The following is a 51,130-nucleotide window of genomic DNA, read 5'->3' on the forward strand; positions in this document are numbered from 1 at the left end:
ACTCTCCAGACAACAATGCCCAAAATCGAGACATAAGACATCTTTAAGATGTCTCAGAGACGTCTTATGTCCCGATTTTGAACATTGTGTTATTTGAGTCGTTACTAAGCTTAATCAATGTCATTCTCTTCCTTTCCATATCGTGCAAAGGAGAGGACTGTTCTTCCAACATAGTTTCTAATTTTGTACGCTTGCTTCTTATAAATCTAAAATGGATGTTAATAATAAGAAACAATAACGAAAAGATTGGATGATAAGATTCATTATATTGTAGATCCTCTTCTTCGCAATGTCGAGTGCTATTCTGGCGGCTCCACAGTGGTACGGGCCCCATGCTTCCCTGGCACCTTTGGGCCCCGACGGTCGCGTGGTAGACACACCGGAAGTTGCGCAATTGAAGGCTGCCCATTTAAGCGCTCTATATAGCGGAGGCTAACGCATGTGCACCGAAGGGACCGGGAGCTATCGGCGCTTACGTCGGGCCCAGCGGATACGCTCCAAGCGCATACGCTCCAAGTGGATACGCTCCCAAAAATTACATTTCGCATTACAGGTTTGTTTCAAACACGCGTTTCTATCCAAAATCGGACCTCTCTGGCATCTCCATGCGTTCTTTTATTCAAACGCAACTAGATTAGACTTAATTTAAAAAGGATTATCTTCTTCAAAATTTTATTTTATTTAAATTTCGTTCATCTAACGAGAGCCGACCTAGCTAAACTTAACCCTAGCTAGCCATACTTATTTTAGAATCATCTTTATATTAATTCGCCGCACTCGGGTCCATGAGACCGCTCGACTTTGTCAAGCATTGTCATTTTCATTTTAATTAATATTTTTAAGCTTAATTGTAACATAGGAATTGGAAATACAGAGTCTGAATAAGATGTTTATGCTAATATCAGATCAAGAAAATAGTTTGAGTTTATAAACTGAACTTATTATAAGAAAACTGAAAAATTACGTTATTTATGTAAAAACCGGAAAATCGAAAAACGTGCAAAGCGGTCCACTGGACCGGAATGTGGCGAGCTAGGATTAACTCTCTAAAATCGTCCGAATACATCACGTTGCAGCGGACCACCGGCACCGCTGGGCCCGGACGGCCGCGTAGTCGACACGCCCGAGGTTCAGCAAGCCAAGGCCGTACATTTCTCTCTCTACAATGCGGAAGCGCGGCGCGTGTATCATCGCATATTTTGAGAGTTTTAATTGTGTATTAAGGAGTTAACTCTAGAGAACACATATGAATTTTCTCATGAAAGGCCAAGCGGGGTAATAAATTACTCTAAACTTGTACCGCGTGTATAATGTTTCTATTTGTTGTTAGAAAACTTTGTAATAGATAATTTTGTTTGCTTTTTAATAGGGAAGACGATAGTAGTCATCAGTTTCTGGTAGTAAAAAAAAAACAGTAAAAAAATTTTGAAAAACAAATTGGTCGCCTCTCGGGCCCTTAAGTCAGGGCTGTAATTTGAATTTCGCGTGGGGTAACATATTACCCCACATGTGTTCTCTAGGGTTAATATAGTGTAATATAATAGTAATAGCATAATATAGTATAAGAAACTAAATATAGCGCGCGTAGCGCGCATTTGTGATGTCTAGTAATATATAAAAAGAAAAGAAATAAGCATATACATTTGAAGAAAAGCGGACTGCCGATTGTAATCGGTGGAGATGGTGAAAATCTTCTTCACGGGGTGAACCGCTTATATTAAATTACTGAACTTTATTTGAATTCTTACATTAAAAATATGTGTATAGTCTGTACGGAAAAATTTTAAATTTAACCTTCTATTGTAATTACAAGTCGGTCAAAATAAAATGGCCTAAAATGATAAGACTGTACAAACAAATGTTTAAACAATTATATCTGCTCTTCTCTATTGTGGTTTTTTGTTGTTATATTTTTGCATAGAAACACCATTAAAATAAAAAGTATGCGTGACGCTTTTTTCTTATTTTTAATATCTATTATCAGGCTTAAATTATTCCAATTTACAGTTATTATATGTATATTTTTACAATGCATTGTTACTAATGTCCGACCAAACCTTCGGCTTCAGCTTCGGCTTTAATCACTTTCGGCTATTTTCGGCCACCTTCGACCAAAAATTATACCTTCGGCAAAACAGTCGGCTTTGGTCAAAATCAGTCGGAAGGTTTTGCCGAAGCCGAAGGTTGATCTACATAGGCGCGCGGACGTGGCAAGGAAGTGTGGGTGATTTTTAGTCTAGTATTCTAGTTTTAATATCAGATTTTTTAATAACTTTTAACTTAGTACGTGCCGTATACGCGTTCAATAATTTCCGAGTGTGTTAAGTGTTTGTCGGAATTAACGTACCGCGCGAATCGCTCGCTCGAGACGGAGATACCGGAGGCGGAGACGGCGAGGCGAAATCGGCGACGGGCGAAGGTACGTACGACAATTGCGAACAATTTACTTTTGCCGTGACATTCGCGGGCGATAATCGTGGTGCTCGTCTCGCCATATTTATAAATTTGAATGCAGCATTTCATTTATCGCGTGTCGCGCTTTGAACGCAGTGCCGGAATTGTCTCCGATGTGATTTATCTCCGATTCTCTCCGGGATAATGAGGGCTGAGTGATACTCTGTCGTACCGAGTGATTCGAATAACGGAACGCCGCGATGTATCGCCCGTTTCGCGAATATGCGTCATATTCTCGTGCATCTCGCGTCGCGTAAATTGGCGGTCGGCAGTCACGATTCTCCGTCGCGCAAATTAATAACGCAGTTTCGCTTTCGCGAGATTTACGAGTTCGATACCGTACTGCGCGTGCTGTATTTAATTTCAATAGCGTTATCTTTGATTAATCAACGGCGCGTCTGCGTGTCTTTATCAATCGTCCGCTCGATTTGCGTAGTGTCGCGGCAAGTTGCCGACATCTTAGAACATTTCGTCGTCATTGAAGTAACGCGATGATCGAACGCAGAACGACTCGGGACGATTTTTATTATTATTCTAATTGTTTTATTAATTTATTTAATGAAAAAGAAGACAATTATTAATTATGTTGCAATTTTATTTTAATTCTTTGTAGCCTGTCTATCCATATTTATATATCGATAACTTGATTTTATAATAAGTGCTTTTATATTACATAGTATAAAGTACTTCCTTCCCCACGGGTACGACCTTGGCGAGGTGGGAAGGCCCAGTACCCAGTACGAGGATTTTACCCAAGCAAAATTCTTGTTCTGCTTGGATAAAAATCTAAAGACGGGGAAGCTAACGTACCCTCGTCCGCCGATTTAATTGAATAAACGAACCGCAGCCGGTTCGTCGCGTTTGCTTCGGGAGTGCCGTTCAAGTAATCGGACTAAAGGACTTTTTCAAACGGGAGTGCCGTATACAGTATCGCGCGAGAAAGACTTTTACTGAAATTAGTCCGCGCGCGATTGTAGTTTATTATCCGCGAGTGTTTCTCGCGAGTGTCCTGTGCGGTGAGAGGAGGAAGCGGAGGAGGAGGTCCGAGAGAGACATCGGGCACCGACGGAGCAACCTTGGGGTAAGTATCATCTCTTATGCCCATTTCTACCAATGTAGATTAACTTTAATCGCGGTTTAACTTACTAAGTATCTTTTTCTAACTCTTAGAACTAGGGAAAGATGACAGGTAAGTTAAACCAAGATTAAAATTAATCTGCGTTGATAGAAATGGACATTAGCTACATAAAATTAATAATTCGTTTCCCTTTATTCGAATTATTTTATTTCGATAAGTTAAAAGTAATTAAAGACAGAGAAATTATCTAAAATTTTATTCTTGTAACGATCTTTTTCAGTAAATAACTAATTATATATTGCTAAATATCTCATTAAAAGACGAATTAGAGACGCTAAAAATTATCTTTTGAAATGTTAATTATTTTGAGCATTTTTTAAATTTGAATCTTATTTGTATGTTACAGTATCATCGTAGCTACGTGGCTGCATAACTCCGTCCGATGCGCATCGAGTTGGTGAGTAAAAAAAATTTTTTTTTATTGTTTTATATCATTTACGTATATCTATATCTACGGTTCGATCTCTATCAAGAGCTAATATTTCATTGTCAGTTGAAGTAACACGCAGTCCATTGCAAGGAAAATAAAATTTAAATGTTTATAGAATGCAAAAATAAAGACGCTCGATATTTTCTTATTTTTTTACTTCTTTTCAAGTCTATTTTTGGATTAATATCATTAGAATAAAAATTATAGCGTTATATGTATAAAGTAGAAATGGATTTATTATCAACACGCTCGATATTTTTTCGACGAGGAAATTCGGGACTTCGGGATGTAATAAAGGTGCGAAATATTATTTTATTTTGATAAAAATTGAGATGAGATTTATATTGTGATGACGATTCCTTTACACAGTTTATACATAAAATCTATGTACCACAGGTAAATGCTAATTTACCCGTCTTTACTCTACTTTCAGATAACAAATAATTATTAAATAAACTCTCATATGTACAAGTCACGAATTATAAAACTACCCTCTAATGCGTAAATCCGTTATTTTGTCACTTTTTACAAAAAGGGTCGCTCGAACGATGTAACTTAAGATTACGTAAAAAAAGAAAGATCCTGAAGACGCGTATATAGGTATACTTGAAGGACACTGATATACGAGAAATAAATTATCTATCTCTAAGCGCCTTTCTCCTCCCGTTTATACACATATATGTATTAGTATCGCGATCGATACTAATACAGCTACAAAACTTATAGCGATACTTTGGACTTTCTTCTTGAAACGATGCTCGCTTCTTTTCACGATTCGATCTTTTACGTGTCTGAACCGTCTTTGCATTTTTTTTTTACAAAACACTACTACAAAACTTGCTGCCCGCTATAGAAAATCTACGATCGCCATCTGCTAATGCTAGCCGCGTAAAAACGCTAAGTCTACCAGCTACTATAATACAGAAAAACATACAATTTCCACAGTTGACTAGTTACACATTATCATGTTCTCTCGTCTGATATCCGTTCGTATGATCTACGCGATCCAGCATATGGGCGAATATCTCCGTCACGATAACATCTCTTCGTTTGTCGTTCGATACCTTTGCAAGGCACTGATTCATGGCACAATTATTACATCTACGTATAAGGTCTGTATAAGCGATATACAAATTCGCCTTTTGTGTTCAAGGGCGCCGCAAAAGATAGTGTCCTTTCAGTTTCCGCTCGTCGCTCGTTCCTTCGCGTTGATCCTAAATCTGGCGTATGTCAAAATTCGCGATAAACAATAGCGACACAGGGTTGTTAGGTTTCGTCGATACGCAAAATAACACTGACATACGCTACCGCTTCATGAATAACGCACTCTTCTTAATTCTACGCGCTACACAGGTCAATACTGATTTATTTTATTTGGCGTGTTCGCTTGTTTCAGTCGGTTATCCTTCGCGTATGATCTCTTACGCTCAGACTCCTCATCTCTTTGTTATTTATCGTATTTCACTCCGCTCGCTCTTGACGATAGTTTATTACGCTCGCGAGTCGGCTGGAGTTATCTCGAGTACCTCATCGTCTACGCGAGATCTAAGTGACGTTCCTCGCAACGAGTACACGACTCACAGCAGATATGGAAATTTCTCTTCGCCTTCCTCTTCCGTCTCGCTGGACTCTTGACTGGACGGAGGCGTGTCCAACTGGGGCAGGCCGAGATCCAGATATTCCTAATGTCGAAGAAGCATGTTAAGATCAAGACTGCTGCTACAAAAATCCTGCTTTATTTATCGATATGCGCGGATATCGCGACTCACCTCGTTCGCCGTTATCGTTAATATTCTGTCGAGATCGATGACCAGTTCTTCAAAGTTCGGCCTTTCGCCCGGTTGATAACTCCAACAGTCTCTCATGAGCATATATCTATAAGCAAGGAATCGAGGAGTATATTCTCTCGAAAATGAAACGTATATCGAGTGCGTTATGTAGGCAGATTGCGTATAAAGCATGCCTTACATTTCGATCGAGCAGCAGGGCGGCTTCTCCATTCGATGGCCCGATCGAAGTAACTGGAATAATTTCTCGACCGACGGCACGGACGGATAAGGCGTGCCGCCCAGCGTCATAATCTCCCACAACAGAATCCCGTACGACCATCTGGAAGAAATGAAAATTGTTAAGGGATAAAGATAAACGCGAAAGAATTATAAGTCGAAATAATTAAATAAAATTCTCTGTTGGAGGAAAGAATTATTATTCTTGGACACTCACACGTCGGACTGAGTGGTGTAAATACGGTGAAACAGAGCCTCTGGGGCCATCCACTTCACCGGCAACCGTCCGTCCGTTGTCTTTCTGTAGTAATCGTGGCAATGAATGTCCCTGGCGAGACCGAAGTCAGCGATCTTCAGCACGTATTCGTCGCTGACGAGGACATTCCTGGCCGCCAAGTCTCTGTGTATACACCTCCTACTGGCCAGGTACTCCATCCCACGCGCCACTTGGTACGCGAACGAGACCAGATCCTTCTGCGTGAGGGTCCTTCGTTCCTTCGGCTCTTGTCCGATAGCCGGTTCGTATCCCGCGGTGGGTCTGTGGTCTCGGAGGAAATCTCGTAGATTGCCGTGAGGAGCGAACTCCACTACGACGTATAGAGGACCGTTCTGAGTACAGGCACCCAGCAAATTGATAATGTTCACGTGCTTGCCGATCATCTTCATCATCTCCATCTCCGAAACCAGATCCATCATCTCGGTGTCCGTGTGACCCTCTGTTAACGAGAATATAGATATGTATAAAATATAAGATTACATCTTTCTTTTTCTCCTCTATGCAATCGTAATCGTATATTTTTATTTGCTCACCTTTCAACATTTTTACTGCTACGACGCTGGGTATTCCGGGTTTACCGGTGTTCGTCTCAGCCCTGACGACCTTGCCGAAGGCTCCTTCGCCTAAGGTATTTCCAAACGTGAAATATTCCCTCGGCAATTCCCAAGCGCTGTCCAGTGGCAGCTCGTACTCGGACACGTTGTCGCTGGTGTTGTCCTCGGCGATGACGGTGGACTTTTGTTTCTCGATCTTCACCACCGGCATCAGCAGCTCCCCTTCTGCGTTCTGCGCGTTCACCAATTTCTGCTTCTCCACGATCACCTTCTTGGTCCATTGCGTGACGACCGCTGCTCGCGCCGTTTCTATCGCGAGCAGCTTCTTCATCTTCTCGCGTTTCAATCGATGGAAGATGTATATCACTACGACGACACCCACGGCAAAGAATATGCATAGAATGCCCGCTAGAACGTTCACTAGGATCTGCGGCTTCGCGGCTAGCGGTACTCTCTGCTCGTCCAGTGCTGAATAAATTTTATAAAATCAATATATGTACAATAGCTTACTTGCCTTTTGTACTCCACTTAAAAATATTTTGTTCCTATGAACGGTACGCTTAAAAACTTCAAAAAACAAAACTGGGTTGTAACACACTCACTTTCGTGATCTACTACACGTAGATAAGCGTTAGCAAATGTTTCCCCTAAAGTGTTCTGGGCAATACACGTGTACCATCCCTCGTCCTTTTCAGTAACGTTGTACAGATTCAGCTCTTCAGGATTTTCTGCTCCCTTGTTTCCAGCCTATGTCGAACGAAAAACGCCACTGTTAATTGTTTGATGCGTTAATCAAACGTACAGCGATATTTACATAAATACGTGAGCGCACATTTTAATTTGCTTCTTTGATAAATGTTAGGACAGCACAGAGCCACATTAAGTTAGCAATATTCGAAAGATTCGAATTTGAAAGCAAAGATCGAAAGAAAGCGATTAAAAGAACAGATCGCGAAGTTTGCATGCAAGCTGCGCCCACCTTGACCTCCACTCGTAAGCTCTGATTGGTCTTGTTGACGGTGTCGAAAGAAGTATGATAACCATGATACCATTCGAGATGACGATGAGCATCGGATAACACCTTGCAGTTCATACTAACGTTCCTTCCGACAACTACCGTGGTATTTCGTGGTGGAATCGTCAGGATTGGTCGATGCGCTACTGTCTCTACAGAGAAAAAGAAACCCAACCACCAATAACGTTAAACCAACAATAATGAAACAAGAAATACATAGAGAATTCAGCTGTTCAAGTTATCTGGAATATTTTTACGCCTGTAAAAACGGAAAGATGTGTGAAAATAAAAGCTCGTAACATAGAAAAATAGACAGACGGATCAAGTCTGTTTGCTAAATTGTAAAATAGATGTGGCGGTCGGAGCAACATCCGCCTACACGTACGCAACCCGAACCACCACAATAGATAAATGTATTATTTACATAAAAAAATATAGCACCCATTAAATCACGTTTAATTCTCCTTCTTACAGAGTCAATGTCCTGTATGTGTAATGTTTTGATTTCTATATATAAAATAGATTGGAATAAAATAAAGCGTAAAAAGAAATAAGAAGATCCGCAACCGAGAAGCGAGAGAGACATATGCTGCAAAATGAAATAATCGAATTTGTTAATCACTAGGACAGAGTCTTCTTCGTCCAAACCTGAAAAAATTTTGAGAATAGTTTACCCTACACCATTGAGTTAGCACGGCAACAAAGTATTACGATTAAACGAATTTGTTAAAGAAAATTCGTCGATTAAATGAATTTTCTAAAAAAAAAGAATGGAGATAAATAAATGATCAGGACCCAGGACCCTCCACCACCATCATCGCGATAAATGGCGGCTGTACCTGGATCAGAGTCCCTTTGGCTTTGGGCGAGTCCTCTTGATCGCCGGGATATTCGGCGACTTTATACCATTCTATATACGGTTCGAGATCGGAGACAATGGGGCACCTGAAGGTCGCGGTACTGTTAACCAGAGCAGTCACGTTCTTCGGGTAGTCCTCATTGATGTACGGCTTATGCGGGAAACGCTCTGCGGTTTCGTTAACATCTTAAGTCCGCGCACGACAAGTCGTGCGTCCGCGTAAATAACACGGACGCGGCACAAAATTGTTGCATGTTGCAACAACGAAACGACCGAACTCACGTAGCAAGCAAAGAGAATCGCGTCTCTACTCACCGATAATGTCGACTTTGAAGGTATAGTTGATGCAGCCCAGATAATTGCACACGATGCACGTGTAATTGCCGCTGTCCTTGGTAACGAGATCCTCCAACCTCAGGGTCCACTTGGTACGGATCACGACGCCAAGATCCCGTCTTGGTTCCTCGTTGTTCTTCAGCCACGTGATGTTCGGCTTGGGATTGCCCACGCTCGGGCATCTCAATCGCATCGTGCTGCCGGCGGGCTTCACCACCGTCAAGTGCATCTCGTCGGTCTTGTTGAACGATGGCGGGCTTTCCGGGACCTTCTGATTGTGCTCGTCCTCCGCATCCTGCTCGCTCTTCTCGTCCAGGTCCGCGTCCAATTTCTCGGTGTCCATATGCAACGACCGCGTCTCCGGCAAGTCTGCGGAAGAGATTATTATTGCGTCGTGTACAGCGCCCTTGACATTATGATTCAATTCGACACGACAGTTAATGTCACGTTTAATTGAGATTCGCGAGTGGGGAGTTATCGGGGGACAACTCACTTCTGGTTTCGGTCTCGAGATCGTTGCTCCCGTCTTCCGGTCTGAGCACGTTCATCGCGCCGCTCCTGTCCTCGCCTTCGTTCTCGAAGCCGTCGTTCTGCAGGTTCTCGACGCGCACGCTCACGTTTTTCCACTCGATGGTTTCGTTCGACTCCAATCTACAGCTGTAGACGCCCGTGTCGTCCATCTCGACATATTTGAACTTCAAAAGCTGCTTGTTTACGCGTATCCTGCTGGTTGACTTATGCAACGCTTCGTCGTCTTTATACCACGTCGTCTCGAAGTTGAAGTTTTGGCAACGTAGATTGAGCTTCTCGCCCACGGACACCACAACGTCGGGATTAATTTCATCTGCAATTTAAACATTATGCATCTCATTATAACGTTGTGTGAATATACCATGACTGCGAATATGCATTCAATCTATTCTTCAGGTGTTGTATGTAACGCGATGTTAATGATATTATTCGGCCTTTCTTCGTACACGATTTTCGCGAAGTGAAACTCGCGATTTATTACTCAGATTGTAGTTTCGTATCGAAAGAATCTGAAGAATCCCCTAAAGCCAATTAGTGTTTCTACCTTCTTGAGGAGAATAAAACGTCACGGCATCGTTTAAAGCGAATTATAAATCGATCGCGTGATAAATTAAGTAATTTTAACTTGGTCGTTAGTATTTCGCTCGTTTTCTGTCGCATCGTCTGTCGCTTCGTATAGATTTAGCTCGTCGACGCGACGCTCTATAATAATCGCCGTCGCGAGAATTCACGGAGGTCAGATAGGGATGTTTTGTGATGAGAGAGAAAGAGAGAGAGAGAGAGAGAGCAAAACGACACGGAGCTTGGCTCGGGTCCGTCCAGTCTGCCTATCCCGCAATATTCGCGCCGGTTTGATCAAGGAAACTCATTTTCCTCCGCGGCTCATTCATGAGGCCGACCGGCCGGACCTCGGAGTATCGCCATTTGGAAGACAGCCAGAAGTGAATCGCGACACTGTCCCTTCCGACGTTCCATCTGGAGCCTTTTTGCCCCTCCGTCCCCGGAATGCGTCGCACACTATTTTTAGAGCTATCCCCCCGCGAAACCCCCCCTCGCCGTCTCTCTTCCCCGGTGAATCGCCCTGTCATTACGACCACTAATAGTACTACGAGGCGCGTCGCGCGTCTTCATCATCGTTGAAATTTCGATTATTAATACCCAGACATGATCGCCCCACTCGCATCGATCACCATTCATTTGGATCGCAACGATAATCGGTGAGGTTTTTTTCCTTTCTCTATTTCAGCGGATCTGCTTCCCGAGTTATTCCAGACGCGCCGGGAAGAAAGGGAAGAGACTTTAATTCAATCGAGATCCCCGAGTGGAGATCTTTCTTTTCGCAAATCTTTAAACATCCTCGCGCCGAGCCTATCCTTGCGCACAAACGAGTCGTTGTGCATTGCGAAGAGCCCTCGACGGAAATCGATTGAGTTTATATTGTCGCTCGTCGCCGTGGGCGCTTTGCTTCGCTCTTTTTCGGGAGACAGCGACAGATGCGGGGCACGTGGCATCGGCGGCTGCGATCCGGTGCGCGAAGTTCGGTCCTGCATCGAGACGGAATCTGCGCGGGGTGTCCTCCCAAAAATTTAATTCATCCTTATAGGAACTCTTTTGTCGTTTTCAAAATCAAATATGTTTTTTGGATATTTTTCTAAATAACCCGTCGTCCCAAAACTCCGCGTTGAACCACGCCGGATCGTGGACTTCGACCGATACCTATAAACTTAGGGATCGATTCCTCTCGGTACGCAACTGCATGGCCATCTGCCTCGAGCCAAACGCCAGGAATAGCCTTAAGGCTCAGTCACAATGAGAGGAATAAGGAATACGATAAAGGAATTAGGAATAAGGCATATTGCATCTCACTTTAATGTACGTGTACTGAAGTGAGATGCGACATTCCCTTATTCCTTATTCCTTTATCTTATTCCTTATTCCTCTCATTGTGACTGAGCCCTTAAACGTTTCGAGAGCTTCGCGCCACTTTTGCCGGTGTTGTTCTCATCTCTTTCTGCCTCCAGCCTTCCCTCGCCGTGAGCTTTCGGTCGCGGTAACGAGCTTCGGCACGTTTTGGATGTTTGTATAGAATTAGTCGCACGGCGAAGAACGTAGGAACATTACGTCGTGTAAAAGAATTTTTCAAAAAGAAGAAAAAGAGTACCGGCAAGTTCGACAAGCTTGCAATTCTTTTAATAAATTCCTCGGATCGGCGAGAATTTTGTTTGCCGCGTCATCTTTGCACACAGCATCCAGGAACACGACTGTTTGCGATGTAAATAAAGAATTCGCAGTATGCATTAAGAAAGGAACAAATTAGCATCGGTAAATATAAAGATTTTGATCGAAATCAGACTTATTTTGCAGTTACGAGCCGCTGGAGATATTCCGAAATAAAATTGATTCAATTTTAATTTCGATATCGAGCGCGCCTCGTTCAAGACCATTTAGCCATTAACGTCGCGCGCGACGACGGAAACCCCTGGTTTGTCAACGTCAGCGGCCGTTTATTTACCCGTGTCGCGCCTGAAACGCACGCATTTTTACCCCGACGCAACGCACTGTCTAACTGACATATACAGCGCTTTCCCTCGTCGTGGTTGCGTGGATATAGTGATAGTTATAGCGGCCGCGTTAGAGAAACGATCTCTGTCCCGCGCTCGTTCTTCAACGTCCCTCGGTCTCCTCGCGCACTATGTCTTCGCGAAGAGCACCGTATAATCTTCCAATAACACAACCCGATCTTTAAACGTAGGCTTTCTTAGGCTTCTCTCATCCTTCTCTCGTCTCTTAGGCCGCTCAGGCGGGAAGCTCGCGGTGCATCTCGCTGCTGCAGCACGTGCCGCTCGTAAATCGCTATCAAAGTTTCCGCGCAAACGGAGGCGCAGCTACCGGTTCTCCGGAGTGCCGGACGGCTTCATAAATAATCGCTGTTTTCTCGCGTGCGCGACTAGGAGTAAAATCACTCTAATGCGAGTAATATTTTGTCATTGATACCATGGCTTCTCGTAATTCAATCGTAAGATGTGAAAGTCGAATACGAAAAGAAGCGTTCGCCGCATTACGTCTTATTTCTCCACGTCTAACGCCGCGTGATTCAAGAAGATAATCGGACAGGTAACGATAAATCAGTCTCAGCCTCTATACCGATTTATCAGTACCAGTCCGATTATCCCTTGAACCGTAAATCGTAAATAAGGTGACGTGACAGGCATTCGTTCGACTTTCAGCGCCGTCCGACTTTTCACGTCTTCATCCGTGAACGAGAGATTCGGAGACGTTCGGAGAGCGCTAAATGCTGGCGATACGATTGCCTCGTTCAGAGAAACAAGGCGAGGTCAGCCAGCAAGATGGATTACCGTCGTCGTCGTCGCTCCCGACGCGAGTCGTGCCAAAAATATTTTCACTTGACTGGCCCCGCCGATCTCCACGATTTGTGCGAACGCACAAATTAATCTGTACCAGATTAGAAACTCGAAAAGAGGACCACTGTCTCTCTATATTATCTCGACGAGCGTTTGGAGCTTTCTACGATCATCTCGCACAATTATCAGATCGTTTTGCATCGTTCGCTCGCTTCAGATGGAACCAGATCTCTCGCTTCGCCCGAAATAGCCAGAAGTCGTCGAAATAAAAGACGCCAGTCGTGAGGATATCATGCGCGGACAGCGTCGCAATTTACGTTCTTTTAATTGCTCGTTGTTTCTCTGCTTTCACGGAAACGAATCAGTTGCTGAGCGAACGCCCCTTGCACTGCTGATATAATCTTCGCGTTGAAAAAATTGTAAAGAATGTGAAGAGAATTGTTAACCGGGTGAGAACTCCATAGCTTTTTTTTTAAGAGTTAGCAAGATAAATATTTGACTCGAGATTTCCGAAAAATTTGTTCAGAACTGTAAACGATTCCCGCGATACGGCGGATGAACAAACAAACGATTCGCAAAATCAAACAGCGCTGAAGACTTATTGTTAGCAGAAGCTGAGCACACCGGATTATATGGATCATTCGCGATTAATCGGCAACGTAAAACGGTTCCGAACTCTAAACGACGACAGAAATCACGACTGCCAAGTTCGCGTCGGAGTCATCTTACTTCACGAGCGAAACGAGAGCCTAGAAGTGGCGGCCGTGGAAATAAAGAAAAATCGACAGGCGAGAAAGATCTCTCGACCTCGAAGAAGTGCCCCGCGGTGTCGGATTACGATCGTCCCACGCGTACGGCTTTTAGCGTCTTCATTCGTAGAGGAGAGAGAGCAAGAGAGATCTCTTTCATGCCGCCGATGTTATAGCGGTCGATCTTACGCGAGATGATGATTCGACAAAAAGGAGAAACTCTAGACGCGATAATTCTTGTGCGAGCGGCGCGATCTCTCCGCGCGGAAACGTTAAAACGCCGACCCTTTTTTCTTCATTGCACACAAGATCCTCTTTTTCATAGAATGTTCACCTATCCCGCGACGAACGTCGGTCTCTTCGCGGAAACCCGTCGGTGCGCTCAAAGTTTCGTAATTGAAACTGGACGGCGATGTTTTTTCCCGTCATCGGGTTAACGATACTTTACGGCACGAACGAGTATCGTCGATCCAATTATACCTTGTTCTATTCTGTAGCGCGTGTTGACGGCTGAAATCGTTTTATTTCGATCTTTTTCTGCCCGGAGGAAGACAAAACGAACGTTCGTCGCGCACGGACGTCTTCTTCTTTCAACAAAAGACTCGATATATGATAATACGAGATAAAAAAACGTTCCGTGGCGAACCAAGCGAGATGAGTCGCGCAGGATCGGGGAGAATCCTGTTATACGTTTTAACGCATCGTCCGTTCGCGTTAAGATATCGCGTTAACAAAGTACACCGGGCCTCCGCTAGGATAGAGACCTGCCAACGAGGCTGACTCGACGATCTAATTAAGATTCCGTTTCGTCCTGATGTGGAAGCCGTCGTTTCATAATGGAGCGAACGCGCGGAGTAAAAAGGACGAGAGGAGATTTACGGCCCGGGAGACAGGGTGCAGATAGAAACGTCGGGATTCTTGACAGGTCGGCAGCCCTGAAACGATCGCCAGGTACACACATATCTAACCGCATAATTACACCTCGAAACGGATCATCCGACTCTCGGGAGATCGAGAGGGAACGTCGCTTAAGCGCGCTCGTTATCTTAACGAACGCGCCAAGCTTGTTTCATGCTCCGTTCGAGATGGGATCGCCGGCGGGAGGACAGAGTCGTGCGGATTTATCTTCCGCGTCGGTTTTCCGGGTTGCGCTGCATCGAAGAGACGAGCTCTTTTCCGAGGATTCTCATCTGCGAGACGAGCGGGCACGGGTCCAGCGGAAAAACGGAGTAACGCTCGATCAACTGGCAAAAGCGGCCGAGATCTCTTGGCGAAATCTCCTTCTCGGTCCCCTCCCCCTCCCCCGCTGTCTCTCGTCCACCCCCTATCCCTCCACCCCATAAATCGCGCTTCGCTGCCATCTCTTTCATTGTCCAATTGGTAATATCAGCCGCTATTACGCTGTTGAATACATTTAATAGACAAAAGATTGGCAGTGGCTCTCATCGCTCTCGCGACGCGGCGAGGTCCCTTCCCGCCCTGAATTTAGTCCGAGAAAATGGCGTTTCGTATCCGCCATCGCCGGGAGAGTATCGTTGCTGGCGATTCGGTAATAGCGGGCTCCGCAGCCCGGCTCGGCATTCAATGACCGGGCAATTGGACAATTGAGCTCAATCATAATAACGCTCATACGCATATATCGTGCCAACACACAGACATGTCGTTTCGCCCGTTCGACCGGCGTCGATATTTATTTACCAAAATATCAATCCGCCACCGCGCCGTGGCGGAATATATGTCGAGCGCGTCGAAAATAATCGGGGCACCGTCAACCCGGGAACCCCTCCCCCGAGAGCGGACGGTGTTATGAATCTCTCCGTCCGCCCGGCGCGACGTTTAGGTATTAGGCCGAGTCGCGGCGAAACGGGACCCCGTTTACGTGTCGCGCGTTTACGCACGTGGCCCCCGTCGCCGAAATTCCAACGAAACTCTACTTTCGAGCACGCACCAACTATGGAATATAGTGGAAATCACACCAGCGGGGTACAAAGCCCGTGTCTGTTCACCAGATGTGGTGCCCGTTCGAAATTTTCGACCGCGCCCTCCTCCTTTTGACCGGGGCAGCATTAGAGCTCTCGACGTTCGTCGAAATCGACGTTTCCATTGTTTGGAACAATAAACGAATAGGTAGCCCACGCAACGTCCTCGCATACTGCTCGCTGAATGCATCACGATATTACGTAACAGTAACAAAATTGGCGGCATGCAATTGCAATTGCAACGACAACAATATTTCACGTTTATCCTGATGGCAGAAGACTCATGTCCATTTTTATCAATGTAGATTAACTTTAATCTCGGTTTAACTTTTACCTTTTTCTAGTTCTACGAATTAGTTAATCTGCATTGATAGAAATGAGCATCGGACGTAATTAAATGGAATCGGTGACAATTTGCATAGCTATCGCGAAGATAAATGATCGCTGCGTCTATGTGCGACACGCACCACCGATAATTACATCCACGTGGGGTATAATTACCGTCGCGCTGACGCTAATTAATTACTGCCCGTGTTTCTCCGTTCGCGGCTTACATTTTTGGTGACCGAGCAAGTAATCGTACTGTCACGTTTTCCTTGAACATCGATGACTGCAACCGAGTGCCAGCGGTTACGATTTAAATAGCGGCGATATGTATGCATGTGGCGTGTTCTCCGACACGAAGTTTCCCGAGAATGCAAGCGCCGATAATTAAATCGTAGCTACGAAGCCTAGGAGCGACGTGAACTGGAAATAAACCAGGATCAAACGCTGCATTTGAAAGCCTGACAGAGAGCTGACGTTTCTCGGTACTGATTTCACGAAAGTTCCACCGCGCAGCGCGAATTATTCTTCCGTATTATTATTAACACGGATCGCAACCGTCGTATCAATTTTCTTCAACATCTTTTCGAGCAGACGTAGAAGCTGAATTCTTTCGCTCGGCATCCGGAGTTAATATAAATCGCTGATTAATTGGTTTTCAAGTTGGAAATATTTCCTCTAGACGCATCTCGGGGCTTCTGCGCGCTGTTCGTTTTTCGTTTGTACTTCCGCTTTCGCTTTCACTAGCTTCCTCGTCGCTCGCGCTTCTTCCTTCGCACTTTTTTTCACGTCGCACGACTCGCACTAGCCATGCTTCGCTCCGGTTGTTCCTTTTTCGATACGAAAATACCGCGTAACAGACTTCCTTTACAAATCTTCGACTCGCTACGACCGCGTACCAGGCGCGTCTCGTGGCATTTACTCGTTTTATTTGACTCGCGATTTTCCTGGAGAACGAATTTACCGAAGAATGTACTGCGATGAATGAAATAAATTATGACAGGATAATAACAAAATTTCGTTATGTGTGGTAGTTTCGGTTTCCTACTGCGATTTCTACGTCGTTTTTAAATATTAATGTTTACGAGATTTCCATCGTGCAACCGAGCTTTCATCTCCCTTTGCGAATATTCCTAGAAAACGTCGTTATGCCGCTTCCGTGAATTAAACGCTCTTGAAATATAACTCGACTAAAGCATTAAGCGGCACGTTCCATAAATCGCTTTTACATCATCGCTTGCTCAACTTAAATCTGAATTTTTATTTGCATGAAGTTCGAACATATACGTAACAAGTGTTCGAAAGATCTCCATCTATTATTAAATGAATGATTGTGCAATTTTTCCAAGTAATGTATATGTATGTAAGAGTTATGTTTTCTCACCTAGTCGAACGGTCCGTCCTTGCGTAAGTCCGACGCCCAAGATAGCGAGGATCCCGAAGATTATGCAGATCGTCGCCATTTCGACTCGCTCGACACCGGACATACGTGGTTAGTGTAATCGCGGCATGGGTGACTTCCTGAAACAGAAACCGTGGAAGGTTTATTTGTCTTTCCCTCTGAGGCGGGATAAAATAGCACGTGGACGGAAAATGCCTGTCAACGACTTTTTCAGGGGCAACGAGAGCGGTTACAACTTTCGATTCGATCACAATCACTGAGCTTACAGACGATGAAAGAGGGAAAGGAGGGTAATTATGTAAATGGTAGGAAAGGTGGAAACTGAAAAAGAAAATATTTGGAAATCTCTCTCTCTCTCTCTCTTCCTTTCTCTCAAAATAAACTCGCGATTATGTCGGTAATAATAATAGACGAGCAAAATGCTCATTTCCTACCACGTTCCCTCCTTTTCTTCGGCCGCCCGACCTCGTCGTATTTTTTCTCTATTTCGCGAGGAGAGTCTTCCCGTCGCTTGGCCGACGGCCAAACCCCGAAAACCCGATGCACTCGCCGAGGACACGCCGACCAACGGTTTTAGACTTTAGACACGACCACGCTGAAACACGGCCCTGAGAGCACTAGCGTGCGAGTCAACGCACAAGCTCTGCGCACGTGCTTCCCGTCCGGGAACGCCACATTTAACGCGACTCGAAATCATCGTTATCGTAAATTCGCACCGAATATGAACATTCTACGACGATCGATGTTCGCGAGCTTGATAGCGCAAAAGCGAGAGACGGATTTATCAAAATTTGCAGTTAATAAAACGCCCAGCAAAATCAGATACTTCCATTTAAAACTGACATGTACAGTATGTAGTACACTTTATATATAGGTACCGCGGCGCAAACAAAATAAATAATTATCGCAAGAAGCGATCGAAAGTAGATAGAACATGACAACTGGCTATGAAGACGGAAGGTTCCGTTTTATAATAAAGTTTTTTTCCGAAAATTTGAGAATGATCGCCACAGTATTAACGCTCGACTCGTTTTGACAGTAACAGTCACCTGTTTTGCTGACACGCGAAAAACTCGCAAACAAGTGTCATTGATCGTCATTTCTCATTGTTTATAAGGCGTTATGCTTTCTAAGGGCTGGTTGTTCCAACCTGCGTAAACTAACTGATAGTTAAATCATATACATGTCTTTGTTTATTTTTTACATTAGACAAAGATAGACATATAATTTAACTATTAGTTAGCTTACCAACAGGTTGGAACAACCGGCCCTAAAAGTGTCAAAAAGGAAAATGAGGGAAAAATCAAACAGTCTATCTTATCTGACGATAAATCTTATCAACTTATGAGTATGATTAACGCCGATGTCTCTAAAAGAATTCGAATTACAAACAATCGGTTATCAACCGACTCTTTCGCATGTCATTCTCAGTACCTATATCCGATTTCGAGAGTAACTATCCAGAGTAACTTTTGATGCCTAACAGTAACTTTGATCGATGTTTTCTCGGGACATCCTACATATGCACTTGTTTTTCCGTGCTACTATTAACAACTGTTGAAAAGGCCGAGGGCAAGTCTCGAAGCAGATTGTTTTCTTTGAAACACCCTAACGACCACGTGAACACATTTTCCTACCTAGGGACTTGGTCCGAGAAAGAATACACGGCCGTAAGCCGAGGGAAATAAAAAATGTCGAATCCAGCGAGCGACGATTAATATCCGACCTTCCCTCGGGGGGTCAAAGAATCTCACGGATTCTTGGTATCGGGACTTTCCTCGCCGGGTCGAAGCGTCACCTGTTGCGTCGACGAAAAAGAGAAATACGCGCATGGCACCCTCGCTCCCGTCGAAGTTGGTCGATGTCTCATCTCTCTCTCGGAGGAACACGCTCGTGAGAAGATTTTCTCTCAGAATCCGAGGCAGGCCAGAAAAACGCTCGTAACGAGAGAAGAAGGACACATCGAGACGAGCGAAACTAAAGAGAAACCATATTGTTTCTTACAAACAATATTACAGAAACAATTTGATAGTTTGCGAAGGAAGGGCGAAAATGTGGCGACCAGATTGTCGCAGCAAGAGAATAGGACTTTCAGGCAGAAAAATGGAAACTTCTAAAATAAGTAATTATACATTGTATAATTGTAATTATATGTATTGCGTCATACTTGTTGATTTTGCTAAAATTTATGTATGCGTCTCATTTCACGGAAAGCGCATTTATTTCAATTCGTTCGTATTTCCTACGTATTTCGCTCGCTGGCACTCGGTCGAAAATAAATTACGAGGGATGTCGCTGATATTAGAAGAATTTCATATTTCAGTGCTACGTCGCGCAAATAATTCGCCGATTTTAGGTACGCGTGGGTCGCGGAATTTCCGCGACAAGCGAAGCGCAGTCGGTCGACATGAAGCAAGCTTAAAGGGCCGCACATTAGTTTATAAATAAACTGATCGCGTAGGACGAAATGCGGCGCGGTTCTCGGTAATGCATGTATGTAATTAAAGCGAGTATTCTCCCGAATCCGGTACGTTAGATCTATACGTTCGTTTTACGTTACCGTACGTTAATATAACGCACTGGATCGGTGAATGTTCGCTTAATAATCAAACCGCGTGGCGCGATCCTAATTTATAAATCCTAATTTATATAGCAGGACGCAACGCGCGAAGTAACCCGCTTCAGTCTCGCTATTAGCCATTTTACGATCGGTTAATTTAACTTGTGGTTAAGTAGTGTTGAAGATCTTGATTGTAGATTTTGATCGCCGACGAGGAATGTCTACAGGAACGTAGCGCGATATTCACGAATGCACTCGTAGTGCAAATCTGACGTTATGTAGAGTTTAGTGCTCGATAAAAGGGAGCATATATAGTGTAAACGCTTGATAATTCCTTCGTTTAGCGCGACGCGTTTGCATTCGAATGTATCAGTCTCGCTATAAATCCGCGCTCATTTTCTCAATGGCGGGATATAATCTCGTGTTTAGCCAATTAATAATAATTTATTTTGCCAATTTTATCTAAATCGAGGCTCAAAACACTATTTTTACATACGCAATACGTCGCTATTAAGTTGAAAGCAGCGGCAAACGTTCCTTAGAATAAAAATACATGCAATATTTTATAAGCGGAAGAGAGGATCTTTAACATCTGATTAAATCCAGAAGATATTTTCAGTTTGCTTTATTATCACGCGACATTTATAGTTTCATTCTAGGAATAATTTAAGGGCTGTACAAGATCAATCGTGAGGTTCGACTACAACATTTATCACATTATTTCTGAAACCTTCGGGAATTCGCGATCGGTTCGAATAGTGCAATTTCTTAGACGACCGGTTTATAAGAGACCTCGTAAAGTTATTTATAATGAACATCATCAAACGCTTACCTTTCTCGTCGTGTCAAATTAAATCAAATAATGATCATAAAACTCCTCAGTCCGCGTATCTCGTATATAAATCGGAATATTGTAATTTTCAGAGGTTGGCATTTACGATGTTTTAGCGAGATTTCGCTCGAGGTTTACGTCGACTTCCGATCGCGCACAAGGAAACATTTCGAGTTTAGTTACCGCGAACGTTGCGGTCAATGACCGGCTGCGGAATTAAAGCACGAAATTACACGAGAGAAACGTACCAATTTCGAGTGTTCGAGAACTGCGTTCAAAATCGTGCGTGATCAACACCGAGGTCCCAGCAAGATATATAATCTCGTACAAACTGCTGCACGAAAATGTACAAAGTCTAACAAGATTTTCATAGAACGACGTCCTAAACTTATCTCACGAGACACACGTATCGCCGTCGTTTCAAGATATTTTGTCTAATCTGTCTTATTTTTCTCGATCACAAAATTGTTTTTAAATAGATTTAGAAATGATCGATAAAAGCTTGTTCAAATCAAATCTATACAAATGTAGGGACGCTTAAAAATTAGCAAACCAATTTATAAAAGCTACCATAAAATAACGCGAGCGCGCCGCTCTATGGTAAACATTTGTTCTTTTCGAATCGGCAAGCGGGCGCAGACTGCCATAAATCGACCCGAGAATGGTCGAATGGAACATATCTTGTTGGTCTCTCTCTTTCTCTCTCTCTCTCTCTCTCTCTCTCTCCCTTCAGTTTCTACTACGATACTTCATAAAGAATAGTAGTCTGTAACCGAGAGTTAGGCCCTAGAACAAGCGCGTCTGGTTCTCGTCGAAACCGTAACGAAAACCGTGCCCACGTTTTCTCGCCTCGTACCCATCGACACGATCGTATTATACATCACGCACACGCGTGCATGCTACGCTCCTTTCCTCCTGTAATTTAAAGCACGGTGCATCGAGCGCTTGAAATTCTCCCGACGAAGACGATTCCATTAGCGGGGATGTAAATCTGGCGTCGAAACAAAGCTCGCGGGTTCGCTAAACCCGTCCAGTATTTAAAAACTCCTGAGGTCATTCTTGAAACGGGACTCACGGGACTGTATATGAAGGCGATTGAAATAACACAGCCACCTCTGATTTTTTTCTATAGTTTTATTTAAAAAAGATCACTTCTAGGTATTTATTATAGAGTTAATTCGTATATACATATACAATATATATTTATAAAAGAGAAAGAACATAATTTCAAGAATTAATATAAAATATTTAAAATTATTTTGATTTGTTCATATATGTTCTTTGCACCTCTGATTAATCGCTTAAGTATCGCGTTAGCCATTGCTAAAATTTGCGTACGAAATGAGACAGAGTAAAACGTCAGAGTAAAAAATATGAAAGTTTCGGAAGAAAGTGCCGATAGCAAGTTTTTAAATCATATCCTCGCCCGTCCGTCAACACCACGAGGTCCCGGACCTACGTCACGATAATTACGGGTGGTCGAATACCGTCGGGCCCCCGTGATGAAACAGGTTGGAGCGATTTCATTCAATTTGTCGAGGGTCGTGGAACACTCCTTCGTATAGGGATATCGTAGATCTCGCCGAGATTTCCGACGATAATCACGGAACGGCTACGACTGAGGGAAGAGGATCGTCGCGGCACTTAAACATTCACGCATAAATCAAGGTGTGTTTCCTGGCTCCTTCAGGAGTACTCGAGAAGCGTGCTTTCAGATAGGCTCTTCCTCCATTAATTTTTTCTATTAACTGTCGAATATTTAAGTGAATGTGATTCTAATACTATTTTACACGATTTTAATATTATTTCAATTAAAACGGGGTATAATTTATGGCGGTACTTCGAGGGAGGGAGAAAGAGAGAAGGGAGGTCGTAAATAAATTCGGCAAAGTAACCCTCGAGATAAAAGAGGACGAAAGCGTGAAAATTTATGAACGGTCGCAACTGATAGAAACACAATTTCGTTGGCTCGAAATGGCGCCTAATCGAATGCACTTCGATACTTTCGCCGTTAAAAAGTTCGTTTAACCGTCGTCGGCGGTGTGGCTCAAAGACGACGAGGAGGAAACAGAAGAGGTGCATTAAGAAAGAGGACCGAGAGAAAAAGAGAGAGAAAGAGAGCATCAAGAAGACGCTAAAGGAAGAAGATACTGAAGAGATCCATTTTTCTGGAAGTCTCTCCCTCTCCTTCATGTACCCGGCGTGTCACAAAACAATTAATCATAAAACGGGGAGTTATAAACCGGAAGCACGCGTTCGTACGAGAAAAATGCCGTTGCACATAGAGTAAAGGGCACGTGATAATTTGTACTTTCATTCTTTCAAATTTTATCCAAATTCAGTTTGATTCCCTTGATTTACCTGACTCTTAATCAGTAGATAACTTATCGCTCGTCGTATCGTCGAACTGCCAGATTAATTCATTGATGAAAGATAGACTTTATTATTATACGAATAAATAATAAATATACTATTTTATTGCATAAACATAAGAAATTATATCAACTTTAATCGGTTAATTGCCAACTCGAATATTTGCAATTTTACGTGATATAATTTGATAGAATTGTATCTTGAAATTCTGATGCGAATGGATCATTTAAAGTAGGCTTTAAGCTTGCCTCTTCCTCTCGTGATTCTTTTCTATATTCACGTGCATGTATTTGTTTTCATTCATCCGCGCGAACCGGAAACGGATCATCTCGAAAGCGAGTCGGCGGGTTAAGATATTATCCGTATACGGAGAGGGTGTCGACCCCCGAAAAGTAAGCCGCTTAGCGGGCATATCCGTTTTAGCCCCATGGGGTCGCGAGGAGAATTAATAACGTCGACGATGAGATCGTACGATACACGTGGGTGGCCTCTTGCTCGCAATCTCCGATTTGAAAAACACCAAATTTTTGGTTGTTTCGCTCGAACGACAATTTGCTCATGAAATATCCAAAGATTCCATGTAACATATGTGTATAGCGACTTTCCTTATCGCATAAATCCGAAATTATGTAACTAAAATTGCTGATTTTATTGCTTTATGTAAATCTATGCAGATTTTATTTGGATTATGAGTAATGAGAGAAACAGCGATGTTTTTGCAAATTAAAATTCTCAAGTGAGCGAATCTCCTGACCTTCCGTTCAAATTTTGTAGTCCTAAACGTACGTATTTCTTATTCCAACCTTATTTACATATGTATAATACGAAGTTACGATTTAATTTTATTTAATTTTTGCAGCAAGTTTGCTGTTCACTGAGAAAAAAGTTTTCTGCATTTTAATAAATATTAGTTTGCATACAACTGTGACTTTATTTATTAAAATGAAGAAAAATTTCTTTTTTATTAGTATTTGTGTATTTTACTGAAAAATAAATATACTAATAAAAAGAAAAATTTTCTTTATTTTAGTAAATGGAGTCACAGTTGTATGCAAACTAATATTTACTAAAGTGCAGAAAATTTTTTTCTCAGTGTAGTTTCGTAAGATAACAATGCTTTATTTCCCGTAACGGTGTTCATTAATCTAACGGTATTATTTTGCTACGTGAAATGGTCCGTTTTAAAATTCCCGAATCTTGGAAGATTCATTATACATGAAGAATAACATAACGCCAATTTTAAATATCTACTTTATTAATTCTTAAAATTGTGTCCCTTTAAATATTTTATTAATTTTGAAAATTGTTGCTTTAAATATTTCATTAAATTTAAAATTATGTCGTGACGTAGGCAAAACGGGACTTTGTTCCACGCTTTAATCAGTTTAATTACCCGCAAATGAAGCTTAAGGTTTATCGTCGCATACCTTTCGCGTCCGATTACGAACCTAACGACTCTACGCCGGTTTCGAAACTTTACGCGCGCACGCGAGACCTTCCATCTTTCGTTCAAACAAAATTCGTTTCGTTAATCGTAGAACTACACGTTCTGATCTCCCAGCGTACACTGCGACGACCCACGATCGTTTGCGGCAAACCGAATGATCGCAAATTCATAAAATAATCCATTTATAAAATATTCCATAATTGTAATGCAGCGGCACTATTTCGCGTCCGCGCGCTGATTGGCGGAGATGACCGAACGACACCGAGCGGCCGCGACTCGCTCCGCGGCGTCCCGCGCCGGGCGTCAGTTTTCGCGCGTTATCCGCGTAATTAATCGCGTTTGCCTTAATTCGGCGGTGAATCCGGAAAAATCGCGCGTCGTACGGCTCCGGAGTGTCGCGTGTGCCGCGGAGGCTACGGAGGATCATCGGGAGAAGCCATGGAACTCGTCTCCTCGAGCGTCGGTCGTCAGCGGGGGCCCGGGGCAGCGGGACGGTCTCCGTCTCCGGGAATAGGTGAGCGAACATTTTCACATTTTCCCTGGCCGTTCACGGCGGCGTAAAACGCCGCGGCGTAATCGCGTCGCGACTCACTCGGCCTCGTCCAACGATGAATAAAACATGCGTCCAACGTGACCGCTGAGCGAATTGAGATATCCACGGCGGGCACGATTGATTCGTTATCGGCGATCTCACGCAGCCGAAACCTTGTCGGAAAGGATCCGTGGCGTCGCTCAATATGGCGGCAGGCGGTTATTGATTTTTGCCGTCCGATCTTCGCTCCCGTGAGAAGTACGCCTTTCCGCGGCGAAGAATTCGGGCGAGAGATGGATCGAAATTTGTATTTTACGTACATTTTTTCGACATAATTATATTTATTAATATACAAGTGTAGAATGCCGATGTGTTGCCGCGTAAAAATTGGTTGCCGGTTATCTACTTACTCGATCCAAAAGAAAATTCAAGCCGTGCTTGCGATATCGATCGATCTCGGAAATGGTCGCAGGCTCGGTCACTCGCGATCGCCTTGCTACGACGGAGCCCCGTGACACGCATGGCGATTGATATTCCTCGGAAAAACGTGCGATGCTTCCGCGAACGGCGAAGCGGCCGAGGTGGACGAGTGAGAGGTGAGGGAGAGCAGAGTCGGAGTCGGAGTCGCTCGTTTTTACGTTGTTATCGTGTCGCCCGGGTACGTAAACACGCGACGTACCGCTCTGCACTAGGCGTCGCGAGACGAAAACTCGAGCGAGTTGTTTTGCTTCGTAATTTCGTATTCGGATAGTCGTTTTGACTCCTGACTCCTCCCCGACGGGCGATGTTTACTTCTCGGCGACGCGACAGGGGACCGGGAGAGAGAGATCGGCGGGAAGGGCCCGGGTGGAATATTCATGACTCGATTCGGCGGCTTCCCCGCTGGCCCATCTCGAGTCTCGGCGGCGGCGACGGACGGGGATACCTACTTCCCGACGATCGCCGATGACTCGATGAGATGAGGCGCAAGGCAAGGAAGGTTAAAGATTTTAAAGAAGACACTCCGACGGCGTGAATAATAAGAGGTACGTGCGATGCTTGCGGAAGAGGTGGACGTGGAGGGGTCGGTAGAATGGGGAAGCGTACGCACGATGCAGGAATATTTTATTTATTAGAATCGCCTTAGAGGCGCCCGGTGAATCCGCGATGTGACCTCTGATATCGGAAATTCATCTCGCGCGAGATCTCTCGATAATGAGTTGTTATCTATATCGCTCCTCTTGCCTGCGTTTATTTCCCGTTGAATCATTTATCAGTCACCTTTTCGTCGAGAGGCAGTATATTTAAACTCTTTGATAACGCAAATTCGTAGGAATGAAAGGGTAGGAAAATGGCGTTTCAACAGGTAGTGTCCATTTCTGTCAATACAGATTAACTTTAATCTCGGTTTAACTTGCTTTTTCTAGTTCTTTACCTGATAAATATAATTTACTTTTTCCTAGTTCTAGGAATTAGAAAAAAGTAAGTTAAACTAACGTTATATATATATAAAATTAATCTATATTATGTCAATTTCTATCAATGTAGATTAATTTTAATCTCGGTTTAATTGATTTTTTATTTTTTTCCAGTTTTAAGAATTAGAAAAGGATAATAAATAAGTTAAACTGAGATTAAAGTTAATCTACTACATTGGTAGAATGTACATTAGTAGGAATGGACATGAGTGCTTCGGAAACAGAAATTTCAGTGATATTGAGGAGAGAGAGAGAGAGAGAGAGAGAGAGAGAGAGAGAGAGAGAGAGAGAGAGAGAGAGAGAGAGAGAGAGAGAGAGAGAGAGAGAGAGATTAAACAAGCGGAAGCTTACAAATGAACCGTAGATTTTGAATAACGTTTACGGCTCGAAATTTAAATGGATGGCGAGATTTTTATTATGTACACGCTAAAATCAAATATTTGACTATTTGGTCGAGAGGGCTCTTAGACTCTATTACGTTGAGAGTCACTGAGCGTCTCCGAAGAGGCGATCCTTACGCCGCGCCGCGGAAACAGGCCCTTTTTTTTTTTAATTTTTTGCAATCTTTGTCACCGGGTCGCCCGTGTTTCGAAATTCATTTTACGTGTCGAGGCGCCGCCACGGGTTCCGTTTCGGAGAAGCGTCTTTGTGACCCCCTATAAGTGCCCCCTTCGTCCTCCACCGAACATCTGCTCGTCGTCGTGCAGCTAGGAACACTTTTTTTTTAATCGCGGAGGCTTTGACGGAACAGAGCGCGCCTTATGCCCGTAAGTACTGAAAAAAAATATGTATAAATCACGCTCTTGTCGCGATGCATTCGTGTCTGACTTAATTACCGCTACTAGTAACGGTAATGAAAATCAAAATCGAGCGTCTGGTCTAACGGGAGTGTCCGATGCGCGCGTGTGCGTGCGTGCGTGCGTGGGTGTGCGTACGTGCGTGCTGCGCGCGTCCAGTAGATTTATCATCTCTTACTTCACCAAATATTCGTAATTAAACTGTTAAGCGAGCATCCGCTTTGTTTGACGAGATACGAGATACGAGAGAATATACTTTTTTACAAAAATTATGATAGATTTATGTCGATCCTCCGAGCTTCCATCTCTTGTGCGTGAAGATATCTATTGTCTCGCACATATATTTGAATCCAGCGAATCGTCGAAAGGTATAATACGCGTTGTGGGTCTCCATGAAATGCGTAATACACTACTTGTACTACTTACAAATCGCATTCACGTCGGGCGAATCATTCTCTCTTTCTCTCTCTTTCTCTCTTTGGTAACATGAGTCTTCACTCCCCGTGTCATCGGTCATCGCAGGCTCCTCGCCCGAGATTACGATACCGCGGTCCGTTTCGGCCGGCCAGCTTTTCTCGATTCGGTACTTCGTCGCGCGCGCTCCGCACTGCCACTAAATACGCCGGCCGATCTCCGTAATGGATGGTTTCCTGAGCAGACGACGGTGGACATGTGAGAGTGCGACGAGGCGGAGGACGTATACTTAACCCGAGGAGGAGAGACGGAGAAAGAGGATAGACGGCGAAAGAGAGAAAGAGAGAAATCGTCTCTTGACCCCGGGGTCTCGAGGAAGGCACACTAGAGAAGAACATCGTCGTCTGCGAGAGAAGGGGGAGAGAGAGAGAGAGAGAGAGAGAGAGAGAGAGAGAGAGAGAGAGAGAGAGAGAGAACGGAAGCTGTGAGGCAAACTTGCTTCGCTTGCTGTAAGCTTATCTCCTTATCGCGTTGCTACGTTTTTGCGAAATCCGAATGATCGGAGATCTCGTGCATCCGTTTCGACGATGATCTTCAGATGATCCTCGGATCCCGCCGATCGTTCCTGATGACGAAGACCCGCAGTCGCGGAACGTGTCTTGCACACATATATCTAATAAATAAGAATATATCCGTCTTTATCGCGTCATCGCGCATTACCGATCCGATCCGATCGCGTCAGCTTATTCGTGGTCGGCAGAATCCTTCGGCCGACTGGTTTCATCGGCGACTGGAAAGGTGCGAAGTGAGAAGTCGATCCTTACGCGCGCGCGAGAGAGACTTCAACAGTTGTGTTGGCGTCGTTCTTGACCTGGCGGAACAATGTGCGGAATCGGTGAATGACCCGGCCGGTGTCCGCGTAATCGCGAGATCACTCCGTGATTCTTCCTCGATGCGTATCGAATAGACGTGGAATTAATGAGATCTATCGGAGTGTGAATAAACCTCGGCCTCCACGTAATTATAACACGAGAGCTTGCGGTCTTAAACGCGTTTTTGCATCGACGTACCGTTTTTCGTCGTCTACAACTCGATAATTGCCGCTAGTTTTACCTTCGTCAGTTTTTTACCTCAAATTTATCTCTGAATTAAGAATGTTTCGTTGTAATCGCGTCGACGCGGAATAAACGCCGGATTTTTAAGGGTCTCCCGAACGAGCATTCTCAGCCTCGTCTTCGGATGAATTCCGGGAAAGCGCGCTGAATGAATTACGAAAACGACGACGCACGTGCGTCGCTTCCGGCGTCGTGGCGAATCACGACGTACTTCCGCCGCGCCGCCACCTCCTACGACGAGGCGAGGGCGCGACACAAAACGGCCACGTACTTTTCTGAATTACGTGAATGCATTTACAATACCCGGCGAGATTGATAAACAGCCTCTCGCGCTAAACCTGTCTCGTCGCATCTCGCCGAGGAATCTCGTGAGGCAAACGCGCGCGCCGAATCGAATCGGATCTAATCGTTCGAAGCCGGATGGAATAAAATAATTTCTAACGATAGACATATGCGTGGATATTTTTTCAAACATCCTCTCTCTCGTGCCGATTATCTCGAGCCAATCTCGTTTGTATAGGGCTTCGCTTCCCCCCCGTCGTCGTTATCGTTAACAGTCACCTTGTTTCGAATTGATAGAATTGAAATTAGATCGAGATTGGCTTAGAATGTGCCCACATGTTACGCAAGTACCGACTGCTCCTCGATGTAACGTCGCACAATGGACGATTCATCATGACACAGTCCATGCAGTCGCGATGCGTCGAGGGACAAACGATTCGTGGTCCACGGAAGCGGCGTTTTCCCCGTGGGAAAACACTCGCTCGCTAGTTTGAAAAATCACCACGTGTATCTAAATGTATCAGTGACGCGGCGGTTTTCCCAATCGTCATATGCGTATTTAGATCAAAACCTGTGGATTCAGGCACATTTGCATCATGAAATAAATTTAGCATAGGTGCATTTGAGGTGTGCATATACACACACACACACACACACACACACACATATACATAAATATACACACATTTAAATGCATGATGTGTTTCTTTTGCATTTAAAATACAAATGTTTCTATCCATATCCAGCTTGGCGAGCAGCGAGAGGCACTTGTGTTTTCAATTTTCCTCCGGAGAGGGTTTTGTTCTATGATAAATATGGCCTAGATATATACGCATTACGACGTACGATCTATTTCAGAAATGTTTTGGCTGTCGACGTGCCTCGTTCGCTCTCAGCCAATGGAAATGGCACGTATCCGCGAGCGAATCGATAAATCTTGATTCGCTTCGCGGCAGCGCCCACAGGCGCCGAATTATTTTCATCACAAAACAGGCCCTTGTTTTCACACGAATATTTGGAATCCATAAATATATCTATAAATATATATACTATATATTGATCTAATTTATTCTATTATCAAGACGCTATCTTTTATTTTACGCGATAGCTTTATTGAAATAATCAAAAGCAAAGATACCTCGCGAAATAATGATTAAACAATTCGTAATTTTTACGATAACAATAGATCGCGTTAGAGATGAATGGCCGGTTTATCTTGTACACTTGTACGGATTGTGAATCAATCCGGCGCGCATCGTCGAAGGTCGGGGAATACGCTCTCGTTTAATTGTGGACGGTCGTGAGTTATTTTTGACGAATGTTAGTGGTGTCAAGGCGGACGTAAGATTGGCCGTATTACGCCGTCGTTGCGTCGTGATATTCGGGGCTATTATTGCGTAAATCAATCTACATCATTCTCGGAAGCGGCGCTCGACGCTCGCGGAGATAAAGTTCAGAGAATAAAAATCAGTGTCTATTTTTTTTTTTTTTTAATTCAATCTCGACGATATCTCTCGCGCGAGAGAAAAGAGACGAGCCCGTATCACGAGCGTCCGACTTATTCGACTATTCTTATTCCGATCAGGGAGAAAATCACCTGAAATTCCGACACGCTTCGCGCGCGAACGGGGACAGGTTGCCGTTTTCGTAACGAGGCCTTATTTATCTCGCTTGACGCGCGCGATTCGCGCGGATTGCATCGGCGACGTCGAACCGGGACCACCGCGGCGCGACGAAAACTGGTTTCCCTCTTGAATGAATAAATACAGAGCGCGACACGAGGATCCGTTTGTATATATGAGTGCGATTCTTCTCTTGGTGCCGCGGACACTCGGCGATACGTCGAGATAAGCGGGTACACGCGCGAGCAAGCGGATTCGGTAGTCACGCGATGTAACGAGAGACGTCGCGCGTCGGGCCGCTCTCGCGTTTAAGTTAGGATGCGCCAGGAGGTAAATTAAAATTAGTCGCCCTGAACCTTCACCTCTGTGCCTAGTACTCCCATCACTAAAAAAAAAAGATTGGGTATATGGCATAATAAAATGCTAATTTTGTGGTAATTTATTGCTTTAATTTCGAAACTTGTGCTCCTACCCATTCGCAGAAAATTATTAGCAGAAGTGAGGGTGCTGGTTTCACGTTAAGCTAGCATCCGTATTCCTGAAAAACATGGCACGTATAGAGTAAAAAACTGCGCAACGATACCAAAACTGTCGTTAAGGAGTTCACGACACACGATTGAATGAATCTTTATCAGTCAGCAGCATCGACATCTCGCGAGCAACAATGGGTGGTTTCTATTTAGTGACACAAGTCGACACAAGTCATTCTTGGCATTCAAAGAATAACAAAATACTTGAACAAGTCAAGGAGATAACTTGTGTCAGTAAATGGAAAGCAACCTAAAGTTGCGGTGATATCGCGCGATAACCCCCCGCTCCTTGTTTCGCAGGCATTGAAAATTTATATTTACAGACTGATTTGTAGAGCGCGTGAAGGGTGAAACGTCATCCCGGAGGGATTTACGCTCTCTCGACAGAGAGATATTCCTCGACGTGTCTCTCATTACAACGTGATGCGCGAGCCCGATAATTAAGAAATTTTCTAGCTGTCATTAATATAGGCAGACGCGATACACGTCGATGACGTACCACCGCTGGCTGACAGTCGCCCGAGGCGACTTTCGTTGCCTCGCCGCCGTAAGCATTTGTAGGATCACGTCGCACACCTGCGTGAGGGCTCACGAATGCCCGAGGGGGTACACGGCAGCGACATAAAAACGCGGTTAACATCGTTACGTTTCCCCTGTATCCATTAGCATATCTGATTACGATTCGCAATCCCTGCTTGTGGAACGAGATAATTAGAAAAGATTGCCGCGTTCGTTTCGCGTACGCCAAGTCGAACAACACCTCGAGCGCGCGAGGATGTCGGTTTTTCTACTTTATTTCCGCGCCCGCTGCCGCATATAAAGCTGTAATTTCCGTTTGATGGATATCGCCGAATTGCAAAAAAAGCGTTGCGCTTACCGGCCTTAATCCGAGCGCTCTTGGCAGCGTCTTCACATTGTAACCTGTACAATTTGCATAATAAAAGGTGCGCGTGTAATAATATTGTGACGATGTGATGAGGGAGGAATCCAACTGTTAGCAAATTACTGGAATCGCGGTATTAATTGTAAGATGTCGTTTAAGCAATCATCTTGAAAACGATTAATACAGGAGTTTTTTTAAAAGAGATTCTCGGAATAGATACACGAATGTAAAATGTTAATTGCCACCGAGACTGTCGACGGCTTACCGATCGCGTCGTCGATCGATGAATCGCGTCGCGGTGGTTTATATATATATATAATAGTGGTTTATGTCCCTTCGCGCATACCACCCCGAAGGGAAGAGGCATAACGCGTTCGTGACACGATCCAGACCCTCTCGGCCTAGGCTCGCCGCCGATAAAATCTCACGTCGCTAAGCCGCGGACACGGAGATCCTCGTTTAGGAAGAAAAATCTGGTAGTCGTGCCGTGTTATTCGATGGCCAATCGAGATTAGGGAAGGCACGATCTCCGGAGCAGAACGGTCTCATTATTTCGTGGCAACGACTTCCACCGGCGATCGTTATGCCCCGTAATGATGATTAATGACCGCGTTACGCGCTTTATCACTTTAGATAACATTGTGTACGAAGGGGTAGATCACATTGTTTCCGCGGGCAAATCGCGAAAATGGTCTTACATCGTATAAATTAGTATCTTAATCGCTTAAAGATTAGCGCGATTGTCTTATTATTATTACCGTTTATCACACTAATAAATTTGCAGTGTCAAATTATATTTAGTTTGAGTAATTTTTAACCATTCCTATAGATTACCTACTCAATATGTCGTTAATTTAACTAAATTAATGTTAAAATAATAAATTTCAACACACACGACAGTTAAAAATAAAGTGTTATTTAACTTAAGGTATTGGTTTAAATTTCATCCTTTAACATTTAACAGTGTTATATTATTTTATTTTATATGAAATTACAATCATAATGTTCGGCAGGTAACGTAGCTGAACGTGAAAATTAGCGCGTCAACATGTAATGTTTTTTCTTGTAACAAACGTACGCCTAGACAAACTTATATTTTCTAAGACTCGGCAATCTCATAAAGATTACATACCCGTAATAAAATTTTGAAAATAAACATTCTCAAACAACGGACCACCGGAGACTTCATGTGCTCGCAGATGTCTTCTTCTTGGCTTTTAGCTCGCGCTCCCATCGTGATGCATTCTAGGAAGCGCTACAGAGAAGTCGGTGCAGACCCCTTTTGTTTACCGTCCGCGAACCACGTCGCATTGTCGTAACGTAATTGGCGGAACAAGCGCAACGAGGTCCAGAGATTGATGAGCCCCTTTCTTTTCCTTGAGATTCGTCGGAACCTTCGGAATTGCGCTCTCGTTATAACATTCGATGACGTTCGTTGCGACCAATTCGTTATGTAATACCCACAAATATTACGATACTTTTAAAAAGCGATTGCATAAATTAATCAATAGATTCCCGTACGCTAACTATATTTATGTAAATTAATATAATTACGTAAATTATTCCATCATTTGTGCATTTTATCATCTCAGGATTTTTTGTTGGATATTTTTGTCCGTCCTTCTATCTCTCGACTTTCAGCTACTCGGTTTTCTTTATGCTTACGCCTGATCCTAAATGCTACCTAGCTCTTTTTCACGCGACCACTTAAGGCTTGAAGAAAACGGGACGTGGGACCGGAGAGCCGTCCGCTCTCTTAATCGCGGCACTCCGCAGCCGCGCGGCCGGTATTATTATGTGGTCAACCTATTAGGGACTCGCATTATCAGCCCCCGTGAGTAGGTGCATAAGGCCTGCCTCCCTCCCCGCTCTCGCCGCCACCTCGCGTCGCGCTCGACAAAGGTTCCACGATTTATCGCGCATCCCGCGATAAATGTCCCTTGAATAACGGCTACAATAGATTTTACGACGTGTGCTCGTTAAGCAAACGCGACGAAGAAATATCGGAGGTCTCGGACCTCTACTTATTTCTCTGAACGAGTTAACGGCGATAAATCGAGCACCCTATAAATACGATCGCCGCAAAATTGAACGGGCTGAATTTGCGATTTATTCCCTCGCAAAATCCTCTCGCACGGAATAATCTTGAATAATCGTGCGATTCGTCGTGGTTGCGCGCGATCGCGGTCGCGCGTGCGACACGTTCGCGCGGTCGTTCGGCGCTTTTGCGGCGGTTTTGCTGGTTTACGTGTTGAACCCGCGCGGCCGCGTAATCGGGGGAGCGTTAGGACGGCGCGGCGTGGCGGTTAGGTCGGAGCACGCGAGAACACGAGGAAGGAGGGCGGCAGCTATCGTCGAATCGTCACCGTGGCACGCGTCTCGTGCGCAGCCGGTGCGTAAACCCGACAGGATCCACCTGTCGATGAAAAGTATCGAGAGGAGTTCTCTTCGCTCTCTTTTCCATTCCCCCCTTGTTCGCTCGTCCGTTCTCTCAACCACCGAGCGGACGGCGCGATGTAACCGCGTTGAACAAATAACCTGTTACGTCGTAACAGTTTCTTCGCCCGGGCCCGTGTATAATCCCCGTCTCTCGTTAGCGGTGCCCTTGTACGCTTCTCGTCTTCTGCCTTCTACCGTTCTCTATCGAAGAGAGCGAGGGAGATAGGCGCGGCGCGTCCGCGCCGAACAACTACCTGTCGACAAGCGGAAACGCAGCTCCCGATACCTCTGAGTTTAGCAGCCTCTATATCCGGTCGCGTATTTATATACAATTGCGATTTCGTGCACGCAGAACGATAATTATTTTTTATATCTTTGATCTTCCGCTGGCGAAATAATCCTTATTTATCTTCGCGTTCTAAAAAATTAATTAATGTAATTAACACGTAAGTATTAATAAGTATCCGGTCAATTCATGTGAATTTCTATTAAGATTCCTTCTCGTCCTTATGGTTTTTAATAATGCGATACGTGATTCTTGGAGTATAAAATGAAATCGGCGCTTCTCCGAGGATTGCGGGGAGGATGACTCATTATAGATATCTACCGGTCTATTCTTTCGCTATTATGCGATATATTATTCAATGCCGCGAATAGAGTCATCATTTGTTTTATCTTACACGAAACATTACGTGTGGCGAGTATGGCAATTAGTGAATTTAGATTCCAGCCGATAAATTAGTAATGTGCAGTGTATATGTACGCGGGGCAATCAGTCTCATCTATATTTCCCATAAACCATTTAGCTGTCATAAATATTGACTTGTATAATTATCACGGCGAAAAAAAATATTATCTACGATATATATCTTGTTGCTAGGGTGGCAGTGTGGTCTAGTGGTAGAGCGCCAGACTCGTAATCTGAGGAACCAGGTTCGAGTCCACTAGAGCCATGAAGCATGGAATGTTTTTTCCGATAGCTGCGCCCCTCCGTGCAAGATAGGCTCTTGTGCGGAGAAAACTGGCCTCCGTCTTTCGGAAAAGACGTTAAGCCGTTGGTCCAAAGGGTTAAAGTGAGAGGAAAAGGATAGTGTTGGTAGTAGATTGCGAACCCTGCGGGTATATGCAATAAATTACGAATATATCTTGGTGTTCGTGTGTAATAAGTGTATATTAAAGTTACTTTGTTATCGTACTTCCTTTCAACTTTCAAGCTGAATCACGAAATAGAAACATTGTATATGTATATTCTTATCCATATTTGAAGCTTTATTATTATTTGCGACTTATATACGAAATCTATTATCAATTTCTACCAGCATTGAAATAACCTTCTGTAGTTGTATTATTCTAGAAAATCATATAAAAATATACGCGATAACTACGAAAGTCTTAGAGACGTTTCTCTTAAAATCGTCAGGTTCGCAAATAGTATCGATTTTATCGGCGACGTTGGCTAGTTCAAATAAACGGCTCCGTTAGATATCCGCTGCGTGTCACCAAAAACAGCGATCGGCTAGAACCGAGCGTGGGTTGGAAGTGTGAAACGTTACACGATTGCCGAAGGCGGAAATGTATGCAAACGCGGGACAATCTTGCGGTCGATGGCGATTGCTCTGCGGCTTTTAAAAAGATTAGCAGTTGGTTAAGCGGGTAACCGCGAGCGAATGTGATGAATTTACGCGCCGCTTTCTGACAATTCGATTTCGTAGTCGCCCAAGACCGGAACGGACGCACTCGGGATAATATCGTCGCTGGTTCGGCGACTAAGCGGATATTTCGATGCTAATTCCGTGGCCGGACGCGCTATCGTTCGGACTCGTTGCGAAGAAAATTTCGCCAGCCTTGCGAAATCTAACCTGCTTTTTACATTTGAGATATCAGGTGATAAATATATATATTTTTTTATTTGGTTAAAGTTAAAATTTTGTGTGGAGCTGGTAAAAAGAAAAATCTATTGGATTCCTCAGACGCGAGATTTTAGAAGCTAGAAAGGACAGTCTTAATGAACTCGCGTGCACGATTTATCATCTCGAATCATCGTGATTCCGCGTATAGACATCAAGCTCGATCACGCTTCGTTCTCGTTAACAGAGTTTTCGCAATACTGTAATACTTCATGTAATGACACCGATGGCCCACATTTGACACAGGCCAGCGCATGATTTACACTTATCGTGCATGCCACTTTAACGCTCGCCATACCCGAGACATTTTATTGCAAAAACTTTGTAATGCGCGCAGCGTCCGACGCGTTGTTTAATCGGCGTAAAGCCGCGCGTAGGCAGAGTTTTTCTTCTCGGAATCCATTTCGAAGGCAGTGCCTGCCTTCGTAAATATATAAATACGTACGCGCGCGTGTCTGGCGGTTATTAATAAATTTCGCGGCAACGTCAGTACATCAGTAGCCATGGCGAATCTCATAACGGCACGATGCACGTCGGAGAGATATATTAACGCATAAAAAAGCAATATTTATACGCATTGACGTAGTTACACGCGTACGTAAAATTATTCATTTTTCGCTTCGATTTTCCCTGCATGCGTTTTCCAATCTTCAGGTATCAAGAGTTCAATATCGATTGTTGATCGTTAATAATAAAGCACAACGCACGCTGCTAATCTTTTTTTTTTTATATTTCTCGACGATCCATCGTTAAGATTTAATTAGCTGGTGCATTATTGATCAATATATCAATTACAATAATTTATCGTACTTTAATCTAATCTGGGCTTTTTGCTTTCGGGATCTACGGAACAAGAAAACGGGACGACGGACGGTGCTAAAAGAGTCATCGCTCTACCGACCGGTAAGTTCTTATTTGAAATTCCCCTCGTCGAATGTAATTGGGTACCGTCTCTTCGTCGTGATCACCGAGCGACTTAAGCCGGTTCTACAATACGTCGCAAACGATGGCAACTGCTAGTTGAAAAGTGTTATTTCTGATTGCCGATTGCCAGTTACTGTCGCCAAAAAAGTTAAAAGTTTGCCGACTCTCTTTTGACAACCGCAATTGACAAGCGCAACGTGGAAATAACACTTTTCAACTAGCAGTTGCCATCGTTTGCGACGTATTGTAGAACCGGCTTTAGCGGTACGCTCCGTGCGCCAAGGATTAACTGTGTAATTCGCTTTTAACGGGCATTATCGTTAATTCGATCGCGCGATCAATAAGATGCGGCGATTGCGAGAAAGAAACCGGCCAGAGAACGGTCTCGTCCCCGTTTTGAATTAGTTTTTCGACCGAGTACATTCGAATACAAACGATCTATAAATCGTGAGGGCGATCTCGAGATAAAAAATATATTCTAAAGTACCAAGACCACCGAATCGTGTGGTATTTACGAATATACTTCTTCCTGCCGCGTTACGGTTGACGAAAGAAAGTTGCGTTTTAATTTCGCTCGACGGGAAAGGGGGCCATAATCACGGCCATGATCCAATACGAAGAGCGTTCTTGAACGACACTCGACTTTCGTGAGGAAGGGTGGAAAGGGCGAGGGGGAGGATTCCGCGCTTGGACGATGGAGGAGGAGAAGGAGGAGAAGGTTGTACTACGAAGGATGGAGAGAAACGTTCATTATTCTATTCCGGCGGAGCGAGGCCAGCAATCTGGTCTTATAAAATAAACCACTCTAGCTTGCCCGCGGTCGGCGCGACGCGTCAAATAAATCGCAGCTCACTTCTTATGAGCTTACTTGCAACTTCAATTCTACCTCCTGCCTCGATCGTCCACCCGTCGTCCTTTCTCTTTCTCTCTCCGTCTGACACATCCCCGAATCTCTCGTCTCCTTCTCTCGTTTCGCATTCATGAAATGAATCCTTTGCGGGCGCTTTTACGCGCAAGGCGGAGTGAGAGAGAATCGAAAGGACGAAGGACCGAGGAAAATGGCACATAATGCGCCGTGCTGTACATATGTTGCACGGTTCTTACCGTTCGAAGACGTTTGTATTGAGAACACGCAAGTCAGTGGTTCGATTTTTGTGTGGAAATCGTAAATCATGCTTACTTAGCCGCACAGAAATATTTAAGTAAATTTATAAGAATATACTTTTGAACCCATTTTTGAGTGGAAAGATATTCAAATCTAGAGAATTTATAAATTCGATTTGATAACATTTTTGTGAAAGATCTTTTTAAAGAGTTAAAAAATTAAATTCCATGTCGAACAATTAATTGCGTGAAATCGATATACTGTTTGGAGTTCCGTTAAACGGACTGTCGGAATCTTGTCTCGGAAAGTGACGTTAATCAGCAATTTCGCAAGAGACAGCCTGGATGTCACCGGATGCAAGAAAGACTCATGCGAGCCACGCGATCGTGGACAATACGGGAGGCAAAGAAACGCGCGTGTAATTCATCTAGAGCGTGTATATTATCGTTCGCGCGGACCTGCTCGCTCGCGGCGTTTTGCTGGTGTAAACACCGGAAGCGAACACTGTTACTCGCTTGATGATTCGCTCGAGACAATCTCTCGCGGCACTTCCAGTCCATCCAATCCGCGTGCCGCCCGGTTTATAATTTAAGAAAAAGCGGCACGCTGAAAACTAACGATTATTTTTGTGCCGAGTCAAGGGGGAGGGAAAAGTATCCCGGGATATCTGAAATTCGAGCGTTTCGTTCCACAACGGCGCCAACTTAGTCCAGAGACTTAAGTCTTAGACGGAGATTAAGTGGTCCGAAACACCAACCATTACTTTACGAAATGTTTGCCGTGTCGTAGCCAAGAAACGTAGCGCGGCAAATGATCGCGGAGTCGCAGGCGATTTACTCTCGACGATAATCTGATTCACCGTCGAGGGATCTCGACAGACGCGCGTTTCTAGATCTCTCTCCTTCCCCTCTTTGTCGTTTGCTCACGCGCGCGCGCGCGCGCTCGCGTTCCCTTTCTCGATCTGGAATTTGGATTAAAGAAGACTCGGCCGAGAGCCGTCGAGACACGCGAGGGAAGAGATTAAGTAAAGCCGGAATAAATTACCTCCCCTTTCTCCCGCCTGCTAAATAAGCCGCCTGGTCTGGCCGAGAGACGCGTAGGGTGTAAACTCCGCCGCGTATACGTCTTGCACCGGTAGAATGCCATCGAGTTAATAGCTTTGTTCTTTAGGTAGCGTAAAGTCGACTTTTATTCAACGTTATCTAATCAGACCTTCGAAACACGACGAGAGTCACGAAGAGAAGTTGTCAGCTATATCGTAGTAGGATCTTTTTTCGCTCCAAATTAATTAGTCAATTAACCGATCACCTTGCCGCGTTTCTTAATCGTTACCTACGCGCTCTCTCATTATCAATGGTGGCACGAAGAAGGACTTTATGATAATGAATAAAACGAAAAGGAACAGGCGATTAAATCGTCGTTCTGCCTTCAAGGTTAAGGTTTACAGAGTTATTTCATTATTTAGTCAACGATTTTTATCCTATACGATTTTATTACGTCGTGTTAGTTTGTCGTGGATATATTTAGGGTGTACCCCTTAACATATTAACCATTTTAATGTTATCGAAAAAGATACTCTCGTCGAGGATCTAAAATACATTTAATATATCTGCTATTTAGTATTATTGGAAAGGGGAAAGGGGGAATATACTCGACCAGGATGGAAATTTTCCATCGGAGGGCCGTTCGGTCCGTGCGCGCTGTGAGACGCGATCGAACGCATCGGGAAATAAATGGCACGAGTTCACTTTAATCGACCAACGAGGCAATACCAATTAAACTTGCATTCCCGAACGATGTCTTCCCGCTCGCATGCACGCACGCGAGCAAAACCTCGTAGCTTATCGATACATCGCGCGCGTCATCGCCTCGATCCCTACTTCCGATGATGCATATGCATTTTCGCGCATTTCCGCGATGTAGCTACAAGCTTGCACGTCTATGCGCTTCTTCATCGTTAAATCGATCATGTTTATTACTGTTTGTCAATTTATTTAATTTATAAGAGATATAAATAGGTACCATATACAATATTGTTTGATGGTTTTAATATTACTTTGATTTGCTGAATGAACAAAATGATTCATATTCCTTCTAAAGACAGCGGTTATTAGAGCACCACTAAAGATTTCAGGCGAAATAGATTCAGTGAGACGCTTTAATAAATTCCCTAATAATAATACAATTTTCTACGATAAATTTTCGTTCAACATGAAAAACTCGTTGAACTCGACTTTGCGAATTCTGACGATGGACGTCTGCCCACATTCGCCTCGTGGTCTGTATCTTTATCTATAAGTGCGAAGCAGGCTGCGTACTCACTATATTGCGATCTCTTTTCCGAGAAAACTCCTTCGACAGCGTCTCGAAAACTCCCCTCGACCCCTTCACGCTCCGGCTGCTGCCTCCGTGATGCCTCTGGCGCTTCTGGCTTTTCTCAATCCGCTCTCAGGAACCCCGGTTCTCTCTTTCTCACCCTTGGCGAGCACCGGCGCCGATCGCGAGCAACGCACCGTTGATGTACCGTGTTGACCGGGGAAAGGGTTGAGGATGCGAGAGGAAGGAGAGATAGCGAAGAAGTGCGTACGCTAGAGTCACTACCGAGAGGAGATTCGCGTCCGCTGCGGAACGAACGAGAGCTGATTCACTGTGCACGCATTCCTGCTGTTATTTCAGGCCGACGCGTCGGACGGCGGCGCGTCTCGTCGTTATAGAAGATCCTCCTTTGCTCCTCTTTTCCACGCGCGTTTCATTCTTCGGCTCTCCCGGATTTCTCCGAAAAGTCTCGTTTTATCCGCGACTCTCTTAATCCCGTCACCGAACACAAAAGGGTCCATCCATTCACTGACACCGTGTCTATCACCCTCGGAAGACTCTTTGGTCTCTTGTCACTGCGAGTGTCACCGGTTTCGCGATTGCGCTCGAAATTATCAGTCAACACGGCAAAATTGTTCGATCGACCGTTCGATCGGCTCCTTTTTGACAAACACGATGCTCCTTGCTTTCTGACTGACGGTTATCTCTCTCTCTCTCTCTTTCCTTCTCAGTCTCGTCGAGGTTGCGACGTCGCGACACTGACGATACGCGCCACTACTCGTAGCAGCACTACTCCGAGAGGAGGATGTACACGAGGAAAGCTCGGGGCGAAGTGCCAGAAGAGCCGTCGCTTGAAATAACCGCTCGTCCACGCTCGTTCCCTCCGCAACCCCTCGTGGTCTTCCCCACTACGACGGATGCCGCCGAGTGCCGAGATCGCCGGCAAAACTCCGAACCCCACTACCATTCTGACTTCCCTCTCGCTCCCGTTCTAACGCCGAGCGCCTCCTCCGCGCGTCCTCTTCTCCTCCTTCCTCTTCTCTCCTCTCGTAGCCTATCCTATCCTCCCGCCGCTCGCGCGCTCCGTCGTTGCATTGCGTCGCCTTGCGTCGCCGTCGTCGCCTTGCGTCGTCACATCGTGCGTGCGCTACTCGTACGCACACGTGCGCGCGATGCAGTTTTCGCGCCATTCCGAGATGCGACGCGCGAAGGCCAGGACGGAATCTTCGTTTTTCATTCGCGGTTTCAGGTACTTGTCGAATTGTTGGAAGTCATTCCGCGTATCGACATTTCTCCACAGAACTAAAAACTATAAGAAATTCCACCTAAGATAGAAAATAGTAAAAGAATAATTCGGAATGTCGAATTCTCTCGAAGTCGAGCTCTCGATTTCGCGAGAGTTCGAACGAAAGAAATGCATTTCATGAAGTCCCGTTTCGTATCGGAGCAATCGCGTGAATAGTCGCACCTCGCAGGTAATTCCGAACGCTTCACGGCCACCATCTCGATGGGCCGCCCCTATTTTTCTTTCGTCCCCTCGTGCCACTGTGTCCGGAACACATTCGAGACATGTGTTGCCCGAACCTCGACCACCTTTTCGTTTCTCTCCGAGACATCCGAGACACCATGAACGGCAATGGTGGTGAAACAACCGAGATTACTAGCCGCCTCTCTCTTTCCCTCTCGGTCTCACTTCTGTTTCTCTCTTTTTCTCCCTCTTCGCCTTCGCGTCTCCCTTTCCCACCCCCTGGCGATGTCTGTCTCCGCCCGTTATTTATAGAAAGCCACGATGACTCGCCTAATCGTAACGACCTCACGGCGCAGACCTCACGGATACCTATTATTATCCAGTCGAATTAATGAAACTCCCTCGTAGCCAGCCGTGTTAATTTATACTTGCCGTTTGTAAAAGGGACGCGCGTCGTTTCCTACCCGTTCGCTCTTTAATTTTCTTAATTCCTTCTGATATATTGAATCGCTGATACTTTTGCTCAAATCGCATACTTTCCTCGGCTTGTCGTCGCACCGAGTAAACAAGCTTTCGCTCGCGATACTTAATCGACGATGTCGTTAATGAACCGCGTGCGCACCGCGAGATAACTCGTCGCACCGGGATCTCGTTCATCTCCCGTGCGAACGCTATAACTCTCTTTCTCTCTCTCTCTCTCTCTCTCTCTCTCTCTCTCTCTTTCTCCGTGCGATGATTCATTGATTTATTTTTATAATTTAATGCTAAGTGGTCGCGAGTGCGCGACCGCGACGCGGCACATACCTGAAGATTTATCTGGGACACGCTGAAAGAGCAAGGGTCTTTGTCGCGTCACGTTTTTCTAAATATAAATCTTTATGGTGCCCCGTAAGGGAGCGAGATCCCTCTCGATCCTTTCGACTGCGACGGAGTCGCGTCCACGCGCCCCGTATACGAATTTATCTCGCTCGCCGTGGAATAAATCCCTCCAATTACCGACTCTGCGGTCGTTCCTCTCCGAGAGAAATCATTAGGCGCGTAATTTCACATAAGCGCGCTGAGCTTGAGAATCCAGCGGAGAATCCAGGCGATCGGTACCTTCGATGGATATTGTTCGTTTCTATAAGCATGCCGTCCCTTCGTCGCGAGATCTGTATCTTAACTCGCGTTTGTTTTCTCCCTCGTATATACGTGGACAGATCGTTATTCACCGCGGATTATCTCGCTAATTAGTACGTGTCGGTAGATGCGAGCGTATGATAGGACGTTATTTCTCGCTGTCAAGCTCGGCATCGCGCCTCGGCTGTCACTGATCGAAAACACCTTAAATTCTCTAACTGTCGCTCGCGGGCTCTTCTCTCTCCGATCGGAAATGAACGCGGGGGAAACGAATTAGCTCGGTCGTACGTATAAATAGTAACGTTAGTAACGCGAGAGAGAGAGAGAGAGAGAGAGAGAGAGAGAGAGAGAGAGAGAGAGAGAGAGAGTCGCATTGCGCGCGATGGCGAATCGCACGCACGCGTCCGCGGAATGCGTATCGTGCACGGGTTGGTTAACTCGTGTACTATAAGTACGAAGCCTGGTAAGCTTGCAACTACGATTTATCTCGAGCTAACATTCGCTAATGTGAAAGAAATAGCGTTCTTCTTATAATAAAATATTTTTAGTCGTTTGAAATCGCGCGAGAAAAAAAGAGATATAAAGATGCTGGTACAAATTCGAACGAATTTCGTCCCCGAGGGTATTTTTGATTTACCGCGGAAAGAGCGCTTCTTCGAGGCGATACGAGACGAAGCAGGAATTATGAGACACGAAGAAGGTGTGAAGTCACGTCGAGGGAACGAGTGAAACGAGCGCGGCTGACGGAATTATTATTCTCGCTTCTCGACCGTCTGTCCGACGTCTCTCCCTTTCCACGAGCTTCAGCTCTCAGCTTTCTCATGCAGCAAGGTAGCTCGTTATAGTTCCGCGTATGGGGACATCATCGGAAGCGTTTATTTGTTCAAGGTTCAGTGAAAACTCATAAGTATATATGAAGTCATATGGAAGTTAGAGCTCTGTCAATGTTTGAACGATTAGTTATAGCTAAAACGTTGTAGTTGACGATAGATAATTACTTCTGAATACAAAATTCAAAAAAAAAATGTTTATAGAAGATTATTTCGTTGTCGTACTATTAAGTCTGTTTGAGAATAATATTCTTTGAAATGCTAAAAAGCATTCAATGCAATAGATATATTTGCAATAGAACCATCACTGTTGGAGAGCTCTTGAAAAAGTGTAGAAACTTGGAACGAAAGAAAATCTTTCGTTGAAATTCTGTCGGGAGAATTCTTCAGTTGTCAACGACCTAAAACCATGAATTGTCTCGCGGCTCTTCCCGAGAATGCTAGTCCCGTTTTTCGTCGGCGCTTCCTCTAATTTTATTTTTTTAACGACAGGCGGAAGACTCGATAAAATATGGCGTTCACCTCTCTCTCTCTCTCTCTCTCTCTCTCTCTCTCTCTCTATTTTGTGTGTTCTGTATCTTTTTATATTAAATATTCCAATAATTTAACTCGTGAATTATTTCCATGATATATTTATCGCGAAATAAACACTGTTATTTATTTTGTGCTATTTTTGAAAAGTGTGATCTAATCTTGTAAATAATGAACATAACGCGAACCGATAGTGTGACTCGGTTTCGACGTAGTCAACAAGGAAATCGTAACCTGTCGTGTAAATTTAGAACATTGTTTTCCGGCCGAGTAAATTCCATCGTGAGTAATCGCTTCCTAAATCCGGCCTCGCCAATTTCGACGAACTTTCGCCGTGCCGTGGCAACCACGCGGATGTTTGAATAGTGCAGCGTTCGGTCACTGGTGTGCAAAAGCAGTTTATAAGGCAATTAATTAAGTAATGCAATTAAATTCTCTTGTGTGATTGAAGTAATCTTTGAATTTTTGAAATAAGCGCGGAATTAGATTACAAAAAAGATACATAGGTGACAAAGACAGAACGCCTATTATTCGTTTCTTTCGGTGCATTTGGTGCGCACCGCGTTTATTATTAACTCTTTTGGATCGACACGCGTATATCTCTTTGAAGATCGCGGTCTTCGGCAGTGGCATAACAGACAAACAGCGGTTCTAGGTACCGTCTTCGCGAAAAAGCTCTGCTTGCTCGACTCTTTTTAACGCCTCGCTAAAGTCATAATATTCACGGCAAACGAGCGCAGTTCCAAAGCCACGTTCTAAGAAGACTGTCAATGTCGAAAGTAATTTTTTGAAGTAATAATCTATATGAGGATGTAATTCTGTAGAGCCATTGACCGAATATCTATTGAGGGGAAAAAACTCTTCATACATTATAATGCCCTATTTTTTTCCAATTTTCTGGGAACTATAACGAATGAATATCCCACTTTGACCGCAAGCGTCGTTGCGTGAAATCGTTTCCTGTTCTTCGTCCGCGTGCAATGGACCAGTACGAGTTCACATGCGCCCGCGTAGTCGTAAGTCGTATGCGATGCACCTGAGGGTGTCGATGGGGCGGGGGAAATGGGATTGAACGATGACAGGTCATTAACGGCGGAAGATGGAGAAGTCTCGGATGATTGACACGCTTATTCTTCAACTCTATCCCATTCAATGGTACAATAACATTAATTAATAGTAGTTAATTGCGGACAACGGAAAACGTAATAGGGACATGTTGTATACGAGAACGATCACATGCTCGCCACGTTTTTCCCATAGCGCTCGTGCGCGATGCCACCTGAAGGTAAACGACAGGTAGTACGCGGGCAGATCGTTAACGAATGGAAGGAAGCAACGGGTAGCAACCGGAAGCCACGCACGGAGATGTGACTTGCTAGGTGCGCCTCCCGTTGGCTCCTGCCGTCATCCATCGCGCGCGCGTCGACGAATAACTCGTGCCGACGACGGTGACGGTCAACAACCGAAGATATCGATGCGTCTATTCTCGTGCTCCGCTCGTGCGATGAACCAGAGGTTCGTGCCGTCAGCGAGTGTAAGCTTAACCGGATAATATTGACGTGAATTTTAAATTCGGCACCCGAAATACGCTGACACACGGAATTCTCCTTCTCTCTCTCTTTTTTATGCGCGATTTACTGCGCGGAAACTACGTTGAAACTTGTTGGCGAAGACGTTGGCGAAGATTATTTCTTTTCCCGTCAGCTTTTTTTCGTCGTGTTTGCGAACCGTGCAATTTTTTGTAATCGCGACAATTCTCTATCTTATCTTTTACAATTAGTGTTGTTTATCGCGCATTTACTCATCTTGATACGAGTTACTATTACTCATAGCAGAATGATAAAATTATATGAAGAGGAAATAGGTTTATATAAATCTGGGTTTAATTAAAGACTCGAGAAAATTTCAGAATAGTTTTATCTCTTTTTTCTAATTAAGAATACATGTGTATTTCCAAAGATGGTATACGTGCGCTGTTTGGTGACGACTCTTCAAGATGTTTCGTCCAATTTTCACGGTGCGCGAGCGTGAGATTTCGTGGGTGTGTCGAGACCTGCCGAACTCGAGAGATTTCCCATAAGAGAGTTTTCGGTAAAAGGCGCGCTGGACCAACAGGCGGGCCGCAGCTTCGGATACGCACCGGGCCGGAAAAAGTTCTCTCATTGCGGCACTCCTTCTAAAAAACGCCGGAAAAATCTGAGGGAAATGCGAGGGGACGAAAAAAGCGGTGAAAGTCGTCGACGAGTAGCTCCTTTCGGGTATCTTCTCGCTTTTAAAGTTAAAAAGTTAATTAAAAAAAAAATAAATAGCACAGTAGAATAAATTGTCTCAATGCTTATCGAAATTAATGCTATCGATGAAGAGGTTTTGCCGATTGGCTGTTGCTTTCAGAGTTAAAAAGTTAATTAAAAAAATAAATAGCACAACAGAGTAACTCAATGCCAATCGAAATTAATGCTATCGATATGGAAGGACTTTGCCGATTGGTTGTTGCGACTGAGACAAAAAGTAATTGCGAAAACACGTTGCCTGTCAAACCGTTGTCATCATCTGGATAGATTACATCGCGCGCCCTATACGGACCTGTGCCTAATAGTGCCTTCCAAGGACATTCTGCGAGCGAAACTTTAAGAACTTATCCCCGTCCCGCGTTGATTTCCGAATGTTTCCCAAATCGGCAAACATTTATTTTAATCTGCGTGATCTTCAAAATTGTAATAGCAAAGATAGGATCTATAATGTCCTCGAATCTTTCGTGATTCTCGAACTTCGAATATACCCTGTATATACAATTGTACGTTTCTTTAATACATTAGGAAATACTGACTTTTTAATGAGATTTTAAATTGATTTATACGTCTAGCAGCGATTTTTAGACAGGAGAAGTTTGAGAGAGGGCTACGGCGAACATACCGCGCGAGCGCCTTCAATGTAATTACCCACGTCACGGTCGGCGGCGCCCTTGCGAGCGCACCTGCCCAACGAAACAGAAACCTCGGCCGTAAGTAATAAACGCTACGCTGCGTCGCGTGCGCTCGGAATTACGCACGTGCGCGATCGCGTTGTGCAACGCGTTTACTCGCGGCGCGCGAGCGATTCGACATCTCGGAGGCTGAATGCGGTTGCACGGCCATTAACGGCTATGTCAAGTTCATTATTTCGCTTGACGAAATAATGCCGATCTGCGAATAAATGGCGCCCGTGTAAGTTTACCGAATCGGGTACGAGCCTAATGCAGTCGCATTTTTTAGTCTTTGTGCGCGCACATCCTTTCTCGTCTTGGAGAAAACTCAAACTCGAATCTTTTGCGAACTACATTTTGCTGCTGCTTTTTTTAAACTGAATAGGATAATAAGGAGATGATCTCCGGTAAAAAGAGTTACGTGCGTCGAGATTTTTTGGTTAAAGGTGCTTTAACAGAGGACAAAGAGAAACGTTGGAACCGGGTCACCGACTTGCGTAAACGACGGGAACTTTTCGAGATAAAAGTTGTCAGTATTCTCAAGTGAAAGGAGGCACCCTTGCTTCTTTTTCGCTGAGAGACTTGCGAGCGAGAACGAGTCCTCGTAAATCCCTATTATTCACCTGGAGAACCGAAGACAGATGTCACCTTCCTTAAAAAAGGAAAAAAAACCTGTTGATCGTGTCCGAAGGCGAAAGCAGCGTGTGGCTAACAATAAGTTGGGAACTCACAGGTCTCTTTCCCGCGATAATTATTTTAATTATTTTATCGTAATTTCCAAATTTGGCAAAAGTATCTAAAAATTGATATGGTGTCTGCGAGATGCTCTACGATCTAAGAAGAAAAAAACCTTGTAATGATCGGACTTGAACAGGCATAATTATCGCTCGGCGTATACTTCGGTTTTACGAACGAGCGATAAAGCCGAATAATAATTTAGAATTAAGTACCTCATTGACAGCAGGTAGTAGACACGGCGCGCCACGAGCAACGCGATGATTATATACCGGTAGTGCGGCCGTAAATCAGCGGAATCGCCGCCGACTGTTGAGCCGCGCCGCGCCGCGCCGCTCCGCGCCGTTCCATCGACGCCTGTATCTTCGCGCCTTATTTGTAAGAAGTGTTCTCATAGCTCAACTCCCCTGTGACTGCACGACATTCCGCGCGTCGGTACGGAATGATAATAAGCGGAATATTACGAGGAACAATCTCCTCCGGCACTTTTGAGATGTCGTGGGAAAAACGTTTCACCTGAGATCACGCGTTGCAATTGCGCTTAGAATTCTTAAGACGATTCTCTCAAGACGATTTCGGAATCCTGCTGCAACAATTTGAAAAGAGAATAATCCGTGCTGAGTAATTGAGCAAATCAATTTCCCTACAAAGAAGAAACCGACGAAAATAATAACCCGAATTATCGAAAATTGGCACGTGCTCCGAACACGTTCGCGACCGTGCAAATCGGGACACGAGCAAATCTCTCTCTCTCTCTCTCTTTCTCTCTCTCTCTCTCTCTCTCTCTCTCTCTCTCTCTCTCTCTCGCTCGCTCTCCTTTCGCACTCTCGATCGCCTGTAATTCGATGCAACGATTCGGACCAATGCTTTCGCATCCTCCTATTTGGTCGCCGGCATTAGGAGCGATTTAAATTCATGGCGATCGAAATTAAGGTCGCCCCGGACGTTTCGCTCTCGCCGGACCGTTTTACCGTGCCATTATGGGACGCCGAGAGAGCCGTTCATAGACGACTCATTGTATTCAAAGGTGTTCGCCGTTATAATTTTCGTCTCGCGATGAAAACGAATGTGCCCGGTTCCCTAGATCGAATTCCCGCCGACCAAATAGTTTCGCGATTTAGGCGATATTGTTTTCATTCGCTTCTCTCTATTAATATAATTCTAAATCTACAAAATTATATTTTATTTAAAAATTTGATTTAATTGGGCTTGAAAGAAATGAAACATATATTATGATGAGGCTTTGAAGGGAAGGAAATGCATTATGCGAATCAAAATTATATTTTGTATAAAATATTAATTTTTCTCACTTTTTCTTGCTTTTTTTCTTAGCTTTTTGATTTTACAAACTGACAGATACATTATAAAGTTTAACATATGGTGACAAGTACAAACAAAAATAGTAGGTAGAAGTTGGGAAGAAGGAACAAAAGGGCAAAGGACAAAACTGACCGGAGGTAGGAAGTTACGTAAAAAAGCGTATAAAATTTACAGAGTAAGCATGTGTCTTTCTGCGGAAGACTATATTAAAATAGTATTATTTTTTGTGGTTTTGCAATTCCTAAATTCGTTCTCCAATATTATTCTGCAGATATCTTCAAATATCGATTGAAGATATCCTTGGAGATGCAACTCTCGAGGCTAAATATAATTTATCCTTGAAGGCTTTCTTTCATGTCTCTCCCTCTTTCTCGTTCGTTGTTTGCGTCGACACGATTGTCAGTCCAGGACGATCTGTAAATTAACGGCAAGATCGGCAGGATTCTCACGTCAGTTTCAACCCCATCGCATTTGAAGTAGGATTTCGGAGATTCGAAGAAAGGGTGGTCATCCCAAAATCAAGATGTGGACGCAGTTGTCGTTTAGAATTCGAAATAAGCTTTAGCTGCGCTATCGGATGCGCTAATCGCCTCGCCTTTTGATAATAATCAAATACCGGTAGCAAAAGTAAAATTTTTTATAATTATTAAATAATTATTAAAATCATCAGTCAATTATTGCGTTAATTCTATATTGTAATAATTGAATATCTATTCGAGCCTGGCTTTGCAGCACGATGAAGAGAAGCGCTGCTCCAAGAGAGAGAAACTGGTAATTGAGATGCACAATACGTTCCCACCTGTCGACAAACAGCAGCCATCTTCGTTTTCGATTGCCGAAACATGCCGCTAATTATTTATTCCTCGCGTACACGACTTCTATCCGCGTGCGTGAATCTTCGGAACAAGTTGAGCTTTCGAGGAACATACCAATGGCGATATTGAATGAGAACGTCTTAAAATCTGAGATAACTTTCGACATTTACATGTCTCTCTTAAATTTTTAATTGAGAATATGCGAATTAATTGAATTTATATAACGTTATTTAATTAGGGTAATCATTAATCAGTAAGCCTATATTTGCATTTACATTTCTTCTTTATATTAGTTATTTTATATAGAAATAAATTTTATTCGATAAAATTAAATTAATAAAGATAAATTTAATGTGTTAAATTAGAAATTAAATTTCTGTTTGCGTATGTAGTGTCTAT

General features: G+C 44.1%; 1 protein-coding gene across 3 annotated transcripts; it reads right to left on the reverse strand.

Annotated features, from left to right (window-relative positions):
* Positions 1-4,332: 4,332 nt before the first annotated feature.
* LOC139812866 (fibroblast growth factor receptor homolog 1) lies at positions 4,333-41,855 on the reverse strand. 3 transcript variants are annotated; one of them, XM_071777972.1, is made up of 11 exons: positions 40,958-41,855; positions 17,399-17,535; positions 9,563-9,913; positions 9,049-9,438; positions 8,714-8,901; positions 7,462-7,606; positions 6,839-7,327; positions 6,246-6,744; positions 5,991-6,131; positions 5,792-5,897; positions 4,333-5,704 (listed from the first exon to the last, which is right to left on the reverse strand). In XM_071777972.1, the coding sequence occupies exons 2-11, from the start codon at positions 17,499-17,501 to the stop codon at positions 5,600-5,602; spliced, it is 2,517 nt and encodes an 838-aa protein (XP_071634073.1). In that variant the 5' UTR covers positions 17,502-17,535; positions 40,958-41,855; the 3' UTR covers positions 4,333-5,599. The 3 variants fall into 3 exon arrangements, with proteins under 3 accessions (XP_071634073.1, XP_071634072.1, XP_071634074.1); XM_071777971.1 differs by lacking the exon at positions 8,714-8,901 and adding an exon at positions 7,839-8,026 and having other exon boundaries at positions 40,958-41,853; XM_071777973.1 differs by lacking the exons at positions 8,714-8,901; positions 40,958-41,855 and adding an exon at positions 7,839-8,026 and having other exon boundaries at positions 17,399-17,492.
* Positions 41,856-51,130: the final 9,275 nt, after the last annotated feature.

This window comes from Temnothorax longispinosus, chromosome 5 (assembly GCF_030848805.1).
Source record: "Temnothorax longispinosus isolate EJ_2023e chromosome 5, Tlon_JGU_v1, whole genome shotgun sequence".
NCBI classification, from domain to species: domain Eukaryota; kingdom Metazoa; phylum Arthropoda; class Insecta; order Hymenoptera; family Formicidae; genus Temnothorax; species Temnothorax longispinosus.

Coding starts and splice junctions, on each gene's coding strand:
- LOC139812866 (XM_071777972.1), bottom strand. CDS start 17,501: ATGTCCGGTGTCGAGCGAGTCGAAATGGCGACGATCTGCATAATCTTC. Junction 7,607..8,713: donor CCAAAGGGACTCTGATCCAG/GTACAGCCGCCA, acceptor CGTTCGACATAG/GCTGGAAACAAGGGAGCAGA. Junction 5,705..5,791: donor TAACGATAACGGCGAACGAG/GTGAGTCGCGAT, acceptor CTTCGACATTAG/GAATATCTGGATCTCGGCCT.